Below are 54414 nucleotides of genomic sequence, written 5' to 3' on the forward strand. Positions count from 1 at the left end.
AGGAAAACTTGTGAGGTGAATTGGTACCTGAACAACGGGGCTCTATAAGCAGAATTACTCGGGGATGCTCTCTCTTACCGTCTTAGGACTCACTCTACTCACATCCACCCTCCAATCACTACAGGATATCTCTCCTTTTCCTCCATCTTCACCTACATGAAAGCTGAAGTTGCTTCCATGTGGCTCTGTGTTAGCACTCTTTCTGAAGACAAGATGGAAGACATTTTCCCGCTCTCAATCACTCCTATTTATACCTTCACTCATACCACATGACATTACAGACTGATACATTTACATGCAGGCAATGATTTTAGTGACGTTAACCTCTCAAGCGCTGCGGCTGTGCAACGCACATACTGGGAATGACAAGACCAGCTTTGCACAGTGCATCCAAATAGGACACACAAGTATGACATTCATGGAGGGGACCAGGATGATGTGCTGGACCACTACACTTGCGTGGCAGGATAAGTATTGTGCACATGCCCTTTTCTAATTAAAATGCTACTTGCACAAACTTTTTGGGGGTTGAAGAGTCGCATTGGGCATCCATGCCCAATGGGGCATTTTGACCTCTCAGTATTTCTTTGTCAGATTGTTCTTTCCTTAGTATACATATAGCTCTACTGTGGATACTAGGCTGAAGCCGATTCTGTAGACCAGGGGTGCCCAACCACCGGTCCGCGGCGTTGGGTGGTTAGCGCCGGTCCGTGGCACAGCCGTGAACTTTTTCTCTAAACACAAGGCCCGCGGGCCGAATCCGGCCCGCTGCCTCGTGTTATGTGGCTCGCGGCATGCCGACACAGCTCACCACTGAAGCGATTACCAGCGGGGGCACCGCAGCTTCCCGCTGTTAATCGCGCTGATCAGGGCGCACACTGACGTGTGCAGCCCGGAACGCTTCCTCCCCGAGTCCCCTGCTCATTAGTTCCGCAGGAGAGGACTTGGGGAGGAAGCGTTCCGGGCTGCACACGTCAGGGCAAGCAGACAGAGGGCGACGCTGACAGCAGGGAGGAGGTAAGTATATGGGTTAGGGGGCTGCTTACTACTGGGGGGGGCTACTTATTACGCGGGGGGGCTGGTTATTACTGGGGGGGGGACCTGCTTATTACTGGGGGGTGGGGGCTACTTATTACAGGGGAAGAGGGTGCCTATTACTGGGGGGCTGCCTATTACTGGGGGGGGGGGGACCTGCCTATTACTGGGGGGGGGGACCTGCTTATTACTGGGGGGGGATAAATTATATGCTGCCCTATGTGTGTGTTGGGGAGGGGGGGATAGATTATATACTGCCCCTATGTGTGTGCTGCCAGGTGGGGGGGGGGATATATTATACTGCCCTATGTGTGTACTGCCAGGACATTCTAAATGTCATAATTAAATAAGAATTCACTACACTCAAACCCCCTTCATAGCCCCGCCCCATATAACCAAAGCCCCGCCCACGTCCTGCCCAACCCTGCCGGGCCTTGTAAAAATGGTCTTGCTTGAAGCTGGTCCCTGGTGTCAAAAAGGTTGGGGACCACTGCTGTAGACCAGTATTTCTGATTGTAAGCCAAGGCAAGACTCTGATCACACAGTCTACTGCACCGTAAGAGCATAGCATACGAACAAAGCATGTATCACCTGGAGTACACTTGTCACATAGACTGTAGACAGTTGTGCTTTGTGAGATTTTAAGGAGAAATAGAAATAACTCATGTTGGTGTTATGAGGATATACAGTAGGTGAGAAAATAATAGCTTTTTGCTAAATACGCACAATGTAAAAAAGTTCAAATTTCTGAATAGTGTCTTTACAATTAAAGGGGTTGTCCAGTTGTAAAGTATTGATTGCCTACCTCCAGGTCATCATCTCAGGGGGCTGCCACCACAGACCTCTGCCTATCAGATGTTATCTTTGCCACAAAAATACTAAACTTCAGGAAGCCAAAGTCCGATCCGCTTAGAGAGGCCATTAACTTATTGGCTGACACAATGTCCCCAAAAACAAGGGTACAAACAAACTATAGGAATTTCATTTTAGGGCATTTTAAAATATAAGTGGTTCATACCTTACAGGAATAAAAGGGTTGGGTATAAGAGAAAAACAATGCGGCTAAATGAATATTCCGCAGCAATGTCCATAATAGCATGCAATGTAAAATTATTCTTGCATGCACACGAGCGGAAACCACTTGCGATTTCCGCTCGTGGAGGAAGGATCACAGCTTGCTCTATTTTAGGCTGGATTCACACGAACGTATATTGGCTCGGTTTTCACACCCAGCCGATATAAGTCGTCCTCATCTGCAGGGGAGGGGGGGGGGATGGAAGAGCCAGGAGCAGGAACTGAGCTCCCGCCCCCTCTCTGCCCCTCTGCACTATTTACAATGGGGAGAGGCGGGACAGGGGCGGGGCTAATTCCCGCCTCCTTTCATTGCAAATAGTGCAGAGGGGCGGAAAGGGGGTGGAGAGGAGGCAGAGAGGGGGCGGGAGCTCAGTTCCTGATCCTGGCTCTTCCATCCTCCCCCCTGCAGATGAGGACGACATATCGGTTTGGCTTGAAAACCGAGCCGATATATGTTAGTGTGAATCCAGCCTTAGGCCGATATACGTCGCCTCTCTCTGCAGGGGGGAGGGTAGAAGAGCCAGAAGCAGTGCTCTGAGCTCCCGCCCCCTCTCCGCCCCTCTGCACTATTTGCAATCAGGAGAGGCGGGGCTAATTTTAGAAAACGTAGCCCCGCCCCCACCCAGCCTCCTTTCATTGCAAATAGTGCAGAGGGGCAGAGAGGGGGTGGAGATGAGGCAGAGAGCGCGCGGGAGCTCAGTTCCTGCTCCTGGCTCTTCCATCCCCCCCCCCCCCCACAGATGAGGACACCGTATATCGGCCTGGCGTGAAAACCGAGCCGATATACGGTCGTCTGAATCCACCCTTAGTGCGGGACTCGCACGGATGGCTTGCATTGCAGTTAAGGACCATAACAAGGCATCAGTCTGAATTAATTGAGATGATCAGATAGCCAATCAAGGTTTTTATAAAACGGAGGACCTCCTGATCCTATAGGGTACCCTGGTATGAGGATTAAAGAAACAGAGGTTTTGCTGCATGATCAAGTGTTACGGGGGATGCATGTAAGGCTCAGTTCACACCATGTTTTGGCAACAATTTTTTTTTACTGCATACTTAAAGGGGTTGTCTCGCGAAAGCAAGTGGGTCTATACACTTCTGTATGGCCATATTAATGCACTTTGTAATATACATCGTGCATTAAATATGAGCCATACAGAAGTTATTCACTTACCTGCTCCGTTGCTAGCGTCCCCGTCGCCATGGTTCCGTCTAACTTCGGTGTCTTCTTGCTTTTTTAGACGCGCTTGCGCAGATGGATCTTCTCCCTTCGGCTGGTCTTGGAAGCATCAGCATTTTGGCTCCGCCCCCTTGTACGCATCATTGCGTAGCTCCGCCCCCGTCACGTGCCGATTCCAGCCAATCAGGAGGTGATGACGCAATGACGCGTACAAGGGGGCGGAGCCAAAACGCTGATGCTTCCAAGACCAGCCGAAGGGAGAAGATCCATCTGCGCAAGCGCGTCTAAAAAAGCAAGAAGACACCGAAGTTAGATGGAACCATGGCGACGGGGACGCTAGCAACGGAGCAGGTAAGTGAATAACTTCTGTATGGCTCATATTTAATGCACGATGTATATTACAAAGTGCATTAATATGGCCATACAGAAGTGTATAGACCCACTTGCTTTCGCGAGACAACCCCTTTAAGGGTTTAAAAAAAAGAAAAAAATTGCATATCATTTCTTGCCAGGACATAAATATGCAGTCTGCTAAGTTTGTCTATCCTGTCAGGGAAAAAAGAAACACAACATGTACATTCAACAAAACAAAAAAAATAAATAATAAATTATATATATATATATATAAAATTGGATCACAAAAGAGAACATTGGATCTCATTTATCAAAACTCTCTGAAATAGAAAATGTCTGTTGCCCATAGCAACCAATCGCAGTACAGCTTTCATTCTTAAACTGCTGTACTAAAGCAGCACTGTGATTGGTTGCTATGGGCAGCAAAGACCGGTTCTCTTTTAGGGTTTGTTCACATATACCAGAAAATTCACATCAAAATTTGCACCATTTGATGCGGATCCACAACCGACTTCAACCTTTTAATTTAAAAAGTGTGAAGAAAATCATAGTCATGTCCACCCAAGACGTGTGGAGCAGTTACCCGCAGAACTCACATAAATGCACACAGTGTCTAAACAATACCGTTGACCAAAACACGGGAAACACTACCCCTATATAAACTAACACAGAGAAAGGACCTGCCTAAGTGCAGGCAACTCGTCCGGACAAGGAAAAACCTGGCATCGTACCTCGGCCACTAGTTGATCCTACGCGGGACAGGGAAAATAACGTAGGAAATAATGTAGAAATGAAAACAAGTGCAGACTTAGCTTTAAGATGCAGCAAGTAAATGGGAGATCCAGGACCAAGCTCTGACTGCAATCAGAGAGAGACTGAAGATTAGCCTCATGTCCACGGGGAAAATCAGGCCCGCTACGGATTCTACATGTAGAATCCGTAGCGGGTCCCTCCTGCCCCGCGGACATGAGTGCTGAAAATAGGAATTTAAAAGAATTTACCCATCCGTAGCGGGCGGGGAAAGTCTTCTCTTCCTCACGGCCGGATCTTCTTTTTCGGCCGGCGGATGAACTCGTCACGGCTGCGGCAAGAAAGATGCGGCCGTGAGGAAGAGAAGACCTTCCCGGTCCGCTCCGGATGGGTAAATTCTTTTAAATTCCTATTTTAGGTCTCCCGCGGATCCGGGCGGCTTCCATTGGCTTCAATAGAAGCCCGCGGGAGCCGTCCCTGCATGAGACCCGCATGAAAATGGAGCATGGTCCAGATTTTTTCATGCTCCATTTTTTTTTAAAATCCCTTTTATTGACCATCCGCGGGTATTTATCTACCCTGCGGGTGGTCAATGCATCCCTATGGGGTTCGGATCCGCGGGCAGGAGAAGAGTTAAAATCTGCTGCGGATTTTAATTCTCAGCAATTCAGCTCAGCATCAAGCCAGGCTAGATAGCCCTGACAATTACCCACAGGTGAGACCAAACACTTCTCACCTGTGCCACTCCCACCAGAGCCAGAAGATGAGAGAAACACCTACAAAACCTGCACCAGATTATCAGCAAGGCAGTGATCTCAGAACCGCCGCAACAATCCCAAAATGCAGAAATATAGGACATTTCTTTTCACTCCACAGTGCATGAGTGAAAACATCGCTCATGAGAATGAAACCATTGAAAATCATTGGTTTCATAATTCTGTGTTATCACTCAATCACCCAAAAATCATGACCATCCAAAGCATTGGATTTCAATGTATTTATTCATATTGACGATTTTTGGCTGCGTTAAAAAATTGACCAGAGAAAAAAACACACGCATGCGTCCATTTTCTGTCACCGATTTTATACGTGGTCTTGCCCAATCTTTTCCCGAAATATGCAGGAAGCTCCCATAGACTTCAATGGAAGCTAGAAAATAGGTAGGGGAGGGAGTTACCCGGCGTACAACGCTGGGAAAGAACACTGCTGGCACAATGTATGCATTATTGGACATTCCGAGCATTTTACAGTGATCAATGGTTTTCATCGCTTCTACGTATTCTTTTTGCTGATACGCAGCAGCCGTCTGTGTGAGTGGCTGAAAATATGGGAATAAAGATCAGGACACGATTGCGGCAATTCTTCATTCATGGGATTATACAGTGCTCAAGCGTGAATGCAAAAATGCATATGGTCGTGTGAAGGAGGGTGCTTTTAGACAGAACAATTAAATCAACGATATTCGTCCAGTCTAAGGGTGAAGCCACACGAACGTATATCGGCTCGGTTTTCACGCCGAGCCGATATACGTTGTCCTCGTGTGCAGGGGGGGGGGGGAGGATGGAAGAGCCAGGAGCAGGAACTGAGCTCCTGCCCCCCTCTCTGCCTCCTCTCCGCCCCTCTGCACTATTTGCAATGGGGAGAGGTGGGACAGGGGCGGGGATAATTCTCAGGACTTAGCCCCTCCCCCCGCCTCTTCCCATTGCAGATAGTGCAGAGGGGCGGAGAGGAGGCAGAGAGGGGGCGGGAGCTCAGTTCCTGCTCCTGGCTCTTCCATCCTCCCCCCCTGCACACGAGGACAACGTATATCGGCTTGGCATGAAAACCGAGCCGATATACGTTCGTGTGACTTCACCCTAAGTGCGAGCCAAACACTGAACAATGGTTGTTCAGTTTCAGCAGGACTAAATATCATTGTTGGCTCATTCACTTGTCATTCCGTTTAAAGGGCGCTGATTTAGTGCGTCACATAGGAATGCAGCACAAGCAGCTGAGGATGTGACCAAGTAGTTCGCTCGTGCAAAAGAGAATCGTGAGGTTCTTGGCCCGTGTAAAAGGAGCCTTGGGGAACTTCAGGAGGCATTAGCCCGGGTGTGAAATCAAGAGTACACCCCAAACCTCGTTTCCTCAATGACTCATCGATGCAAGAAGGCTAGGGGGGCCTACTAAATACTAGGATCCAGAACTACTGCATCAAATGACCCCTCATACCAAATTATTGCAGAATAGACAACTCTGTAAGCGTTCTGCCGCCGGCTGATAACAACTGCATGTAGAGGCTGCTCTGTGCAACTTCACAAAATTCATTGCATATTGTACATAGAATACGGATATTACAAACATGGTGAGCACAGATTTGTGAGCAGATTTATTACATATAGAGCCGCTTTCATATCCTTTGTATAAACAACTGCCAAAACGTGGGGTGACACAATTTGTGTGTGGAAATTTTTTTTCTATAATACACACACACACACACACACACACACACAGATATAGCAAATATTACCTTGACGTTCAATACATAACAGCTTAAGGCCTCTTTCACACGGACAACAGTGATATCGCATCGGTGTTCTGTGCAATATCATTGCGTTTTCTCCAGGCGATGTTGTGATTTTGTATCGCTACAACGTTGCGCGGCCTTGTGGCACTCTTTTGCCAGGATTTTCGGGGGAAGAGGCCTTGAAATATAATCCTTACCCCGAAAATAAGCCCTAGCTGCATAAAAAAGAAGCAAAAAAGCCCATAATCTAACAGCTGCTTTCCACTCAGCCGAACGTCCTTACCGCAAGTATGCGATGACTGTGATAGGTTCATCAAGCACTGCAGTGATTGGTTCTGATAGCCAGTCAGAGGCAACGCTTCCTGGAGGCGTTTTTTTTAAACCCCTGACTAGGAAGGGTTGCCTGAAGAGAAGTGTCAGGGACCCGCAAAAAAGACGTGCGGCGGAGCAGACAGTGGCTGTTATGTGATGTGTGGGGGTTTTTTTTATGCAGCTAGGGCTTATTTTAGGGACTAACAGTAAGATTTCCTACTGTAAAAGTTGCATTGCACTGCACAAAAACCGCGTTTTTGCGCAATGCGATGCGATAGAAGGGAAGGCTCTATAGGTACACATGGGCTACAAAACAGTGCAAGTCACGCCAATATTCATCAACCCACAATTTTTTTTTGCAATATAGCAGCCTACAAAACATTGCTAATGTGAAGGAACCCATTGGAAAGCGTGGGCTTCACATACATGTGATATGTAGCGCTGTCGCATCACAAGAAAATTGCATGATTTTGCCGCCCGTGTGAAGCTGACCTAAAGGAGTATTCTGGGCTCTTTAACTGATGACCAATCCTCTGGATAGTCCCATCAGTAGTTGATGGACGGATGTTCTGAGCGGTGGTACCCCATCCATCAGCTGATCGTCCGTCCAGCCCGCTATCCAGTGCAGCGAGCCGGACATTATCATCAGCGGACTGGGGAGAAAGCGGGAGCACTTCTTACTCCGGTTACTGACATTCTGTCCTGGGCAGGAAGTGGAATAGTTGTGTGGCGCTCCTGAACAGCTGATGTGGCGGACCCCTGCCCATCAACTACTTACTTATGGCCTATCCAGAGGATAGATCATCAGCTGAGAAGAGCTCAGACAACCCCTTTAATTCCAAGGTACTCAAAAGCTGTAAATAGTTATTAGGATACACAACAGTGTTAGTAATTGCATACCGTACATGTTTCTATTACTGCATGGACCAGCGCAGCCAACATATACTTCCGACGGAAGGCGCATACACAGTTTAAACAGAGGCTTAACCGTATGGCAAAAAGCAGTGTGATCCTATATATATGCAGTTGAAGTAAAGGCATAGCTGACTACACTTGGAGTCAGAGGCATCATACAAAAACCCATACTGCAGGTACATGAGAGCCTATGGGCATTGTATACGGTTGTATACATTGGGGTTTTACCTTTGGCGTATACACGCAGAAGGCCCTCTAAACACAATATGAACATAGCCTAACCTAGACAGTGTGCTTTAGGATTTAGGGCTTATTTGTAATGCAGCGTACTAGTGAGAGTCCTTTTAGACAAGACGATTTATTGTTTGAATGAGCGAGTGACGTTACTACGATCTCGTTCAGTTCGTTGATCCAGGCAGATACACTGCTGTATAAGTGGCCGAGAACAACTGACCGAGCACTGGCTGTGATTGGCTAAGCATCAGCCAATCACAGTCAGCACTTCCAGGAGGTGGGGATTTTTCAATCGCCGGCCAGAAGATGATGAAGAGAAACAGTGCTGGGAGAAGAAGAGAAGCTGCTGCGACGTTGGAGAGCGCTTGTAAGGTGCTGCATCTGTATTATTTTTTTCCTTCGGCTATGGCTAATATTCAGGGTAGGGCTTATATTTCAAATCTAAATCCCAAATCCTCACATGTGGCGCTACAAAGTCACGGTATCACACAGACCAGCGACGTCGTATCGCAGCAATGCCATGTCGCTCGTGTGAACGAGGCCTTACGGTAAATACAGCAGCGCAATTACTTCTGTCCCAAAACCGGGCGCACCCTATTATAGTCAATAAGCCCTTCACAGAGTAGACGCAAAAAATATTATTTAATTAATTCCTATTAAAACTTAGGACTGGACAGACACACATACACCCCAGAGCCTAATTATATAGCGGTAAACCAGTATTACCAATGCATCACACTGCCCGGGTATCTCAGGTACCGCAATAAGGTCTAAATCACAGATGCGTGGTCAACTGTAACAATTGGGGGGGTCTTTAGAAAGGATAAACCCTGCCCCACTAAACGCACATCAAACGTAGTGCTGCAATAGAGCTAATTGCTTAATTCATTTTGATCAGTTACCTTCGTTGATATTGTTCGGGTCAGCGTGTTTCCCTGCTCGTCACGCACTTCATCAGGAACCTTTACAATTTCTCAAGTGATGGAAAGTTTACACTATACTGGGCAGAGGGAGCATGGCAGTGGGGTAGGACTAGGAGTAATTCGCACTTCAGTTTGTGCCTGTCATTAGACGAGTCTAAGCGCACTTTAATCGCGACAGACTCCTATACAAAAGGCGACAGCAGAGATTAACGACTTCACTAGTGGCTATGGATGAAAATTCCATCACAGCCCCAAATTCACTATGTATAGGCCAATGAGTACAGTCCTACTCACCCCCAATGTGATTTACCTCGCCCCTGCCCACAGGACTATGTGGGTAAGACCACGCAACAGTTCCGTCGCTGAATGTTGGCTCACATAGGGAATATACACAGGAGAGAAACCACGCCCCATGCTAACCACATGTTGGCAATGCAGGAGGGCGATCCTGACCTTGTGAGATTTCAAGGAATTGAGGTGCTCAGAACTAACAGGAGAGGAGATACTGAGCGAAAAAATTTACAGAAAGTAACAGCATGGATTTTCAGATTAAATCCCCTAAATCCATCTGGGTCGAATGAAACTCTATCCTTGACTTCCTTTTGCTGAGTCTGTCATCCAGGAGTCAGATCAGACTAGTATACCAATTGGAAAAATGTTCCTACTTGGGTTTTATTGACTAATCCCCCGGCCTTACTGAGCATGTACCTAGGTGATCCCTTCACTAGGGGAATATTAATTCCTGGCATCATAGAAATCTAAGATGTCCAATCAGTTATTTAGTAGTATTTCCTGATAATACCTCAACCTACTGCCTCCATAATAAGGGGCTGGCAGACTTTGTTCTGAATGTGAGCAGGTTATACTTTTCATTTTGGGCCTCTTTGATAAGAAGTAGCTCTTCATTCCTTTACATCAGAAGACGAATCTTGTTATACTACATAATGACAGAACACCATCAAGAACTCCACGGGAAACCAAGGGGTCATTGTTTTAATATTTTTAATATGCTCATTTCCAAGGTTTCGTGGGTGAGTAGATATCTCAATACCTGCTACACCTTGGGTGGCAAACGTGTCAATTCAGGGTTAATAAAGTATTGTCATCAGTAGAGTCCTCTTATGTCCAGCCTTGGTCCTTATTGGACATAATGACGACTGTATTGAGCTCCACTTTTTGTATGTGAATTATTCTATTTTATGGGGAAGTCCCGTCTGGCCGGCTCACGGGGTGTCTGGTAACTTTATTAATAAAGCCAGGCCTCCCACATCATCCAGATAACTTCTTGGTAAGGTACGTCACGCTGTCCTTCCAGTCGGGGTGTGCCCATATGCCTTGCATCCTTCCCCTTGCCAGCACTTCATTCACTCCTCGTGATGACATGCGTCACGCTGTGTCTCCAATAGGGGTGGGCTGACAGAATTTCAGCCACTTCCTATGATGACGTAGGCGACGCGCGTCATGCCATGTCTGCGGTAGGCTGCTTGTGCATGGGCGATGATCCGCTTGCTATAAATCACCCATGGTTCACGCTATGAAAAGCTTTCCATAGGCTAACTCTGGAAAGCACAGCCCGACGTGCACGAGCGGAGAATCATAGCAAATCTCCGCTTGCAAGGTTGAAATCGCGGCATGCTGCGTTTATCTGCGGTGAGCCTATTAGATGGGCTCATCACGGACACCTGGCAGTGCTCCTCCCCCGCAGCGGAATATCGCTAGCGATATTCCATCCCAGCCATGGACAGGCAGCTGTAAGGTCGGGACGGATCCTCTATTGTGAGTGGATGCAATCTCCTTGACAACTACACTGCGTGCTGCAGAGTCAGTGGGATCCATCTGGTGCTGTTTGGCTGTGGGGATTCCCTTCATCTGTTCTCCAAACGGAGGTGTGAAAGCAGCCTTACTGTTTTTTACAACAAATCTATTTCTCCAGTCTTCTGAATGGAATTCCAGATTTATTCTACAAAGCAAAACAGCTCTTGCAGTTTAAGCAAGTGATTCGTCTTGGAGACGGCAATGCTTTCTGCTAAATGTAGAGAGATGGATGCTTAAAGAAACTATCACCTACATTTTTTCTCTAAAAGCTAAGTTTATGGGTAGGTGACCCGCTATAAGTTTTATACTTACCTCCATTGTTCCCCAGATTTGAGCGCTGGCAGCCGCCGCTCAGTGCATTGCTGCCAAGTAGTCTTCCCATTATAAAATTAGAACAGGCGGATTACTTCGCAGAGCCTCTCAATGCATTCAGCGTTCATACCGGGGGAACAACAGTTGAGGTAAGTATAACAGTGGGCCACCTACGATCAGCCCATAAACGTAGCTAGAAGTAGGTGACAGACTCCCTTTTATATACTTGATAACGTCTTTACATGCTGAGGATTTCTACTTGCAATACCAAAAAAAAAAAAAAAAAAAAAAACCACCCCCCACAAAAAAAAAAAAACAAAAAAAAAAACAAACACACTTGAGCCAACACACAGAGAAAGTTTACATAAGGTTTTATTTCCAATGTTAAATACATAATCCAGACGGGGCTCAAACATTCCACGAGAAGGCCGTCTCTGTTTCTCTCAGGTCCTTCTCTGGACGGAGGTTGTACAGTTCATTTATTATAGGAGTCACCCAGCGGTCCGTGTGGAAGACGGATTCCCCAACCTGCCAGATATACAAGCACAGATGTGACAGCCACCTTCATGGACGGCGAGAAGACAATACACAATCCAGCAGATAAAAGGTATCACTCTCTTTTGGTAGATTTTTCTAAACGACTCTTCAGGGTATGTTCACCGCTCAATCCATGGAGGATTTTTCCCATATGGATTCTGCCTCTAAAACTACTGCTAGGCTGCGGCGGTCTGCCATGGATTTTGCCAAAGCCCCCAAAGCTTGAGGGTGCACTAAGATTTTGATAAGAACATGTCCTCTTCCGTTTCCTGTCTAAGGCCACTCTTTTGCACAGCTGTGAGTCCCATCTTTGACGTTCCTTCAGAACGCGTCGCCCATTGTTTTCAAAGGGGACAGAAAGCACATTGTATGGCATGTGAGTGTGATACGAAGTTTTCCATTGAAAACAATGCGAAACACTTGCCAATCTGGAGGAATCGCAACTGTACTGAAGTGATGGGAGGCGGTTTTCGACACAAAAACCCCTTGTATCCGTAGGTACCTCGCACTTTGGCGAGCGCGATATCAGGCCAAGCTTCACAGCCCGATATCACGCTCACCTGTATGTAGAAGCCTCAGACTTTCAAATTCCCCTCTATATCAGTGTTTCCCAATCTAGCCCTCCAGCGACGCTCAATAGCTCGTGCCTTGAGGATTTAATGTAGTAAAATATGTGCCATATAGAGTTTTTATTCCATCGCCACCAGAAAGAAATAAGTTACATGTACCCAAAAAAATGCGATTGTAAAAACAGCTATCCTGCAAAAATCAAGCTCTCATAGGGCTGCACTGACCAAAAACATGGCTTTTAGAAGGAGACAAAAAAAAAAGGTAAGGAAAATATGCTGCATCACAATATATATATATATATATATATATATATATTTATTTTATTTTTTTTTATCAAGTTGCCCATAAATAAGCCAGCCTAAACTCACCCATTCCAGCTCCACCTCTCTGCACTCCCTGCAGGCACTCTGTGAATGGAGAGGCAGTACTGGAGTTGTGGCGGGTGAGTATAGGCTGGTTTATTTTTGTTGGGCATGGGCAGCCTAAAAAAAAAAAAAAAAAATATTCCTTGGAAAATGTAAGGCCAAAATTAGCAGCATCCTTAAGTTGTTTCAGGGGTCCTGTTTTCCTGCTTTATTTAGGTCCCCTGGCCAAACTGATCCAACGTATGATGAAATTGAATGTTGCCAAATGGACCTAATTGACCTTAATGGCGTTCGTTGGATCTCCGTTCATTTTACAAGACAAAGGAGTCCTTCATGCAGGACTTTCTTACAGTATTTTGTGCCAGATCTGCGGAACCCCTTAAACAGATGAGTACAAAGCCTTGCAGGAATTTTCCCACAAAGATAAGTTATGCCCAACCCAGAGGGTAGGTGACAACTATCTGATCAGTGGGGGAATCTGACTGCTGGGACCCTACCGGTAAGATAGTCAGCCCTGCCCTATGGCTAGGGGCCAACCTCTTATTGTGCACCAACTCCATCATGATGTTAAGTATCAATAAAGGATCGGCTGGAGTTCCTTGGTTCCTGCATTAGTCCTCATTAAGTATATCTGCCACTGTCTGAGCCACATAGGATGTGGTCTCTGACAACACTGAACTCGACCGATATCCAAAGGGGGGGACAGATTATCAGAATCCCTCTAAAGATACTAAGCAATGATTTCATAGACATTCTACATACAGAGCCCAAGTGTCATCCGGAGCTCCTCTAATGATGGCAGAATTCACAGACCTAAGCGCCCAATTTTATACATTTTTGTTCCCTACATGACTTATTGTTTATGTTCCATGTTTTTACCTTCCAGCCGGGGACATCTTTCATGATAATGGCCTCTTCCTCCAAGTTCTTTCGCAAAACTCGTAATGTCCTTTTAAAAACCAGACAATTAAGGTTACATACAGCAAAGCTGTGGCCAGTGCATTAAATCATAAAAGCTTAAACATAAAAAGCACAAACAGAAAGCTACAAGTCTGATGTGTTTGAGGCCACCGTGGGACCAGGACAAGCAAAGAACGAATGGCTGAAGTGAATACCCCCAACAGGTCATGTATATAGGTGAATTGGCACCGCAGATGGTTTGGGCAGCGACATTTTTGTTTTTTCATCCCAACTTTCTATGAGCCATAACTTTATTTTCTAGTCTCACTAGATTTGGTCTTTTCCAGAAGAAGTTGCATTTTTTTCCAATGGCACCATATAAAAAGTACCCTATAATGTGTGCATACTTGGAGTTGTTTTTCAGGCTTCACTTTATGATGCTCACTATGGAGTAAAAATCATTTATTTTTTCCCCAGAAAGTCAATCCAATTAGGTAACACCAAGTTTATATTTCCTAGAGGTGCATGGATGGACTTATAAGTCTCCTCACTCACCTTCTAGGTGTCTCCTTAAGGAGTGACGATACACCTACTGACCCACATCACGACCTCTCACTAGCCAAGCCAGATCCTACTGCACACTCATAGGGGGCAAAAACCCGAAATAACTGTCTGTGTATGGTGTCTGGATTGGTTTTCAATTCCCAATCATTTTTGCATAGACCTGTATAAAAGGGTCAGACATTAATTTGCAGGAATGCTGCCATCCAATAGATGGCGCTGCAGGAGTTGTTCCAATGTTCCTTATTTGCATATACTTTATTATGTATTACTACTTGTGCAAAATGTTTAATTAAATTAGCCCAGTCTCACCATTTCCTGCACCTGGTGGCCAATCTACTGAACTACACTGACTGCCATATGTCATGTCATGCTTAGATTTACATTTTTTTTTTGGTAAAGTTAAATCACTGAAATCAAAACTAAAATTCTGATTGTACTTTGGGCGCTGCTAAATGTAGATGCAGACAAACTCACCAAGTCCAAGTGTGCAAATTAAAACTTACTACACACACACACAATTTTTTTTATTTTTTTTTGTCTAGATTTGGGATATTTTCGTCAACCTAAGCTAGTATGGCCAAGTGTTACATATATAGCAATTCTTGGTCTAGAAAGACCGCCGAGGATCGTGAGACTGGGGCTATTCCACTCCCCTCTCCTTTACAAATGCAATTTCCAATTTTACCAAGCAGACTATCCAGTTACATCTATATGTAGCACAACCCTTCCAGGATAGTTGCTCCTTGTGAGGACCATCTATATTAAGGGATATGGCCATAGGTTTTCCCTGCCTATACTTTATGACGATGCACTGGCAATTATCCATATGCCATCACATCAGTTCATGTACCGTATTTTCCGGCGTGGCGTATAAGACGACTTTTTAACCCCAAAAAATCTGCTCTGCAGTCGGGGGTCGTCTTCCACACTGGGTATACAGTGTCTGAAAAAACAACAAAAAAAATATTCACCTCCCGCAGCGCTGCTGCAGGCTGTCGCTTCCCAATGCACACTGGCAGACCATTGCTTTCTACAAGCGGAGCTTGAATGCCCCGCCTACAGAAAGCTAAAACTCTGATTGGCTAACTTAGTCTGGCATTAGCCAATCACAGCCTTTCAATGACGTCATGAATGGCTGTGATTGGCTAACAGTCTGGCGTTAGCCAATCAGAGCATTAGCTTTCTGCTTGCTTGCAGAAAGCAATGCTCTGCCAGTGTGCACGAGGGAGCGACAGTCTGCAGCAGCACCGTCAGAGGCGAGTATTGATTCCTCCCCCCCCCCCTCATTGTATTCCGGGCATATAAGACGAGAAGTCGGGGGGTCGACTTATACGCCCCGTCATCTTATATACCAGAAAACACAGTACCAATTGTACACATCGTAAAATAGTATGTTAGGCTGAAAAAAAGACATATGTCCATCCAGTTCAGCCTATTACCCCCGCTCCTCACCCCATCATGTTGATTCAGAGGAAGGCAAAAATAAAAAAAAAAAAAAAAACACACTACACAATGAGGTAGAAGCCAATTCTCCTCATTTTAAGTGATGAAGAAAAAAAATTCCTTCCTGACTTCAATCTGGCAATCAACATAATCCCTGGATCACCAATCCTTTTGAAGTAATCAGTGATAACATGTAATATTGTAACACTCAAGAAAGACGTCCAGGACTAATCACCGCGTCCTCAAACAGAGTTCCATAGTCTCACTGCTCTTACAGTAAAGAACCCCCTTCTATGTCGGTACAGAAGCCTTTCTTCCAGACAGAGGTTGCCCTCTTGTTACAGTCACAGTCTTGGGTATAAATAGATGGGAGAGATCTCTGTACTGACCCCAGATATATCTATAAATAGTTACTAGAGCGCCCCCCTTGTTACAGTCCTGGGAATGAATGAATATATTTATCAGGAGACACGGTACAAACAGAATACTGGTGCACAAAGGAAGAACTGCAACATTCATGATATCTTGTTACCTTCTATCTGCCTCTGCCTGAAAGAGGGGAAGTAAAGCCAACCGAGCCTCTAAATCCTCAATATGGAGTCGTCTGTAAAACAGGAGGAGGACGTCACACTAAACACTAAGAACATGACAAGTTACATAAGATAAACCAGGAGAACTCCGAAAATAGCACAATACTTCATACGTGTTAAAGGGGTTGTCCTGAAGAAAAGTCAACCCACGGAAAAGGGTGGCAATGTGTTTGGAAGAAAGCAGCCATGTTTTTCTAACCCTGGACGGCCCCCTTAAATGTTAGCAAACATTCCCTTTAAAAACACAGGATTATCTTTAACTACTTGGAATGCCTTTGGATTAGAAGGGGTTAAGGCCCATTTACACCAGCAGATGATCACTCAAAGATCACTCAAAAGGACAGTGACAGCTTTCAGCGATCATTTTGCATAAAGTATTAAGTAGCTACTCAGCTACTTAAGTACCAATTAAGTGTGCAAATGAAGCCTTCCCTGAATGCAGTTAATAGCCCGAGGCTATTATCTGCGCTCAGATCCTTTGTTCTCCAAAGGGAAACAATGCTATCAGCACTACCCATGGAGAACTGCTGATAAGGCTGAAGGACGATTTTTAGGTTAGCTCTAATTTAACAATCAGCTAGCAGTGCGCGATGGCCTCGCATTTAGAGGCACCGATTATTGCAGCGATCGGTTGGTGTAAATGGGCCTTTACAGGCAGCAATCACACAGATCTCTGGTACACATGTATGTGACAGTAACATACGCCTACAAGAAATCCGCCACACGTGAATATACCGTTATTAAACACTGTTGGATATTTGGCGACTGCAGAGCGTACAATTGTTTCGGAGGGAAAGAAAAGGGGGGGGGGGGGAAGGGAGGGAAAGAAAAGGGGGGGGGGGAAGGGAGGGAAAGAAAAGGGGGGGGGGGAAGGGAGGGAAAGAAAAGGGGGGGGGGGGAAGGGAGGGAAAGAAAAGGGGGGGGGGGAAGGGAGGGAAAGAAACGGGGGGGGGGGAAGGGAGGGAAAGAAACGGGGGGGGGGGAAGGGAGGGAAAGAAACGGGGGGGGGGGAAGGGAGGGAAAGAAACGGGGGGGGGGGAAGGGAGGGAAAGAAACGGGGGGGGGGAAGGGAGGGAAAGAAACGGGGGGGGGAAGGGAGGGAAAGAAACGGGGGGGGAAGGGAGGGAAAGAAACGGGGGGGGGGGGGGGAGGGAAAGAAACGGGGGGGGGGGGAGAGAAAGAAACGGGGGGGGGGAGAGAAAGAAACGGGGGGGGGGAGAGAAAGAAACGGGGGGGGGGGGGGGAGAGAAAGAAACGGGGGGGGGGAGAGAAAGAAACGGGGGGGGGGAGAGAAAGAAACGGGGGGGGGGAGAGAAAGAAACGGGGGGGGGGAGAGAAAGAAACGGGGGGGGGGAGAGAAAGAAACGGGGGGGGGGGGAGAGAAAGAAACGGGGGGGGGAGAGAAAGAAACGGGGGGGGGAGAGAAAGAAACGGGGGGGGGAGAGAAAGAAACGGGGGGGGGGAGAGAAAGAAACGGGGGGGGGGGAGAGAAAGAAACGGGGGGGGGGGAGAGAAAGAAACGGGGGGGGGGGAGAGAAAGAAACGGGGGGGGGGGAGAGAAAGAAACGGGGGGGGGGGGAGAGAAAGAAACGGGGGGGGGGGAGAGAAAGAAACGGGGGGGGGGGGGAGAGAAAGAAACGGGGGGGGGGGAGAGAAAGAAACGGGGGGGGGGGGAGAGAAAGAAACGGGGGGGGGGGGGAGAGAAAGAAACGGGGGGGGGGGAGAGAAAGAAACGGGGGGGGGGAGAGAAAGAAACGGGGGGGGGGAGAGAAAGAAACGGGGGGGGGGAGAGAAAGAAACGGGGGGGGGGAGAGAAAGAAACGGGGGGGGGGGAGAGAAAGAAACGGGGGGGGGGGAGAGAAAGAAACGGGGGGGGGGAGAGAAAGAAACGGGGGGGGGGAGAGAAAGAAACGGGGGGGGGGAGAGAAAGAAACGGGGGGGGGGGGGAGAGAAAGAAACGGGGGGGGGGGGGAGAGAAAGAAACGGGGGGGGGGGGGGAGAGAAAGAAACGGGGGGGGGGGGGAGAGAAAGAAACGGGGGGGGGGGGGGAGAGAAAGAAACGGGGGGGGGGGGGGAGAGAAAGAAACGGGGGGGGGGGGAGAGAAAGAAACGGGGGGGGGGGGAGAGAAAGAAACGGGGGGGGGGGAGAGAAAGAAACGGGGGGGGGGGGAGAGAAAGAAACGGGGGGGGGGGGGAGAGAAAGAAACGGGGGGGGGGGAGAGAAAGAAACGGGGGGGGGAGAGAAAGAAACGGGGGGGGAGAGAAAGAAACGGGGGGGGGGGGGAGAGAAAGAAACGGGGGGGGGGGGGAGAGAAAGAAACGGGGGGGGGGGGGGAGAGAAAGAAACGGGGGGGGGGGAGAGAAAGAAACGGGGGGGGGGGAGAGAAAGAAACGGGGGGGGGGGGAGAGAAAGAAACGGGGGGGGGGGAGAGAAAGAAACGGGGGGGGGGGAGAGAAAGAAACGGGGGGGGGGAGAGAGAAAGAAACGGGGGGGGGGAGAGAGAAAGAAACGGGGGGGGGAGAGAGAAAGAAACGGGGGGGGGGAGAGAAAGAAACGGGGGGGGAGAGAAAGAAACGGGGGGGGAGAGAAAGAAACGGGGGGGGAGAGAAAGAAACGGGGGGGGGGGGAGAGAAAGAAACGGGGGGGGGGGAGAGAAAGAAACGGGGGGGGGGGGAGAAAGAAACGGGGGGGGGGAGAGAAAGAAACGGGGGGGGGGAGAGAAAGAAACGGGGGGGGGGAGAGAAAGAAACGGGGGGGGGGGGAGAGAAAGAAACGGGGGGGGGGAGAGAAAGAAACGGGGGGGGGGAGAGAAAGAAACGGGGGGGGGGAGAGAAAGAAACGGGGGGGGGGAGAGAAAGAAACGGGGGGGGGGAGAGAAAGAAACGGGGGGGGGGAGAGAGAAACGGGGGGGGGGAGAGAGAAACGGGGGGGGGGAGAGAGAAACGGGGGGGGGGGGGGAGAGAAACGGGGGGGGGGGGGAGAGAAACGGGGGGGGGGGAGAGAAAGAAACGGGGGGGGGGGAGAGAAAGAAACGGGGGGGGGGGGAGAGAAAGAAACGGGGGGGGGGGGAGAGAAAGAAACGGGGGGGGGGGGAGAGAAAGAAACGGGGGGGGGGGGGGAGAGAAAGAAACGGGGGGGGGGGAAGAAACGGGGGTCACGGCATTAAGGGGTTAAATAACGTACTAACTTCCTTCTCTGTGTCATTATGACGCAGGGATACAAGGGAGACAAGGGTTTGTTTTTTTCTTTCACTTTTTTTTGACCCTTTAGGGGACTTCCACAGAGACCCATCAGGACCCCCTGATCACATTCCGGGGGTCCGATGTTGACAGCCCTTTACATGCTGCAGTCACATAGACTGCAGCATTTAAAGGGTTAACACAGCAGAGATCAGAGGTTTTTTGACAGCCAAGCACCAGCTCTTCCTGCCACAGAGACCATCTACTTGCCTCTGACAAGCCATGGTCTCTATGGCAACTTGTAAACAAACTAGTGCAGGAGTTTTTCAAAGTCGGACACTGGTTCTCTGTGGGGACTGTGCAGGTAGAGCACAATGCCACAGCTTGTGACATTGTGCTCTGCAGCTCCCATAGTGAAACATAGCCCGAAAATCTTCTTGGCTATATAGCTATGGGCAGTGGAGCTCCTCCCGGAAAATTTCCGGACGTGCCACTCAAGGGGTTAAAGCATCCTTGAGAAAAAAAGATGGCCACACGGATTCTCTGACTACCTGATGTACACTGTACACCATTAATCTAAGATGTTACACTGTTTTTATTGGCTAGTAATAGTTGTATACTAACACACAGGGTGCACCAGGCAGCCAGAAAGTGGGGCGTTCATCTTTGTTTGTTCAGAACTGAAGGGTCACTTTAACAATACACTAGTGCAGGGGTGCATTACATGTGGCCAAATATGCTATTCTGTGTGGCCCCAATTATCTGGACACAGAAATATCTATGTCTGGGTCCCCTAAATATTAGGACAAGTACTAAGGGTGCCCTGTGTAGCCATGTCTGGGTCCCCTATATATTAGGACAAGTACAAAGGGTGCCCTGTGTAGCCATGTCTGGGTCCCCTATGTATTAGGACAAGTACTAAGGGTGCCCTGTGTAGCCATGTCTGGGTCCCCTACATATTAGGACAAGTACTAAGGGTGCCCTGTGTAGCCATGTCTAGGACAAGTACTAAGGGTGCCCTGTGTAGCCATGTCTGGGTCCCCTATATATTAGGAGAAGTACTAAGGGTGCCCTGTCTAGCCATGTCTGGGTCCCCTATATATTAGGACAAGTACTAAAGGTCTACTGTGTAGCCATGTCTGGGTTCCCTATATATTAGGACAGGTACTAAGGGTGCCCTGTGTAGCCATGTCTGGGTCCCCTATATATTAGGACAAGTACTAAGGGTGCCCTGTGTAGCCATGTCTGGTCTACTATATATTAGGACAAGCACTAAGGGTGCACTGTGTAGTCATGTTGGGGTCCCTATATATTAGGACAAGCACTAACGTTGCCCTGTGTAGTCATGTCTGGCCTACTATATATTAGGACAATACTAAGGGTGCACTGTGTAGCCATGTCTGGGTCTCCTATATATTTGGACAAGTACTAAGGGTGCACTGTGTAGTCATGTCTGGGTCCCCTATATATTAGGACAAGTACTAAAGGTCTACTGTGTAGCCATGTCTGGGTTCCCTATATATTAGGACAAGTACTAAGGGTGCACTGTGTAGCCATATCTGGTCTCATATATTAGGACAAGCACTAACGGTGCCCCGTGTAGTCATGTTTGGGTCTACTATATATTAACACAAGTACTAAGGGTGCCCTGTGTAGTCATGTCTGGTCTATATATATTAGGACAAGTACTAAGGATGCCCTGTGTAGTCATGTCTGGTCTCCTATATCTTGGGACAAGTACTAAGGGTGCACTGTGTAGGCATGTCTGGGTCCCTATATATTAGGACAAGTACTAGGGGTGCCCTGTGTAGGCATGTCTGGGTCTCTATATATTGGGACAAGTACTAGGGGTGCCCTGGGTAGTCATGTCTGGGTCCCCTATATATTAGGACAAGTACTAAGGGTGCACTGTGCAGTCATGTCTGGTCTCCTACATATTAGAACAAGTACTAGGGGTGCCCTGTGTAGCCATGTCTGGGTCCCCTATATATTAGGACAAGTACTAAAGGTCTACTGTGTAGCCATGTCTGGGTTCCCTATATATTAGGACAAGCACTATGGGTGCCCTGTGTAGCCATGTCTGGGTCCCTATATATTAGGACAAGTACTAAGGGGGCCCTGCGTAGCCATTACTGGGTGTCTATATATTAGGACAAGTACTAAGGGTGCCCTGTGTAGTCATGTCTGGGTCCCTATATATTAGGACAAGTACTAGGGGTGCCCTGTGTAGGCATGTCTGGGTCTCTATATATTGGGACAAGTACTAGGGGTGCCCTGGGTAGTCATGTCTGGGTCCCCTATATATTAGGACAAGTACTAAGGGTGCCCTGGGTAGTCATGTCTGGGTCTCCTACATATTAGAACAAGTACTAGGGGTGCACTGCGTAGCCATGTCTGGGTCCCTATATATTAGGACAAGTACTAAGGGTGCCCCGTGTAGCCATATCTGGGTCCCTATATATTAGGACAAGTACTAAGAGTGCCCCGTGTAGCCATATCTGGGTCCCTATATATTAGGACAAGTACTAAGGGTGCCCCGTGTAGTCATGTTTGGGTCCCTATATATTAGGACAAGCACTAACGGTGCCCCGTGTAGTCATGTTTGGGTCTACTATATATTAACACAAGTACTAAGGGTGCCCTGTGTAGTCATGTCTGGTCTATATATATTAGGACAAGTACTAAGGATGCCCTGTGTAGTCATGTCTGGTCTCCTATATCTTGGGACAAGTACTAAGGGCGCACTGTGTAGGCATGTCTGGGTCCCTATATATTAGGACAAGTACTAAGGGTGCACTGTGTAGTCATGTCTGGGTCTCCCATATATTTGGACAAGTACTAAGGGTGCACTGTGTAGGCATGTCTGGGTCTCCCATATATTTGGACAAGTACTAAGGGTGCACTGTGTAGGCATGTCTGGGTCTCCCATATATTTGGACAAGTACTAAGGGTGCCCTGTGTAGCCATGTCTGGGTCCCTATATATTAGGACAAGTACTAAGGGTGCCCTGTCTAGCCATGTCTGGGTCCCTATATATTAGGACAAGTACTAAGGGTGCCCTGTGTAGCCATGTCTGGGTCCCTATATATTAGGACAAGTACTAAGGGTGCCCTCTGTAGCCATGTCTGGGTCCCTATATATTAGGACAAGTACTAAGGGTGCCCCGTGTAGTCATGTTTGGGTCCCTATATATTAGGACAAGCACTAACGGTGTACTGTGTAGTCATGTTTGGGTCCCTATATATTAGGACAAGCACTAACGGTGTACTGTGTAGTCATGTTTGGGTCCCTATATATTAGGACAAGCACTAACGGTGTACTGTGTAGTCATGTTTGGGTCCCTATATATTAGGACAAGTACTAAGGGTGCCCTGTGTAGCCATGTCTGGGTCCCCTATATATTAGGACAAGTACTAAGGGTGCCCTGTGTAGCCATGTCTGGGTCCCCTATATATTAGGACAAGTACTAAGGGTGCCCTGTGTAGCCATGTCTGGGTCCCCTATATATTAGGACAAGTACTAAGGGTGCCCTGTGTAGCCATGTCTGGGTCCCCTATATATTAGGACAAGTACTAAGGGTGCCCTGTGTAGCCATGTCTGGGTCCCCTATATATTAGGACAAGTACTAAGGGTGCCCTGTGTAGCCATGTCTGGGTCCCCTATATATTAGGACAAGTACTAAGGGTGCCCTGTGTAGCCATGTCTGGGTCCCCTATATATTAGGACAAGTACTAAGGGTGCCCTGTGTAGCCATGTCTGGGTCCCCTATATATTAGGACAAGTACTAAGGGTGCCCTGTGTAGCCATGTCTGGGTCCCCTATATATTAGGACAAGTACTAAGGGTGCCCTGTGTAGCCATGTCTGGGTCACCTATATATTAGGACAAGTACTAAGGGTGCCCTGTGTAGCCATGTCTGGGTCCCCTATATATTAGGACAAGTACTAAGGGTGCCCTGTGTAGCCATGTCTGGTCCCTATATATTAGGACAAGTACTAAGGGTGTCCTGTGTAGTCATGTCTGGGCCCTATATATTAGGACAAGCACTAAGCATACACTGTGTAGCCATGTCTGGTCTCCTATATATTGGGACAAGTACTAAGGGTACACTGTGTAGCCATGTCTGGGTCCCTATATATTAGGAAACGTACTAAGGGTGCCCTGTGTAGCCATGTCTGGTCCCTATATATTAGGACAAGTACTAAGGGTGCCCTGTGTAGCCATGTCTGGGTCTCTATATATTGGGACAAATACTAGGGGTGCCCTGTGTAGCCATGTCTGGGTCCCCTATATATTAGGACAAGTACTAAGGGTGCCCTGTGCAGCCATGTCTGGTCTCCTATATATTGGGACAAGTACTAAGGGTACACTGTGTAGCCATGTCTGGGTCCCTATATATTAGGACAAGTACTAAGGGTGCACTGTATAGTCATGTCTGGTCTCCTATATATTAGGACAAGTACTAAGGGTGCACTGTATAGTCATGTCTGGTCTCCTATATATTAGGACAAGTACTAAGGGCCCCCTGTGTAGTGATGTCTGGGTCCCTATATATAAGGACAAGTAGTTATGGTGCACTGTGTAGGGCCTGGGAAGTGGTTCAGTTTGGCATGTTGGCCCTCAGACCATAACAAGTTGTACCCCTGCACCAGTGTTTTCAGAGTGGCACATACCCACAGGGGAATACATTAGCACTGCCGGGCTCCGTGCACTATCCCAGGAGGAGGGATAAATGGCTTGCCTTTGTACCATGTGATAGAGAAGCTCTGTATATAAGGTCTTGAGGTGTTTTCACACCTTCAGATGCTCCGCACCTTCTCTCTCTGTTCCATTTGCCTATGACCCAGTAGCCGAACATCGACATCCCAATCCCAAAAGCAAACATGGCGTAGCCTGCAACAGAGAAAGAGGGTCACTTACATGGACAGTTGCAGCAGAAAGCCCCCTATTGTACAAATCCCATTATTACAGAAAGCTAAACTTTAAGAATTTTCTTGGCTTTTTTTTAAATGCATGTTCAATGTAACATTCTACACTAGAAAAAATAAATAAAAATAAAATCAAAAATCTTGCAGCTTTCACACAGACCGCTGAGCTTAAAGGGGTTTTCCTAGGGAAATACACAGGGGTCAGAGTGGAAGCAGATGCTCCGCCCTCAGTGCAGTGGCCGGCAACTGCAGGCTGGGATTCCACCGATTTCACTAAGAGCTGCGCCGACCCCTGTGTATTTGCGGTGCTGTCGGTGGGCGCACAGTCAGCTGATCAGCCACGGTCCTGAATGGGTCCTATTCTAAGGATAGGCCATCAGTAGTAGTTTCCCCAGAAAACCCCTTTAATAACCCGACACGTCCCGTAATAAGATTCAGCAGTCATCTCACCATCAACAGACAAGATTACAGTGAGAGGATATATATCTCACACAGGATCTACCATTTATAATAGGTGATCACAGCTCACCTCCTCCCCCTCCCTGCACAACGACCTCCGCATAGGTCATGCCTAGAACAGTTTGCTATAAAAGTCAATGGGATCCCTCCTGTCCATTGTGTGACGGCCCACGAATTCTGCTCTAAACTATCTCTCAAAATGCTGTTAACGTTCCCAGACGCAGGATGGCCGCTCCATGGCTATATACAGGCAGGAGGGTGAAAATATAACTACAATCAGGAAAAACACAGATTAGAATATTGGAAGGTGTTTAACGAACTGGTTTTAATTAGTAAAAAAAAAAAATTATATATTTTAACATCCCCTTTAAATACAGGGAGGAGGCGGCTCGGTGGTCTCCAGATCTCCCATAGACTTGCTTAGGGCAAGCAGACATGTGCAGCTACATCTCGTTCACTCTCTGCCTAGAGGGGGCAGCAGTGCACCCTATAGGTGAGGGGGAAAGAGGGTCAGACTGGCAGCGCACAAGCAGCATACTTTCTGTAGCGCCTCCATGTGTCCTAGAAGTGGAATATGCTGATGGGAGCCCAAACAAAATGGCCCTAGGGAAAAAAAAAAAAAAAAAAGTATTTTTGTTGCCCCTAGCAACCAATCACAGCACAGCTTTCATTTCTCACGAGCGCTAGAAATAAACGCCGAGTCGTGATTGGTTGCTAGGGGTAACAAAGAATTCTGTTTATACAGTCCCATAACCTTCTAGTACCTTTAGGGGTGCGAGCGCTGTGGCTTCTGACCGGTACCTGAGGGGGGCGCACAAGATCCATCGTGGAAACTCGGACCGATATCTCGCTTGTGAAGTGGCGATTCTGGATGCGAGCACGATGCGTTTTTGTACTCGCGATTCTCATGTGTGAAAAATAAGTCGCACGCGCTTCCGGAAGTTTTCAATGGCAAAAATTGCATTGCGCTCACATGCAGGTCACACGGCTGGCGCAAATAACGCGCAAATTGTCAATCTTGCAGCTTCGCTGAGGCAGAAAATATCCGTTCATGTGAATAAACACCCTGAAATCACAGCGGTATAAACACGCACACATTCCGTCCGCATCGCCAGCGGAGGGATTGTCGCGTGCCGAGCTGCGTTCGCCTGTTACTTGTAAAACACGGACAAGTAACTTTTTTGGGCTCTCCCCGTGGCATAACAACCGGCGTACTAAACGCAGTATCACACATGCGATCGCGTATTTACTGCGGGTTTTTTTGCTTCACAACCCATTCATTTCAATTGGCAATTTATTTGTGAAATACGCTCCAAAGCGCAGAAAATAGAGGAGGCGCTGCGTGATATTGTGTGCGCAAAATATACAAAATGGCCAAAATCCCAAGGCTGTTTAAGCCCCCCAAACCGCGAACCTGAGGCGGGGATCACACGAGCGGAGCCTAACAGCGCAGCACGCGGCGAACGGTTCTCATTGATCCAGTCACACTTGTGTATATTTATTGCGCATAATTTGCACGTAAAACAACGAGCGCAGCCGGTCCTATTTTACCACGTTGGACTCGTACGGCGCTACTGTCCGCCATGCTGCACATACCTAGTTATATCGCCTCTGGGCAGCGTTTATACACAACGTCGCTAAGCAACAGAGTGGGGTATATAGACAGAAAAACGGAACAAGTCAGACCCCACATGACAGCGTGCGGGGGACACGGAGTCAAAGATGGCCACCACACTGGGCGATACGCCGGCGTGCACACACTGTTTACAGTACGCTGGTGTGCGGCGGTCTTAGAGGGGCTCCACACATTTATTCCTATGGGGCTGCCGGAGGGAGCTAGCCATGCCATTTATTGGGACTACTGGAGTAGATCAGGTATGCCCACTAGGGGGCGCCAGTGAGGAAGGGCTGTAGAGCAGCCGGTACAGAACCCCCTCCCTACACCCCGCCGGCCTGACAGACACCTACCGCTGTAACCACGCCGGGGAAGGTTCCTCTTATAGTCCACCGGCCCGTACCCGCCGGGAGGCGCCATGTCCTGCTTCACCTTGGACGCCGCCATCTTTCCCAGCTAAAGGCCGAAGCCTGTGGAGGAAATATTACGCTGAAAATGACGCGTCGACGGAACGTCCGCACGTCGGCGCCATCTTGTGTGTGGCAAAGTGCACAGCGTCGCCAGAACGCATATATACACATTCTGAATAAGTTCAGTAGCGCTACTGATTAGAGCCACCTGATTGGCTCTTCGGCACCACGTGACTACACTGCGTTCACGCGGATTGCCTTAAGCAGCCGTGCACTACACACTACACTTAAGCAGCTGTGCACAGACCCCCTTTAGGGTTAGGGTTAGGTTTAGGGTTAGATTTAGGGTTAGGGTTAGATTTAGGGTTAAGGTTAGGGTTAGGTTTAGGGTTAGGATTTGGGTTAGGGTTAGGTTTAGGGTTAGGATTAGGGTTAGGGTTTGGTTTAGGGTTAGGTTTAGTGTTCGGTTTAGGGTTAGGTTTAGGGTTTGGTTTAGGGTTTGGTTTAGGGTTTGGTTTAGGGTTAGGTTTAGGGTTAGGTTTAGGGTTAGGTTTAGGGTCTGGATTAGGGTCTGGATTAGGGTCTGGATTAGGGTCTGGATTAGGGTTAGGGTTAGGGTTAGGGTCAGTATTAGGTTTATGGTTAGGTTTAGGGTTAGGGTTAAGTTTAGCGTTAGCACTAACCCTCATCCTAAAGGGGGGGTCTGTGCACAGCTGCTTTAGGCCTCCTTCCCACGAACGGATTTCCGCCGCGTAATTCGCGGCGAAAATCCGCTGCGTTGCCCGCAGCTATTAGGTTCTATTGAACCTAATAGCACAATGCTCACGATGCGTAATTCCACCGCGGAATTACGCACCGCGATTTCTCCCGTCCTCACCCGCAGCATGCTCTATTTTCTGCGGGTGAGGACGGGCTGTACGCACTGACGGCTTCCATTGCAGTCAATGGAAGCCGTCCGTTCACGCTATCTCCCGCTGTAACCAGCGGGAGATAGCGTGAAAAAACGCTTTCCCGCCCACCGCCGCGCGTCATATGACGCCATATGACGCGGCCGGCCGCGTCACGTGACACGCTCGGTGACGCGGCGGCGGTGGGCGGTGACGGGCGGTGACGCGGCGGCGGTGGGCGGGGAAGCGATTTCACGCTATCTCCCGCAGGTAAGTATAGGGGCTCTGGGGGGCGCCGTGACGGGCTTCACAGCGTAATATTACGCGGCGGAGCCCGTCACGCTCGTGGGAAGGAGGCCTAAGTGTAGTGTGTAGTGCACGGCTGCCTAACTGTAGTGTGTAGTGCACGGCTGCTTAAGGCAATCCGCGTGCACGCAGTGTAGTCACGTGGTGCCGAAGAGCCAATCAGGTGGCTCTAATCAGCAGCGCTCCTGAACCTATTCAGAATGTGTATATATGCCTCCAGAACAGACGTGCGCACACGTGATCTGCGTGCCTAGAGGGCACGTAAGCGTCAGCTCCCCCCTCGTCATATATCTGTATTATACAAGTTTGGCACTAACAACCAATCAGGTTGAATCAGAAAACCCAAACAACCAATTAGCTTGCTGGAATTGTGAATCAGAACCAATGAGGTTGCTGGAATTGCTCCATAGTGCCGAACATGAGTGTAATATAGATATATGCCTCGCGCAGGCAGTCAGTTTAAAGACGCAGCCCTTTATTTTTTTTTTCCCCCTCATTTTCAGTCCCCCCCCCTCACCTCCTTACATTTCAAAAGATCCCAGCTCCTGTATTCATGCACGGTGCCGCTGTCTGCGGGCTCCTCGTGTTTTGCGGTTTATGTTGTATTTTTTCAGTGGAAATATTATATGTACTGTAAAATGTACTGAAAAAATAAAAAAATTTAGGTGAAAATAAATAGAAAAAATCCACAATTCCGCCATCTTTGAGCGTGTCTCTTTTCTAGAGCGTACACGTACACGCTGCAGTGGGAACGGCCTTTATTCTTCGGGTCGGTACGATGACTGCCGCACCTATTTTTTTTTACTTTCATAAAATAAAATATCTTTGGAAAAAACTAAAAAGTATTTTCTGCGCCCATCTTCTGACCGCCAGAAATTCTTATTTTTCCGTTAACATAGTTTCCATGACGACTAGTTTTTTATGGGACGCCCTGTAATTTCTATTGGTACCATTTTTGAGTACTTTTCTTCACTTTTTATTACATTTTTCTTGGAGACGGGGTGACCAAAAAAAATGCTAATTTCTGAAGTTGTGTATTTTTTTTCTGACGCCGTTCACCGTGCGCGATGTCATGCGTTAATTTGATAGGTCGGACCTTTATAGACGCAGTGATACCAAATATGTTTTTGGGTAATGTTTGGCTTTTTCTTATTGTAAATACGGGAAACGGGTCGCAGGTTTAAACTTTTATTACAATTTTTTTAATACTTAAAGGAGATGTCCCGCGCCGAAACGGGTTTTTTTTTTTTTTTTAACCCCCCCCCCCCCCCGTTCGGCGCGAGACAACCCCGATGCAGGGGTTAAAAAAAACACCCGCACAGCGCTTACCTGAATCCCGGCGGTCCGGCGTCTTCATACTCACCTGCTGAAGATGGCCGCCGGGATCCTCTGTCTTCGTGGACCGCAGCTCTTCTGTGCGGTCCACTGCCGATTCCAGCCTCCTGATTGGCTGGAATCGGCACGTGACGGGGCGGAGCTACACGGAGCCGCTCTCTGGCACGAGCGGCTCCATAGAAGACTGCTGAAGACCCGGACTGCGCAAGCGCGGCTAATTTGGCCATCGGAGGCCAAAAATTAGTCGGCACCATGGAGACGAGGACGCCAGCAACGGAGCAGGTAAGTAAAAAACTTTTTATAACTTCTGTATGGCTCATAATTAATGCACAATGTATATTACAAAGTGCATTATTATGGCCATACAGAAGTGTATAGACCCACTTGCTGCCTCGGGACAACCCCTTTAATAAAACTTTTTTTTACTACTTTTTACATCTTTTTCCGTCCCCATCAGGACTTGAACTTGCGATGGTTTAAGCGCTCCTACAGAATTCCATTATACTGCCATCTGACAAGCAGTCTCACAAGTCATGCCACAGGTATGGCTTCATAGGCAATCAGCCCTGGAGCCTTCAGAAGGGAGAAGCCAGGTGCCTAGTGGAGAAGGAGGGCTTACGTGACAGCCGACAGCGGGACAGCCAGCCCTTCCTCTGCCACGTTTCTCAGGGGTAGTCGGCGACCTCTCGGACCCCTATCGCCCTGCTGAGCGCCCCACTGCCTGCTGCCAGTTTCCGTCGCTGCAGGGAAAGAGCCGACGTTCCCGTCTAACCTGTGGGCAACCGCACTGGGATCTCTAACACTAGCGGACCCTACACTGGGGGGGATCCGTGCTCTGCTGTGGTCTACCTGTATCCATTTTTACTAAAAAAAAGTGGATTGCTACTGCCACCACATGGCCACTGGTAGTTCTGCAGCTTCTCACATTCTCCTGTTTGTACACGTATTTTTTGACTGATAATAACCTGGATATCGAACCTAAGACCTCTTTCACACGAGCGACCGCGATATCGCTGCGAGAACATCGCAACGCTATAACAGCTGTGTCCCCACGATTTCTGTGCAATTATTACTGCATTTTTTCACGGCGATATAACAATTTCGTAGGGATTTGGGAGAGGGGGTGGGGTGGACATTAAAAAAAAAATAATATAGGCTTCAGCCACCGCTGCTTCCTGGACAGGGGGTTCATTAATCCCACCTCCAGGAAGTGCCGGCTCTGATTGGTTCTAGTGCTTCCTGACTCAGCCAATCAATGCAGTGCTCGATGGACCAATCACAGCCATTTAATGCGATGGCTGTGATTGGTTCATCAAGTGCTGCATTTATTGGCTGAGCCGCAGTGCTCGAGGACCAATCAGAGCCGACGCTTCCTGGAGGTTGGATTTATGAACCCCTTAACCAGGAAGTGAGAAGTGCGGCGGAGTGGACAGCGCCTGTAAGGTAATGTATTCGTATGCAAGACTTGTGCGCTGCGAGACGCAGACATTTTGCACAAATATGAACCCCCTTCTTTTGAATGGGGTGATACAAATCATGGCATGTCCTATCTTCGAGCGGGCTCTTGCCTCGCATTGTCCATTGTTTTCAATGGGGCTGGCATTGCACCACTTGCTAGGAGCACGCCATCCGATGGAAAACAATGAGGATCATTACTTCCCCGAAGTAATGCGAGGCGGTTTTGATATAAAAATGTCTCACATCTACGGGGGAATCGCACGTTGGTGAGCGTGATATTGGGCTGTGATTCACAGTCTGATATGGCACTCGCCCATGTGAAGTTAGCCTTATCTGTACTTTATTGCACCCCACGCCTTGAGCGGTATCTGATCTTCTTTACGGTCGTCTGTGGCTTTTCCAAAGATTTCTAGAACTCCCCCTTCCACTTTGTACTTCATTCGGGAGCAGGAAAGGGGATTTCAGATGAGTGAGTGCGGTATCAGGCTGTGAAACTCGTCCCGATATCGCGCTCGGCACGCAATTTCACAGCGATACGAGGCGGTTTGGATAGAAAAATTTGTGGGAAGTAGTGATGCTCTGTCGCGGCTGGCAGCAGTGGTGGAGGATCATAGTGTGTATCATATTGTTTTCAATGGGAAATATTGCATCGTGCCGCGTACACCTAGTGCGATGGGGACACCGGTAACACTGAAAACAGTGGGCGATGCGATGGTGGGCCCAAAGGTAGGATGTGCTGCGATTTTTATTTCCCGGCGGTGCGATGTGGGAAAACATCACTCATATGTAAAGAATGGGGTTCATATTTGTGTGAGATTCTCGGACGTGTAATACTGGCCCAAGAAAACTTATTCTGCCCATGTCTTCCTATTGCAAGAAACGCACCTGCAGGGCTCTAAGGTGCCGATTAGAGATGAGCGAGCACCAAAATGCTCGGGTGCTCGTTACTCGAGACGAACTTCCCGCGATGCTCGAGGGTTCGTTTCGAGTAACGAACCCCATTGAAGTCAACGGGCGACCCGAGCATTTTTGTATGGGACCTATGCTCCACTAAGGTTTTCATTTGTGAAAATCTGGGAAATTCAAGAAAGTGATGGAAACAACACAGAAACGGATAGGGCAGGCGAGGGGCTACATGTTGGGCTGCATCTCAAGTTCCCAGGTCCCACTATTAAGCCACAATAGCGGCAAGAGTGCCCCCCCCCCCTCCCAACAATTTTTTCTTCTGAAAAACCCTCATTAGCAAGGCATACCTTAGCTAAGCACCACACTACCTCCAACTAAGCACAATCACTGCCTGCGGGACACACCGCTGCCACTTCTCCTGGGTAACATGCTGCCCAACCGCCCATTTCAGTAATAGTAGCAGTCAAGACAGGCCCCAGTAACAATTCCAAAGCAGCAGTATAGGGGGAGCACAGTATTAGTTCTATTTCAGTAGTAGTAGCAGTCTAGACAGGCCCCAGTAACATATCAGGGGCCTACCCCTACCCCTCAGCATGGTGTATTACCAGTAGTGCAGAAACAGAACGCTGTAATTAAATGTGCCGCTTATTGGCCTGTGGTAGGAGTCTGACTTCACTTACGGAGCACACAGCAGAGCCAGGAAACAATTATGCGCAAGCCTGTAGTCAGACCTAGGTGCGTATGACTGAGCTACTGGAATTCACAGTGCAGAACCAGTCAAGTGGCCAAAGGCCAGTGGTAGGCCTTAAGTATTTTGCTTCAATTTTTTAAAATGGTGAGGTGAAAAACCAGACAGACACGGTATGTAGCGTATATATTGTATATTCTTTCCCTCTGACGGGATGACGGCAATCATGTAACGGACACAGCAGAGCCAGGAAACAATTATGCGCAAGCCTGCTGTAACGCTTAGCTGGGTATTAATTAGCGACTACTACCCCCAGCACACACGCAGTAAACTGAAGACAGTCACAGGCAGCCTAAATATAGTATTTTTTTTCCAATTTTTGGGAAAAAGCACACTGCCTATATAGCCTGTATATGGATTTCCCTGTTGGAGGATGACTGTGGTTATTGAAAGCACAGTGCAGCCAGAAAAAATTATGCGCAAGGCTGCAGTAACACCTAGCTGGGTAATAGTGAGTGACTACTACCCCCAGCAGACACGCAGTAAACTGAATATGGTCACAGGCAGCCCAAAGATTTTTTTTTCCAATTTTTTTGAAAAAGCCCACTGCCTATATAGCCAGTATACCTCTTTCCCTGTACCACTGTCCCTGCCTCACCAGTACTGCCCCTATACTTAGTAAAATTACTGCAGACTGAGGACGCTATGGTCTGCACGCCCGATATACAAAAAAAAAAAAAATAAATGTGCAACACTGCTCACAGCAGCCTCAACAGTACTGCACACGGTCAGATGTGGCCCTAAGAAGGACCGTTGGGGTTCTTGAAGACGAAGACAACAGCGTAACACTCTCCCTATAGCAGCTACAGCAGGACGGCACTTTCCCTAATGTCTCTCAGCGTGCATCTGTGGCGAGCCGCGGCCGGCCCCAGTTTAGATACTCGGGTGTCACCTGATCTCCCCAGCCACTCACTGCAGGGGGGGTGGGATAGGGCTGGAACTTCACAGGAGGAAGTTGTAATGCCTTCCCTGTGATTCTATTGGCCAGAAAACGGCGCAAACTTTTCTGGGAAGAAAATGGAAGTGACTCGATCACCGCGTGGTGCTCGTCTCGAGTAACGAGCATCTCAAACACCCTAATACTCGAGCTTGATGCTCGTTCGAATATGCTCGCTCATCTCTAGTGCCGATGCTTAATCCCTTAATGACATGGCCTATTTTGGGCTTAAGGACGCAATGATTTTTGGCGGATTTTCATCTCCATTTTTCAAAAAAAGCCATAGCTTTTTTTATTTTTCTGTCGACGCGACCAATAAGAGCTTGTTTTTTGCGTGGCAAGCTGTAGTTTTTATAGGTGCCACTTTTGGGTACATAGACTATATTATAAAACTTTAATTAGTTTTTTTTAATGATAACAGAGAGAGAAAATGCATCAATTCTGCCATAGATTTTTTTTTTTTACAGCGTTAATCATGCAGCATAAATGACACAATACATTTTTTCTGCGGGTCGGTACGGTTACAACGATACCAAAATTCTTATTTTTTTTTAGGTTTTTGCACTTTTTTTTCTCTATAGCTGCATTCAAAGTCCTGCAACTTTTTAATTTTTCTATGTATGGAGCTCTATGAGGGCTTATTTTTTGCGAGACGAGCTGTAGTTTTTAATGGTACCATTTTGGGGAATATACGGCTTTTTTGATCACTTTTATTGCATTTTTTGGGAGGCAAAATGCTAAAAATTAGCATTTTGCCTCTGTTCTTTAGCGTTTTTTTTTACGCTTTTTGCCGTACAAAATAAAAAGCATGTACAATTTTTGTGCACGTCGTTACAGAGGCGTCAATACCAAATATGTGCGATTTTAATTTTTCTTTACCTTTTTTATGCTAATATTAGAAAAAGCACAAGAAAAGGGTTTTTTTTTACATTTTTCTTTTACACAATTTGAGTCCCTCTGAGGGACTTGCAGCACTGTACCTATGATCGCTGGGATAAGGCATGGCAGGGCTATTGCCCTGCCATGCCTCATCGCTTATACAACGATCATAGGCATTGGCACTACAGGACGCGATAGCATCACGAGAGCCGGCTGGAGACACAGAGGGAGCTCGCTCCCTCTGTGAACTCTTTCCTGCCGCGATCTACTTAGATTGCGGCAGGGAAGGGGTTAACAGCGGGGGGGGGGGGCCCGCTGTTGCAGCAGGAGGCCGGCTATCACTAACAGCCAGCTCCCGCTGCGGGATAGCGCGAGGTCAGTCATGATCTTTTGCTATCCTGATGACGTAAGGGTACATCATTTTGCGGGAAGTACCAGCCTGCCATGACGTACCCTTACGTCATAGGGCGGGAAGGGGTTAAACATGTGTTTATTGGCTCTGTTGTGCAACATATTCTAGTTACACTAGGGGCGCAACTATTCTAATGGCCACTCAGATTCATATGGACTCAGCGGGTCGATTTCTTATACTCCAAGGTATTATTAATGCACGCCTCCTCACTATAGTTAATATCTATTTTCCGCCTCCTGCTGATTTCCCGCGGATTTCATTTATCATTTATATCAATGTAGACCATGAAATCCCCAGCTAAATCTGCTCCATGTTCACAACAAAATCACATGTGAGGTTCATCGCCAGATTTTTTTCTGCTGTATGTGAAATTAACCTCAAGAGAGCGAGAGTTGGACCTCTATGGGGATACCACAATCACTATTTAACATGGCACTTAAAGCATAACTAACCTTTCAGATGACTTTTTAGAATAAGGAATAACACGACTTCTGGCCATTATATGATTTGTATGCTGCAGTTTTCCCCTTTGCAGGGTGTATATCTGATTCTCAGTCATCTCAGGCTGCTTTATGCTGTTTTCTATGGACTGTACATAAACAACTGCATATCTTGCTCTCTAGCAGTCACAAATACACAAAGTAATCATCCAGGACAGTGTACAGCCAGACTGAGCAGTGGAGATGTGACTTCTGGAGCTGAAAATCGTTTTCAGCGATTTACTAATAACTTCAAGGCATTCTTTGTGAGTCTCTTCGATGGTGACGAGGGACGCCTGGGCCTGATTATAATCAGCCTGTGTAATCTGATCCACAGTCTGTGCTCGTTATTTGGAAACATGGCTCATCATGACATAATATCACGTGAAAAAGGTCATGTGACTGTGGCAGCCGACAAGAATATACAACAGTGCGGGCAATTTTGATGTAATTCTTGAAAAAGGAAAAGTATGAATGCCAAAGGAAGCCACGCCGGATCAGGATTTATGTTTCATGGTCATAAAAAATTTGGCGGAGTGCTCTAATTCGTAATGAAGCCTTCAGATCAAGGAGGCGGCCACCAACAGATGGGGCAGGAAGGAGATGACATTGTTCTTTTGTTTCCTATTCTTTACTGGCAATGATTGATGGCTTCTCACTATAATGTGCCATTAGTATGTAGAGGATGCCCTCCCAGTCACAGGCAGTGCGCGGCTCCAGGCTGACCTTCTCAGCTTGGACCAAACAGTGCCACAGTTGTATCGATAGGTCATCAATCACCATTCCTACAGAACCCCTTCAAGTAAGAGTCTTGTAATTGGAAACGCTGAACTCAGTCAGGAGAATGGAAGCCTGGCTGAAATGCAATATAGGGTACAACATTAACTCCTTAGTGACTGGCCTATTCTTTGCCTTAAGGAGAAAGTTATTTTCATAGTTGCATTGCAAGAGCCATAATTCGTTGACTGAACCGGATGAGGGCTTGTCTGGTTTCGGGAAGAGGGTTTTTTTGTTGTTTTTTTAATGGCACAGCTCTGGGGTGTAAATAGTGTTTTGTAGGACTTTTATTAGATTTTTTTCAAGGGGGAGACAGAAAATTCCACTATTGTGTTTGGGTTTGTTTTGACAGCATTCACCATTCAGTAAAAATAATGAGAACTTTCTTTTCTGGATCAGTAAAATTACTGTGAGAGCAAGAGTATATAGGTTTTTTTGCTACTGCTTTTGCACACTAAAATCCTGTTTTTAACCCCTTAACGACACAGTACGTACATTTATATCCTGTGCACTAAGGGTTTGTATGGAGTAGATGATTCGTTCCATATAGTGCGGGGGCCAGCTGTTGCTCGTAGTTGACACGCAGCTGCAAGAACCACAATCAGCACTATCACTGATCACAGGTGCTAACCCTGTAAATGTTGCATTTAAATCCCCTGATCATTCTTGCAACTTCCCGAATGGCCCCGCCCTATTAAGATCAAAAGGTGCCGTTCACTTGCCATGGCAATCCAGAGCCTTCTGAAGACCCCCAGTGCTGCCATGGTCGATTGCCTGCCGGATTTCCGTATAATGGAATACTATGGTATTACATTACACTGCAGGAGCAACCAAACCATTGTAAGTTCAAGTCCCCCATGGGGACTAAAAAAAAAAAAAATGTAAAAATGGGTTTTAAAAAAATGTTTTATTAATCAAAAGATAAAATAAGGTAAGCTAAAAAAACAACTTTTCCTATATTTCTAATAGAAACAAAACACACACAAAAAACACAATTTGAGGTTGCTGTGTCTGTAGAAGCCTGATCTATTAAAGTAACGTGTTTATACCACACGGTGAACGTCATCCAGAAAAAAAAAATACACAAACACCAGAATTGCACTTTTTGGACAACCTCCCATCTTCAAAGGAAAAATGTAATAAAAAGAGATCAAAACATTATATGTACTCCAAAATGTTAACTAAAAGCTATAGGATGTCCCACAGAAACGAGCCCTCACACAATTATATTGACAGAAAAATAAAAAAAGTTATGGCAGTCAGAAGATGGCGGCAGACAATTTTGACTTTTCAAAGATTTTTTTCTCCTTAAAGTGGTACTGCAAAAAAAATAAATCATACTGACCCATAGAAAAAAGGGGTCATTTTTGCTGTACTGTTTATGCCATAAAAAGAGTCCCCCTCAAATTTCCTTATATTTGCCATATCACTCCACTTAGAAATGTTTTCCTGTTTTTCAGTACATTATATGGTAACAGTAATAATAATTAAAGGAGATGTCTCGAGGAAGCAGTGATTTTTTTTTTTTGCCCAGTCCCCCTAATTAAACATACATTACTAATTACCCCTGTAAATGACTTTCCTAGCTGGTTTGTACTTACCGTTCCAGCGTTTCAGCAACTTATAAAAGTTTCCCCAAGATGGCCGCCGGCTCTTTCCCCGTCGCTCGCTGCAGCCCGACGTGCGCGCTCCCGAGACGCTGCCAGCTGTGTCTCCATGGCAACCGGACGCCCTGCAGCCGCCGACCAGGCAGCAGGTAACCGGCGCTAGCCCCCGGCTCCCCAGCGCTACGCTCCCGGCTCCCCAGCGCTAGACCCTCAGCCCAGGTGAAGGCCCCGGAGCCCAGCTCTAGGTTCCGGAGCCCAGCGCTAGGTTCCGGAGCCCAGGTGAAGGCCCCGGAGCCCAGCGCTGGGCTCCGGGGCCTTCACCTGTCAGTGAACATCACCCCCGACCCATCACTTACCCCCCTGGCCCAGCGCTAGTTCCCCCGGCCTAGCGACAGCCCCCCCCCCGGCCTAGCGACAGCCCCCCCATCGCAGCGACAGCCCCCCCGGCCTAGCGACAGCCCCCCCATCGCAGCGGCAGCCCCCCTGGCCTAGCGACAGCCCCCCCATCGCAGCGGCAGCCCCCCCCGGCCTAGCGACAGCCCCCCCATCGCAGCGACAGCCCCCCCCGGCCTAGCGACAGCCCCCCCATCGCAGCGACGACAGCCCCCCCCGGCGCAGCGGCAGCCCCCCCCGGCCCATCACTTACCTGGACGGCAGGACAGCTGGGCGGCTTCTCCGGACAGCTGGGCGGCTCTGCACCTTCCTCTAAGGTAGGTACAGAATGGCCGCTCCAGCGCGCTCCCGAGCAGTGACAGCTCATCTGCGCATGCGCAGAAGAGCTGTAGCGGGGAGCACACTGAAGCGGCTCGTGCTGAAAGGAGAAGACCGGACTGCGCAAGCGCGTCTAAAAAAGCAAGCTGCCAGCGAATTTAGACGGAACCATGGAGACGAGGACGCTAGCAACGGAGCAGGTAAGTGGAATAACTTCTGTATGGCTCATATTTAATGCACGATGTATATTACAAAGTGCATTAATATGGCCATACGGTAGTGTATACCCCCACTTGGTTTCGCGAGACCACCCCTTTAAGGGGTTAAAGAAACATTTGCCGCTTTTTATTGGTACCTTTTTGCGGTATACGCGACTTTTGGATTTCCTTTTATTACGTTTTTTTGGAGGTGTACGAGAATAATAATAATTCTGGCCATAGTTTTTCAAATTATTTTTATGGCGTTCAACATGCGAGAAAAATAAGATTTCATTCTCTGTGTAGTTACAAATGCAGTAATAACTATTATGTGCTACTTTAAAAAACTTAAAGAAAAAAATGTTTTTTTCCATGTAAAAATGAGTTTTTCTGGGGAAGAATTTTTTTTTAAGTGTTTTTTTTCTTTAAACTTTATTGAACTTTTTTTAACACTATTTTTAGTCACTCAAGGGGACTTAAAGATGGCATTGTTCAATCACTAGCATAGTACACTGCATTACTTATGTAGTGCATTCTACCAAGCATATGGTGGGGTCTAATAGGCTGAGTTACATTGCAGACCTTGAGGCCTTTGTCAGGCTTCTGGCTGCCATGGGAACTCATTGGCATCTTGCGATCAAATTGCCAGGTACTGATTGGTGAGAGAAAGCACCTCCCTAGTCTCATCTGTTTACATGCTGCAGTTGCTTTTGATTGTGGCATGTAAGGGGTTCAACTGCCAGGATCTGAGGTTTCTGCACTACCTGGCTGTTAGTAGTCAGCCAAGCCACTGTCTTAAAAAGATGTATGTGCAGGTTTATAGCCCTTTAATGAAGTCATTAGAAAGGCATATTGGCCATCACTAAGGGGTTAATGTGCCAGTAATACTTGTAACCATGGCAACCAAAGGAGGTCACAGATGAGCCCATTATTACCTGTACAACGTTGCAAACAGATGTCAGTTGGAGTAATAAAGGCTGTTTGTAACACTATGAAGAATGTAATTGGGTTCATCAAGAGCAACTCAACCCTTCCATGACCGTCATCGAGCCGAAACTCCAAGCTACCTGTCAAGCGTGAGAGTTGGCTTCAGCCTTGTTGTAATTTGGCCTCTCTCTCTGGCACCATGGCTGCCGTTGATGATCTGCTAAGAGAGTTGGGTTACAATACGTTACGTACCATAGGTGAAGGAGCCTACTCTAAGGTAAAAATGGCGACATCAAGCAAATACAACTGCAAAGTGGCCATTAAGATCATAGACAAGAGAAAGGTCCCAACTGTTTACACCACGAAGTTTCTACCCTGTGAGCTGGACATTTTGAGGAAGATTCGACATCCGAACGTCATAATGGCTTTTGAGTTTATCGAGATAAGTAACGGCCTACATTTTATAGTGATGGAGTTGTGCCTCACAGACCTCCTGCAATTACTACAGAAAGCAGACCGGTTGTCAGATGTGAACGCCAGACGTCTTTTCAAACAGATGACCAAGGCCATCAAGTACCTGCATGAGCATCACGTGGCGCACAGAGACCTAAAGTGTGAGAACATACTTATTACGTCCGATCACAATGCCAAGATCACCGACTTCAGCTTTGGAATTATGTTCCCAAATGGCTCAGAACTGTGTACCACCTACTGTGGCTCTCCAGGATATGCTTCTCCCGAGGTAAGTCTAAGGGCTGATTTACATGCAACGATTGTCGCTCAAAATTCATCCAAACGACGGCTTTTGAGCAATAGCCATTGCGTGTGAATGTATGCCCATCATGCACTTACTGTGCACTCCTCGTCCATCGCTGAGTTCAGCTCAGCATAAAAGCGGTCATCCCTGACAAGAGGGACGGCATGCTGTGTTCTCTGCGGGCAACGCTAATAACACTGTATGCAAGCGGCAGCCTGCTGGAGAACAAAAGTGATGTATTTAGAGAACAGACCACCCGCTGTTCTCTAAATACATGCAAATTAAGCTAGTTAGCCACTAATGAGCTGATTAGCCTCATTAGTACCTAATGCAAAATGATCGCTCAAAACTGTCAGTTTCTGACGAATTTTGTGCGATCATCTTTGCATGTAAATGAACCTTAAGGGTTGGCATGTTATCTCTAGTCACACTCTTCAATCAGACCCTTCCCTTTAGTGCAAAAGTCTGTTCCTCTGCAACTCGCGATGTTCTTTCTCCAATGAGGCCATCCCCTTCAAAGAGCTCATGGGGCACAACACCTACAGAACCATCAGTAACTTAAAACAAGCGCCTAATTGTACAAAAAGATTTAAAGGGGTTGGCCATTTACTGGACAACATCCCTTTAATAGTGCTGACTGTTGTAAAATTAACCGAGAAGTACGTATGCTGATGCAAGTTCAATTCACTTGGGAATCTTCAGGTCCTGTGATCATATTATGGCCATCGGACGGACACCTTACTCCGGTAGCTCTGCTTCTGCACATTACCTGCTGTATTCAAGTACATACTAGGTCACCAAGTACATGAGCGCAACCAAACTCCATGACAATGGTAGGATAATTTATAAAGTATTCACTGCAAAGTTAACTAAAGCCCCTTGTTAAAAGATAATTAAAAAAGACCAATCCAAAACAAACAGGTACTACCCGCGTCAATGACTTTTTTTTTTCTTGCGTCCCATAGAATTCAACTACTTTAGTCAGTGTAATTCAGTGTGTTATTACTTCTAAATCCTCTTCTTCAAGGAGTGACTGTAGGCAGTAAGGCAAGTCGGGTTAACTAACACTATCCAGATGTAGGCAGGGGCAGAAAGTAGGGCTATCACACCAAAAAGGGGGTTTCCATATCAGAATGGCTTGCTGTGAAAAGGTCAATAGTGCTACAACTGGACTATGGTTCCACTACGTAGCACCGGTGCCCATATAGATCACTGGAGTTGAGATTTAATACCCATGTTCCCTGAAGGACTCGAGCCCCAAGATGGAAACGTATCAGCACAAAAATATATGAAATACTGACTACTGAACTTTTAAAGGAGAGTCAGTGAAGTGAGGGCGCTGCTTTATGGGAGATAAGCCTACTTGTAGCGGCATAATAGTGGCAGTGCTACTGAATAATACTTGCCTTACACCCTATATGAATGAATCCATTTAAAAGAATGGATTTCATATTAGCATGAGAATATTTAGACAAGGAAATTAGCGCAGTTAAGTTAGCCGCGCAAAAAAAATAAAATAAAAATTAAAAAAAAAACAACCCCGCAACTATTAGAACCAATGGTTTCCTATGGAAACATTCAGATGCAAAGAAAAAATGCATCTAAAAAGATAGGACATCTGCAACTGAAATTCCCCGTTGCATGAAAATATAGGTCTTGATGTTTTTTTGGTGCGCAAAACACAGGAGTGTCCATAGACTCCTATGGGAGCTGGAAAAATAGAGCGGGAGAGGGAGTTTAGCTGCGTCCGACACGCAAGAAGACCGGTGTCTGTGTTTAAGACATTAGAAGTCATCAGGAGGATTCTACCGACTGAGGGAATTCTGAACAGCTTTTTCTGCAACACGCCGCTCCTGAACGTGTGAATGAGCGATTTTCACGCTAACAAGGCTTGGAACTCAATTGAGGAAAATCGTCTCAATTTTTTGCGAAGTTAGCTGCGTTTTTTGCATGCTGAAGTTTTGCGCGATCATGTCCCTCGTGCTAGGTGCATTTACACGGAATGGCTATCAGCGCTAAAAAAAAAAAAATTAAAATCGCTGCATCGTGTGAACGATAATTATTCGGTGTAAATACGGCCAACGATTGAATAATAAATTTGTTCGTTCAGCATTTCATGGAGGCATAAAAATCGTCGTTGGCTCGTTTGCTAATCGTTTGGTTTAAACAGCGATAGTTGTTCTCATTCACGGGTACAGAGAGCTGCACGATCCCGTAGAAAAACTTTTTTATTGTTCTTTGCGTTTAAAGTGACCATGCAAACGAACGAGCACACTGGCGTGGCTGCCCGGGCGAACAATTTCTTGTTACGTGTAAAGTACCTTCAGACCATTAACCATTTCAGGGTTTGTCATAATTTTAGATATCAGGCATGTTTAATAAAATATAACTTTTATTCAATAATTTAACAAGGGTTTAGTAATGTTAGCAGAAAATTCTCAATAGTACCCCAAAACATTTGTATAGATTTATGCGAGTCATAAACTACTAGCAAGTAAGTCAAGTGATGGAACTAGGCTCTGTATTGTGGTGTAACACACGGCTATTGTTGTAGGTGCAGCAGCATATTCCCTATGACCCAAGGAAGTGTGACATATGGAGCCTGGGAATCATCCTCTACGTAATGGTGATTGGAAAAATGCCAATGTTTGACAATGGTGACTTAAGGGCGCTGCCAAGAATCCTGCAGGTAACAGTAATGTTTCCAGAAGCAACAGAAGTGGAAGCAAATTGCAAAAGCCTCATCAAAGACATCCTACAGTACAATCCTAATGATCGGCCTGATATCCTCACCCTAATGAAGAAAGACTGGCTACTAGCAGCGTAAAACCATCAATAAAGTGGTTTAAATGTCACTAAACTACTTGTACTAAGTAATGCCCCACCGCCCTCCCGAACTTATGAAACTTTCTAAAAGACTTAACTGACCATGTCGCTCATAGCAGCCAATCACAGCACAGCTTTCATTTCACAAGAAGCGTTTAAATGAAAGCTGAGCTACAACAGGGTGCCATGGGAAACTAAGCCATTTTCTTCCAGACCTGGTAATAAATCTCCCCATACACCTTTCTGGACCTCACCTTGAGCTCCAGGGGTCTGTTACACTGCAACAAGGAAGGGTCTCCCCCAAACAGCTGCCATAAAAGGTGGAAACATAAAAATGGTCTAAAATATCTGTATGCTGTAACATGATTACCCCAGTGCCTTCTTAACAGCATTAGGGGCCCGCGGGCAAAGCAGTGTACAGGGGTCCCTATGACAACTGCTCACAGCGAGCGAGTAACTAGTGACCTAGACCGTTGAAACGGAAGTCTAAGGCCCCGTGTCCACGGGCTGGTCATATTCCGTGGGCAGAAGCCTGCCGCAAAATCTCACCCTGCCCGCGACAAGAGGACATTACTTACCAGTCTGTATCCTCTGCGTGGCTGTGCAGATCTTCCATCTTCTCCTCTGTGGATGTGGGCAGGCCCGCCGGCAGCTGCACATACGCAGTGGAGATTTTTTGTTCTTAAATCTGCTTTCTCGTGGGATCCACGGCAGTCTGCAGTGTCAGCTGCGGGTGTGCTGCAGATCGGACAGCTTCCATTGACTTCAATGGAAGCGGTCAGTGTGGGATCCACAGAAAAATGGAGCATGCTGCGATTTGTTTTCTGGACCAGGTGGTCAGTGAAACAAATCTGCATGCCTAAATTATTTTACGGACGCTCACGATTCCCTATGGGCAGCTTGATTTGTGGCTCTCACATGCAGGTTCCACAAAATCAAACCCGCCCGTAGACATGAGGCTTGAGTCTCTGGGGTCCATTTTCATCTTGCACTGTAGACGTCTCTTTGTTCATAGTGCCAGGCTACACTAGAAAGTAATGAGATGATCTACTAGGCTTCACAAGATGATCCACACATCCATAGGAAAATCGGGGAAATCTCTATTATAGAAATTATGTGTAATTTACCAAAGGATTTATTCCTCAACATTTTTATAAATGATCTGGAGGAGGGAATCCATGGGAAACTGATATAATTTGCTGATGACACAAAGCTAGGAGGGATAGCTAACACTAGGGAAGAGAGGGAGAGTATTCAAAAAGATCTAGAAAAACTTAAACAGTGGGCGGTGACTAACAGAATGGCATTTAACAAGGAGAAATGCAAAGTCCTACATCTGGGCAAGAAAAATGAAAAATCACATACAGAATGGGAGGAATTGGGCTAAGCAGCAGCACATGTGAAAAAGACTTGGATATACTAATAGATCATAGACCGAACATGAGTCAACAATGTGATGCAGCAGCCAAAAAGGCAAACACAATTCTGGGATGTATTATGAGAAGCATAGAGTCTAGATCACGTGAGGTCATTATCCCCCTCTACTCTTCCTTAGATCCACCAAGATTTACCATAGGCAATAGACATTCACCAAACCCAGATTTGTCCATCAGATGTGCATAAGGCCTCTTTTACATGGGCACTGCGACTTTCGCATGAATGGAATACCGTCGGCGGGGGGGAGAGAGTTCAGCTCTGCTAAACTCCCTCCCCCTTCGCCATTGCTGGCTGCCGGCAAAGGGAGGGGACAGGCTAAACTCCCTCCCCAGCCTATGGGAACTGCCGGCAAGGGGAGGGAGAGGGACTTTAGCTATGCGAGCCGCTGCTAAACTCCCTCCCCCTGCCATTTTATGACAGCTCTCATAGGCTCCCATAGGAGTCTATGGGAACGGCTGGTGTATTCCCGCAAAAAAAAAGTCCTATCTTTTTCGGCGTCGCGTAAAAGCAGCCTGCCAGAATGTGCACCTTGTGCGCTATCTTTTCTCGCCGGACGTTTTTACACACCGGAAAATCGCCTACCCGAACAAATGCATTGGCAGCCACCGCTTCAGATAGTTGCGATTTTCAATTGCCGTTTTATTGTGGCAAAATAGCCTTGATAAGATGCTCGTGTGAAAGAGGCCTTAGGGCAGGGGGTTTAGCTGACTACTGACAGCCAGGCTCCTGCTCTATCTGCATGGAATAGAGAAACCTTCTGGCAGTTTAACCACTTATATGCCACAATCAACAGCAATTGCAGCATGTAAGCAGATGATTGACAGAAAGAGCCTCCTCCTTCTCTCATCGGCATCCTGCAGTGTGATTATAAGGTACTAATGGGGTCCCATGGCAGACGGAAGCCTGACAAAGGCCTCCATGTCTGTCATGTAACTCAGCCTGTTATGCCCTGCCTCCCACAGAGTCTAATAGGCTGCTGTCATAGGCTTAGTAGAATGCATTGCATAAGTAATGCAGTGTGCTATCCTAGCAATCGAACAATCACATTTTCAAGTCCCCTAAAAGATTGTCTTAAAAGAAATTCAATAAATTTTAAATTTAAAGAAAAAAAATTCTATTTAAGAAAATATACATTTCCCCACAAAAAGCTTTATTAAATGGATAAAATACACAAAAAAAAAAAAAAAAGGAAGAAAGTAACATAGTATTATCGCATTTGTAACAACCCAGACAGGGAACATATTTTGTTATTGATCTCACCTGGTGAACACTAACAAAAATCACTTTAAAAAGTAAGGCCAGAATTGTTATTTTTCTTTGTCACCCTTCCAAAAACATAGTAAAAAGCAATCTAAAACTCATGTGTACCTCAAAGTGGTACCAGTACAAAACTACAACTCTTCCCACAAAAAACAAGCTCTCAGACCTCTTTCATATGAGCGTTGCATTTTAACGCATCTTCGCCGAACATACCATGGCCATCTGCGGTGTATAGCAGGTAAAATACGCTGCAGCCCTGAAATCCCTCGCTCGGCAGAACTACTAACCCCTTCTTGCCACAGGACGTAAATGCACATCCTGGCAGAGGGGTACCTAATGCAACAGGACATACATTTACTCCCTGGAAATAGCACGATATAAGGAGAGATCCCACGCTATCCGGACAGCGACCCCCGCTGTTAACCCCTTCCCTGCCACAATCTATGTAGATCAGGCATGTAAAGTGTTCGCACTCCCTCTGTGATGTCATTGGACTCTCACGATGAGATTGCAGAGAGCCTGACACATTGCCATGGCAACAGGATGCCAGATACAGGCGTCCTGCATTGCCATTGCCTATGATCGTTAATACAAGTGATAAGGCATTGCAGGACAGAAGTCCTGCAATGCTTTATCATAGCGATCATAGGTGCTATGGTGAAAATCCCCCACTAGAGATGAGCGAGTATACTCGCTAAGGATAACTACTCGAGCGAGTAGTGCCTTAGCCGAGTATCCTCCCGCTCCTCTGCAAAGATTCGGCTACCGGTGCGGATGACAGGTGAGTTGCGGCGGTGAGCAGGGGGGAGCGGGAGAGAGAGATCTCCCCTCCGTTCCTCCCCGCTCCTCGCCAACCCCTAAATCTTTAGAGACGAGCGTGAGGATACTCGGCTAAGGCACTACTCACTCGAGTAGTTAGCCTTAGCGAGCATACTCGCTCATCTCTATCCCCCACAGGGACATAAAAAGTGTAAAAAGAAGATAAAAATAATGTAATGAAAGTGAAAAAAGTAACTAAAAACCTTTGTGTTTTTTCCCATATTAGTATTATTTTTTTTTTTTATTAAAATCCCAAGTATTTGGTATTGTCGTATCCATAATGACACATACAATAAATTGAACACACTTTTTATCCTGCACAGTAAAAAAAACCCAAACGTTAAAAAACTGGGGCAAAATGCTTTTTTTTTTCCATTTTGCCTTGCAAAAAACGCAATAAAAGTGATCAAAAAAGCCGTATAAAACCCCAAAATGGCACCAATAAAAACTACAGCTTTGCCTCGCAAAAAATAAGCCCTCACAGAGCTCCGTCCATGGAAAAATAAAAAAGTTATAGAACTTTGAATGCAGCATTATAGAAAAAAAATTCTAAAACAAAGGGTTTTTATTGTAAAAAAATGTAAAATCCTAAAAAAAAAAAAAAATATATAAGAATTTTGGTATTGTTGTAATCGTACCGACCCACAGAAAATATCTATTGTGTCATTTATGCTGCATGATTAACGCTGTTAAAAAAAAAAAACACGCACACCAAAAATCTATGGCAGTATTGATGCGTTCTCTCCCTCCTATCGTAAAAAAAAAAAAAATTATAAAAGTTTTACAATATAGTCTCTGTACCCAAAAATAGCAACAATAAAGACTACAGTTCGCCACGCAAAAAAATAAGCCCTTATGTTACCGAGTTGACAGGAAAATAAAAAAGTAAATGGCTTTTGAAAAATGGAGATGAAAAGCTGCCAAAAATCATTGCGTCCTTAAGCCCAAAATAGGCCCGGTCCTTAAGGGTTAAATCACTAGAGGCACCTGTCAGTAGTTAGCAGGAGTCTATGGAGCCGCCAGCATGTTTTGATCAAAAGATAGGGCCAGATCTATCTTTTTCAGCCCCATGTAAAATCAGCTGCTGAGTTCGGCTGCAGATTTGCAATTTAAAAAAATCGGACGGACGATTTTGTGCGGCTAAACAGCTCCCACCTGAATGAATACATTGGAATTTAAAGTGGTAAACAGACCTTAACATAGTAACATAGTATGTAAGGCCGAATGAAGACATTGTCCATCTAGTCCAGCCTGTCTATCCTACTGTGTTGATCCAGAGGAAGGCAAAAAACCCCAAGGCCAGAAGCCAATTAGCCCTTTTGGGGGGAAAAATTCCTTCCCGACTCCCTAATGGCAATCAGACTGTTCCCTGGATCAACTCCTAATAGTTCCTACCTGCCTATATACCAGGATTTCCACTTAACCTAATATTTATATCCTGTAATATCCTTCTCCAGAAAGACATCAAGTCCCCTTTTAAACTCCTCTATGGATTTTGCCATCACCACTTCCTCCGGTAGAGAGTTCCACAGTCTAACTGCTCTTACAGTAAAGAACCCCTTTCTGTGTTGGTGATGAAACCTACTTTCCTCTAATCGTAGCGGATGTCCTCTTGTTACCGTCGTGGTCCTGGGTGTAAACAGATCGCGGGAGAGATCCATGTGTTGTCCCCTCATGTACTTATACATGGTTATTTGGTCGCCTCTTAACCTTCTTTTTTCTAGAGTAAATAGTCCCAATATTGATAACCTCTCGGGGTATTCCAGTCCAGTCATTCCATGTATAAGTTTAGTTGCCCTTCTTTGAATCCCCTCAAGCACTGTGACATCTTTCCTGAGCACCGGTGTCCAGAATTGTACGCAGTATTCCATGTGAGGAAACCCAAGCGGCGAGATCACCGTGAGAAAATTGCAGAGATATCACATCAGCATTCTGTGCGATATCACTGTCTTTTCTTGCAGCGATATCGCAACTTTGTAGCACTTTTTCACCAGGATTTTCGTGGAAGGGGGGTGGGGGGTGTGAGGGCTTGAAATGCAAGCCATATCCCGAAAATAAGCCCTACATTAGAGCTTTTACAGTAGGATTTTGCATCACACTGTTGCATCGCACATCATGAAAGACAGGAATTAGGTTTACCTGTTAATTCCTTTTCTTGAAGTCATCTGACAGCATACACATGGAGGATGTCCACTGGACCCCTGTTGGGACAGGAAATGGAAAAACATACAAAAGGCACCTCCCGCCACCGGCTCACCAGTGTGTACCAAATAACTACAGTGACCCGGCTTTGCTTAATCACTCATTTTTAATACCGAAACCATAGTACAATACGTTACTTCACGTAGAGAAGAATAACTGAAGGGGAGGGAAAAGCCCCTATGCTGTCAGGATGACTTCAAGAAAAGGAATTAACAGGTAAACCTAATTCCTGTCTTCCCCTCGTCATCCTGACAGCATACACATGGAGGAATACCAACAACCAAGGGCTTTAGGGAGGGACCACTGCCTGCAGAACTTTCCGCCCAAAGGCCGTGTCCCGGCTGGCCCCCACGTCCAGACGATAGTGTTTTACAAAAGTATGGGTGCTTGACCATGTGGCGGCTCTGCAGATCTGGTCGGTTGTCGCCTGGGCTCTCTCCGCCCAGGAACAGGCGACCGCCCTAGTAGAATGGGCTCTAACTTCGCCCGGGAGTGGGATCCCTTGGGATCTGTATGCCTCTTCTATGGCCCTCCTGACCCACCGCGCTAGGGAGTCCTTAGTAGCGGCCCCTCCTCTGCGTGGACCCTGAAATTGAATAAACAGGTTATTAGATTTCCTAAAGGTATGTGAGACCTCTAAGTACTTCAGGACTGCTCGTCTCACGTCTAGGTTATGGAACCTCTGTTCCGAAGTGTTACGGGGTTCCTGGCAGAAGGAGGGAAGTACTATTCTTTGCTCTCTGTGAAAGTCTGTGAGGACTTTTGGTTGAAAGAAGGGGTCGGGCCTAAACCCTATCTTGTCCGGGAAGATGGTCATATATGGGGTTTTTATAGAGAGGGCTTGGATTTCCCCGATCCGCCTGGCGGATGTAATGGCCACTAGGAAGGCAACCTTATATGAGAGGGTCTTAACTGAGAGTTCTTCCAGGGGCTCGAAGGGGTGTGCGCAAAGGGCCTGTAAAACAAGATTCAGGTCCCATGGGGGCATGGTTTTTCTTATAAAGGGGTGGAGTCTGACTGCTCCTTTAAGGTATTTTTTGACTAGCCTATGGTCGCCTAAAGGGAAGTCAAAGGCGGCTCCCAGGGCGGCCACCTGGACCTTAAGGGTACCAGGTTTTAGCCCCATGTCCAGTCCATCCTGAAGGAACTCTAGAATCTTATTAATGTCTGGTTGTTGGAGGTCGTGAATACTGTGCCCCAACCACCTAGAGAAGGTGTCCCACACCCTGGTGTATATGTTCCTGGTGGACTCTTTGAGGCTCTCACATAAGGTGGTGGTCACCCTCCCTGATAGGCCCTGGTTCAGGTATTTTACCCGCACAGCTTCCAGGCCGCTAGTCTGAACTGTCGGGCTTTTGGGCAAATCAGGGGACCCTGTTGTAGGAGGTCGTCTCTCCACGGCAGATGTAGGGGCTCCTGTGTTGATAGAGCGGCCAGGAGCGGGAACCAAGGTCTCTTGGGCCAGAACGGGGCCACCAGGATAACGGAGCCCGGGGACCCCTGGATCTTCTTTAGAACTCGAGGGATCAGGGGGATAGGTGGGAAGGCATATGCCAGGTCCCATTCCCACGCTTGGGATAGTGCGTCTATTCCCAGGGAGCCCCCGTCTGCAGCCCTGGAAAAGAACCGGGGACACTTGTTGTTCTCCCGAGAGGCAAACAAGTCCACCTTTGGAGTCCCCCATCTTTCCGTAATTAATTGGAATGCCTCTGGATGTAGCGCCCACTCCCCAGGGTCTATCCTCCTGCGGCTGAGGTAGTCTGCCATGGAATTCTCTGGGCCCCTTACGTGGAACGCTGAAACGGAAGGCATCCGCTGCTCTATCCACCCGAGCACTTTCGCCGCCAGGTCTTGTAGTCGGGGGTTCCGCGTGGATCCCTGGTGGCGAATGAGGGACACAGTTGTTATGTTATCCGAAAATATCTTAATGGGTCTACCCCCGATCTCTGTCTCGAGGCCACGGATGGCCCTCCAGACCGCGCAAAGCTCCTTGTAATTGGAGGATTGAGTGGCTTCTTTCTGGTTCCAGCCCCCCTGGACATAATGACAGCCTAAGTGGGCCCCCCAGCCAGTTGCGCTCGCGTCAGTGAAGATGGATACTGGGGATGGCGGGTCCCAACTTGTGGACCTGGCGAGGTTGGAGATAGACGTTCACCACCCCAAGGAGGACCTTACTTTATGAGTAAGGGTGACTTTCTGATCCAGGGAAGCTGGTGATTTGTCCCAGTTGCTCAGGATAAAGTCCTGGAGAGTTCTACCATGTAACTGGGCCCACGGGACTACTCCAATACAGGCTGTCCTGAGACCGAGGACCCTCATGCCTCTCCTAAGGGAGACTTGGGAGGCTAACGAAAGTGCCCAGCTTTCGTCTTGGATCGTTTTTTGCTTTTCTAGCGGAAGGGAGGAGCACTGGTGGTGTGAGTCCAGGATAACCCCCAGGAACTTTTTCCTTTGTTCGGGCCGAAGACTGGATTTGTCGAAGTTAATGATCCAACCTAGCGACTCGAACAGGTGGAGGGTGAGGTTGACCCGATGCTGGAGTTCCGAAGATGATCCTGCTATAAGCAGGAAATCGTCGAGGTATGGGACAATTAGTACTTTGTCCGTCCTTAGTGCTGCTACCATCTCCAATACTAGTTTGGAGAATACCCGAGGTGCGGAGGAAATCCCGAACGGCAGGCATGTGAATTGGTAATGCGAGACTGACCCCTCTATCACCAGGGCGAATCGAAGAAACTGTTGGGAGTCTGAGTGTATGGGAATATGATAATAGGCGTCTTTTAAGTCCACCGTGGCCATGACGCTATCTGGTGCGATTAGGGGGATCGCTGATCTTACTGATTCCATTTTAAATCTTCGGTATGTTATAGATTTATTCAGGTATTTCAGGTTGATTATAATTCTGTAGGCCCCGTTAGGCTTCTTAATAAGAAACAAGGGGGGGGGGGGGTAGCACCCTTTGAACCGTTCTTCTGCGGGAACCGGGATAATGGCCCCCAGGGACAGTAGGTCCCGTACCCCCGACTGGAGGGCCCGGGCCGACGCGGGTGACTGGCAGGGGGTAACCGCGAACCTCCGGGGAGGAGGGGCGGAAAATTCAATTCTATAGCCCTCTGAGACCAGGTGTAGGGCCCAGGGATTGGAGGTTATTTCGCTCCATTTATTGGCGAACCCCCTAAGTCTGCCCCCCACCTGCCGGATCCCGATGGGCGGATTCTCACCCTTTCCGCCTTTGGGGTAAGACCAGCGTCCGGTTTTCCCCTTCCCCCTGTATGTTCTCGGGGGAACAAAGGGAGGAGGGTAGGAGGAGGAAGGCCGCTTGACGGGTCTCTCTGCTGGTAGTCCCTGACTTTTGTCTGAAGCCTTCTCCAGGAGTGTATCCAGGGAAGGCCCGAAGATGCGGCGTCCTTGGAAGGGCAAGGAGCAAAGCCTGTTCTTTGAGGCATTGTCCCCTGTCCAGGCTTTTACCCAGACGGCCCTCCTGGCTGTGTTCGAAAGTGCCGCCGAACGGGCCCCGAACCTTACTGACTCCATCGAGGCGTCCGCCAGGAAGCCGGTGGCCTGTTGGAGGAGGGGAAGGCAGTTGGAGATATCTTCCCTCGAACCCCTTTGCGAGACCAGTGCCTGGAGTTGGTCTAACCAGACAGTCATGGATCTCGCTACCGACGTTGCCGTAATGTTGGTTTTCATGGTGAGGGCCGCCGACTCCCAGGCCCTCTTCATTGCCGAATCCACTCGTGTATCCAGTGGGTCCCGCAATTGGGAGATGTCCTCAAAGGGGAGGGCAGCCTTCTTTGAGACCCTGGCGACCGCCAAATCCACTTTCGGGACGGTGTCCAGGAACTCAATGTCCTCCGGGGTGAAGACCATACGATCTTTAAATTCCTTAGACAGGAAAAACTTATGTTCTGCCTGTTTCCACTCGGTCAAGATAAGCTGTTTTGGATATCATTGACTGGGAATGATGGTTTGGGCTGCGGTAGGAGTCCCCGGAACAGGCTATCCTGAAAGGATGGCTGCTGCGGCGTCTGTTCCTCCACCTGCATGGTGTGACGGACCGCTGTTAGTAGCCCCAGATCCGCCGATGAGAAGAAGTACTTCCTCGTGTCTTCCATGGGCGGTATGGATTCTGAGGGGGAATCTTCTAAGAGCCCTTCCTCAGAGTCTGATTCTTCTATCCGTGACTGCCTTACCCTTTTCGTGGGGGGCGGAACGGAAAGAGACGAGAGAGAGGCCTCGATCTCCTCGCGGATCATAGCTCGGATGTCCGATATGCCCGAGGGGCCTTCCTCACGGACCACTTTCTCCGTGCAGTCTGCGCATAAGGGTTTGGTGTGTCCCTCGTCCAGTCGCCGCAGGCAGACTGGGCACTTGCGCACGCGCTTCTTGGCCTCTCTGCCCTTTTGTGCTTCTCTGTCCTAAGAGACGGAGACAGCAAAAAGGGGGGGGGGGGGTTTCCAGCACCTGATCCCTTCCTTACCCCTGGTGTGAGACCCCCGGAGGTCTACTCACCAGCAGGCTGCTCTCCGTGTCTTCTCTGGCCGACATCTTTACTAAGGTGCAGACCGAAGACATGTGGGGAATATCCTGCTTATCTCCTCTTTTTTTTTTTTTGAGATTTTCAAATTTGGCGCCTTTTTCTCGAGGCCCCACCCCCCCGTGACGCGGCCGTGCTGACGTCATGCCGCCGTGCCGGACCCGGGGGATACACTCTACGTCGGGGCTCTGAGGACGACGCATTGATGTCCGGGGATGTCGGATCGAGCGCGACGGTCGGCCCGCGCCGCGCGCTCTCCCCCCCCCCGGCATACCTGCTCAGCCGCTCTGCCCGACGGAGGATCTCTGGAAGCCAGGATAACAGAGCCCGGGTGCCTGATTTCCGGAGCGGGTGCCTGATGTCCGGAGGGCGGCTTCCAAGCCCCGCAGGTACGGGGCTACCTCTTTCCAGTGCGACAACCCCACTGGGCAGCGCACTGGGGAAGGGTTCCCCGCAGGGAACGTGGTGCTGGTTTTTTGGGATCCTGCGGGTGAGGGTCCCCACGTAGGGTCTCACCCGCGCAAGCTCTGCCAGCCCGACCAGAGAGTCGTCCCCCCACGGGCGGGCAGGCTGCATGGGAGTTTTTCTTCCTCCTTTTTTCCTGCCTCCAGTATACACCTGGAGGCTTCCACTTGGACTGTCCTGTAGGGACAGGAAGACACTGGTGAGCCGGTGGCGGGAGGTGCCTTTTGTATGTTTTTCCGCTTCCTGTCCCAACAGGGGTCCAGTGGACATCCTCCATGTGTATGCTGTCAGGATGACGAGGGGAAACTGTTTTTGTGTGATGCAACAGAAAAGAAGGCTCCATAGGGAAGCATGGGCTACAAAACCTCGCAAATTGCAGCAATACTTAGCAACCCGTAATCTTTTTTTCTCGCAATGTAGCAGGCTACAAAACATCACTAATGGGAAGGAACCCATAGGAAAGCATGAACTTCAAAACATGCAATTTGTAGCACGATCGCATCGTGAGAAAATCATGTGATTTTGTCGCCTGTGTGAAAGCGGCCTCAATCCATAAAATTCACCCTCTTTACAGT

The 54414-nt window shown here is 47.6% G+C and overlaps 2 protein-coding genes across 2 annotated transcripts; one reads left to right on the forward strand and one right to left on the reverse strand.

Annotated features, from left to right (window-relative positions):
• Nucleotides 1-11764: 11764 nt before the first annotated feature.
• On the reverse strand, nt 11765-27071 carry NDUFA13 (NADH:ubiquinone oxidoreductase subunit A13). Its single transcript, XM_066604516.1, has 5 exons — nt 26914-27071; nt 24373-24451; nt 16322-16393; nt 13762-13831; nt 11765-11938 (listed from the first exon to the last, which is right to left on the reverse strand). Exons 1-5 carry the CDS (start codon nt 27005-27007, stop codon nt 11819-11821), a joined length of 435 nt encoding a protein of 144 aa, XP_066460613.1. The 5' UTR covers nt 27008-27071; the 3' UTR covers nt 11765-11818.
• Nucleotides 27072-39735: 12664 nt separating this feature from the next.
• TSSK6 (testis specific serine kinase 6) lies at nt 39736-43120 on the forward strand. Its single transcript, XM_066605036.1, has 2 exons — nt 39736-40278; nt 42848-43120. Exons 1-2 carry the CDS (start codon nt 39736-39738, stop codon nt 43118-43120), a joined length of 816 nt encoding a protein of 271 aa, XP_066461133.1.
• The last annotated feature ends 11294 nt before the right edge of the window (nt 43121-54414 follow it).

The sequence above is a fragment of the Eleutherodactylus coqui genome, chromosome 5 (assembly GCF_035609145.1).
Source record: "Eleutherodactylus coqui strain aEleCoq1 chromosome 5, aEleCoq1.hap1, whole genome shotgun sequence".
NCBI lineage: Eukaryota > Metazoa > Chordata > Amphibia > Anura > Eleutherodactylidae > Eleutherodactylus > Eleutherodactylus coqui.

Bases quoted from the DNA above. Each gene is read 5' to 3' on its own strand.
- NDUFA13 (XM_066604516.1), bottom strand. From the start codon at position 27,007: ATGGCGGCGTCCAAGGTGAAGCAGGACATGGCGCCTCCCGGCGGGTAC. The intron at 16,394-24,372 runs GTGCGGAGCATC...CCTGTTTTACAG, and splicing joins AAATGGAACAGAGAGAGAAG to ACGACTCCATATTGAGGATT. The intron at 11,939-13,761 runs GTAAAAACATGG...TATATCTGGCAG, and splicing joins AAGATGTCCCCGGCTGGAAG to GTTGGGGAATCCGTCTTCCA.
- TSSK6 (XM_066605036.1), top strand. From the start codon at position 39,736: ATGGCTGCCGTTGATGATCTGCTAAGAGAGTTGGGTTACAATACGTTA. The intron at 40,279-42,847 runs GTAAGTCTAAGG...CTATTGTTGTAG, and splicing joins CAGGATATGCTTCTCCCGAG to GTGCAGCAGCATATTCCCTA.